The 53068-nt window shown below is 50.4% G+C and overlaps 1 protein-coding gene across 1 annotated transcript; it reads right to left on the reverse strand.

Moving 5' to 3' along the window:
* Positions 1 to 1846: 1846 nt before the first annotated feature.
* ANO8 (anoctamin 8) lies at positions 1847 to 44009 on the reverse strand. The gene is made up of 17 exons (XM_033136636.1): positions 43824 to 44009; positions 29771 to 29881; positions 26020 to 26152; positions 24002 to 24140; positions 21695 to 21791; positions 21143 to 21259; positions 19258 to 19385; positions 17638 to 17799; positions 16301 to 16453; positions 14641 to 14767; positions 13643 to 13698; positions 12691 to 12765; positions 8304 to 9068; positions 6409 to 6600; positions 4938 to 5069; positions 4331 to 4441; positions 1847 to 2581 (listed from the first exon to the last, which is right to left on the reverse strand). Exons 1-17 carry the CDS (start codon positions 43930 to 43932, stop codon positions 1892 to 1894), a joined length of 3297 nt encoding a protein of 1098 aa, XP_032992527.1. The 5' UTR covers positions 43933 to 44009; the 3' UTR covers positions 1847 to 1891.
* Between the last annotated feature and the right edge of the window lie 9059 nt (positions 44010 to 53068).

The following is a 53068-nucleotide window of genomic DNA, read 5'->3' on the forward strand; positions in this document are numbered from 1 at the left end:
GAAGAAGAAGAAGAAGAAGAAGAAGAAGAAGAAGAAAAAGAAGAAGAAGAAGAAGAAGAACGCCCCGGTCTCTTTCACATATTGCAAAGGCGAGGCGATGTCTCCTCAGCCTTTGTTTTCCCTACCACTAAAAATTATAAATAAAAAATAAAAAAATCATGGATTTTCCAGAACCATCCTTTCTCACTCCCACCCCACAGTCTGCTTCTTTAAGAGCACCGTCAGGAAAATAAAAGAAAAAAAAAAACTTGTTTTCATTTTGTTTAGTGCAAGATATGTTGACCATGCATGGACGTTGGTTCACAACAGTGTGTTGTCTGCTGCTTACTTCAAATTCCACCTCTGTTCTTCAAGCAGAAAAGGGGAGGGGGGGCTTTTCCTGTTTTACTGGGCAGATTTTACCGGTGTGGAGAGGTGAGAGGCAAATAGGAGATTAAAGGCAAAGGGACCCCTGACCGTTAGGTCCAGTCGCGGACGACTCTGGGGTTGCGGCGCTCATCTCGCTCTATAGGCCGAGGGAGCTGGCGTTTGTCCGCAGAAAGCATGACTAAGCCGCTTCTGGCGAACCAGAGCAGCGCACGGAAACGCCGTTTACCTTCCAGCCAGAGCGGTACCTATTTATCTACCTGCACTTTGACGTGCTTTCGAACTGCAAGGTTGGCAGGAGCAGGGACCGAGCGACGGGAGCTCACCCCGTCATTGCGAGGATTTGAACCGCCGACCTTCTGATCGGCAAGCCCGAGGCTCTGTGGTTTAACCCACAGTGCCACCCACGTCCCATAAATAGGAGATTATTCGTCTCTAATTCAAGAGCCCGCAAGCGTTTATGATGAGGTCTAGCGACATGGCTGGTTTTGCACACACCCTGTTTGGAAATCATTGGAATAAAATTTGGCCAATGCAACGCTACGATTTTGCTGCAAAGGACTGCCTCTTTCCAGATTTTCACATGCAACCTTTGAGGGGAGCTACTTAAGAGCAATCTCTCCGTTTTAAGGCAGTATTAATATTTGCCAAATATACTTTTTGCTGTTAGAGGGAGGTGAGGGAAGGAAACGCAGACCCGAGTGTTTACGTTACCCATCATTCCTCATGTTGAGTGGAGGGATTTGAGGAGCAAATCTGAGCTGAGGTTTCCCACCCTGTCCAAATCTGCTTTGGGCTGGAAGTAGAGTAGCTGCAAGACTTAAGAACTGAGGGCTCAACAGCCCCTCGAAACACAAAGGGGTGGGTGGGTTACCTGGAAGGAGGGGATTCCTGTCCTGGCACTCTTGGGAGCCAAGATAGACCCTGTTTACCCCATAGAATTCCCCTCAAACTCACTGTTTGTGGGCTCCCCTCCCTAGCCTAAAAGAGGGGGTTGGTTGAGACCCCACAGCTTTTCGCCCGCAGAGGGGTGTGGTGGAAGGGAGTACTCCAAAATGCACCGGGAAGCCCTTCAGAGAGACTGCAGGAACAGCTCTGATAAGGGCAGAAGGGAACAAGGGAAGCCATGCGCCGCCGGTCAAAGGCCGCACCCCAAAAAACTGCAGACACCCCCTCCATTTTGAGGTTCTTCTGCTTGAGTTGCCTCAAAAGTGTCAGCGGCCAGCTGCAGCCCAAACCGGGCGCAAAACTTGACTCATCTGGAACACCCGAGATATTTGGGGAAGGGGCAACCTTTCACCTCTCCTTTTCAGGCCGCGAACACAGCAAGCTGCCAAATCCAATCTCTCCACCTCCCCGAATTGCTACCACCCACGGCCAAAGGGTGGACACTCTCGAAGGCCTCGCCTTCCCCAAATCTGCTTGAAGAACTGACCAGCGACCCAATTCCTCCTTTCTTTCCTGCCCTGCTCTCTCTCTCTCTCTCTCCCCCCCCCCCAGCCCTCGCCCGGAGGTGGGGGGACGGTTAGAGTTTGTGGCCCGGACCCTCGTCCTCCACCACCGTTCGGATCTCCGGATCCTCGTCGGCCTCATCGTCCACCATCCCGTTGAGGTGCGATCTCTGAGCTGCGGGTTTCTCGTCCCCCGAGGTCCCGGGCCGTGGCTGCTGCAGCTGATGCTGCGGAAGAGGGGGGGCTGCCCCGTTGCCCCCTTCCGACTTGCTGAAGTTGAACAGTTTGCTCGGGTTGAAAGGCTTGGTGGGCGACTGGACCTTTTCGGTGCCGGCCTCCCGCTTGGTCTCCGGGGATTTGAGGAACTTGAAGCTGAGGAAGCCGGGCAGTTTGTTGTCTGTGCCGGTGGGGGACTGCGGAGAGCGTGCCCCCGACGTGCCGCCCCCGCCCCCCGTGCCCCCGGACAGGAACTTCCCCTGCAAAGGGATGATTTGCTTCAGTTTCATGACGTTGTTGGTGGCCAGTAGAGAGCTGGGCCTCTTGGGCTTCTCCGAGCCGTGGCCCGAGCCCCCTGGGCCCTTCCCTTTGGGCTGGCTCTTCTCGTGGCCGGCATCGGGGCCCCCTCCTCCGTCCGACTTGCCCTCCTCCCGCCCGCTCTCCCGTTCCTTGCGGGCGTGGTATTCGGCGTGGCGTTGGCGTTCCTCCTCCTCTCGCTTGCGCCGCTGCTGCTGCTGGAAGTGGTGCTGGGCCTGCCGCTCGTGCTTCTGCGGAAGGAACACCACAGAGTCATGTTTCTGGTTTCCTTCTCTCTCTCTCTCTCTTTTAAAACTTTAAAATTTTTATTTTTTTTAAAACATTCACACAATTCACACATTTAACAAACACAACAATAAAGTTGACAGACTATAAAGAAAAAAGAAAGCCGAAAGAACAAAATAAATTAGAATTGAACGCAGAAGAGAGAACGGGGGAAGTCCCTTGAATAGGATTTGAAATAAGATTAAGATAGTGAAATTGGTGTTTTATGTTTTTTTTTTGTGTGTGTGTGTTTATATTTCTGTAGCATGTATGTATTGTTTTTATATGTTTGTTATTTTGTTTGAAAAACCAATAAATTTCTATTAAAAAAAAGAAAGAACAATTATTATTATTTTTACAAAAATTACAAAAAGCAAAACCAAACAGGACAAAAGAAAAAATTAACATATTTTCCAAAGTTTAAAACATTCTTGTTGTTAAATAAAAAGACTCCCAATTAGTATTGCTGTATCTGTTATTTTTACCTAAGTTTTTTGCACAGTTATAAGCTTTTTTATTTCCTTCTTTTTATCTCTTAACTCACTCTGATTTAATATCTTATTTCGTTCTCTCTCTCTCTCTCCTCTCCCGCTCAAACTTCCTCAGCAGTGTTTGAAATTAGCCAGGCGCCAGGCGCATTTTGCACCCGGCTTTCGACCACTAGCGACCAAGTGAAGATGCCCGGGGGCCAAGATGGAGCCTGACATCTCCACCATCTAGAGATGTTGATGCCTGGAGATATTTGGACCTTTCCCCGGGGTGCAAGCCTGGGCCATGTGTCTGGAGGTCCTGGGCTGCCCAGACGACAAGACCGCCCCTCTCAGCCTCACAGATAGGGTCCAAACGAAAACAGGCACTCTGGGCGTCTCCCAACAGAATATTAAAATCATGATAAAATGTCAAACGTTAAAACCTTCCCTAAACAGGGCTGCCTTCAGATGTCTTCTAAAAGTCAGATAGTTGTTTATTTCCTTGACATCTGATGGGAGGGTGCCACCACCGAGAAGGCCCTCTGCCTGGTTCCCTGTAACCTCACATCTCGCAGTGAGGGAACTGCCACAAGGCCCTTGGAGCTGGACCTCCGTGTCCGGGCTGGACAATGGGGGGTGGAGACGCTCCTTCAGGTATACTGGGCTGAGGCCGTTTAGGGCTTGAAATGTCAGCACCAACACTTGGAATTGTGCTTGGAAACGTCCTGGGAGCCAATGTAGGTCTTTCAGGACCGGTGTTATGTGGTCTCGGCGGCCGCTCCCAATCACCAGTCTAGGTGCCGCATTCTGGATTAGTTGCCATTTTGGGGTCACCTGAAAAGGTAGCCCCACGGAGACTGCATTGCAGTAGTCCATGCAGGAGATAACCAGAGCATGGACCACTCTGGCGAAACAGTCCACAGGCAGGTAGGGTCTCTGATGGAGCTGTTAGACAGCTGCCCTGGACGCAGAATTGACCTGCGCCTCCATGGACAGCTGTGGGTCCAAAATGACTCCCAAGCTGCACACCCGGTCCTTCAGGGGCACAGTTACCCCATTCAGGACCAGAGAGTCCTCCACACCCGCCCACCCCCTGTCCCCCAAAAACAGTACTTCTGTCTTGTCAGGATTCGGAATTTACCCTTATGCCGACCTTGTAAAATAGGCCTGCAACATGTTCAAATCCATCGCCGGGGTCAACAGAGCTCATTCCTGAGTAACTGCGTGTGTCTGGGCCACACTCACCTTAAATGCCTCTCGCCGCTGGTACTCGAGTTTTGCCATTTCCTCCGCGACCCAGCCGGGGATGTCCGGGATAGCCACTTGGATGACGTACTTGAGCAGGAGGGCAAAATGCTATGGGGAGAAAGCAGTGGGGTGAGAAGGGCTGAGGCTTCCAGCTCCCTTGGCACAGGACAAGGCCATTGTTGCTATGGTCTGGCCTTCCCAACACCTCCCCATGCGAAACCGTGGTTTGCCGGAATCTTACGAACCATGGCTTTTTAAAACCATGGTTTGCTGCCGTGTCAGAACCCGGCGGCCTCGCTGAATGGTCATTTGTTCGGCAGCACCACCCATGATGCTCGCTGAGCTGGGGTGCAAAGGCAAGAGCCACACAAGGAGCACACCGTTGGTTTCTTTGCTCGATCCGTGGTTCGCTCAGCAAACCGCGGTTAGCACGAAACCACAACTTCGGCGTTCTGCTCAAGCAGGGCCCAAGCAGAAAGGCAGATCTTAGTGGACGGACCTGCGACTTTCCTGTTGCAGAACTAGGGTATTTCAGCTTGGGATCGCAGTCCGAAGGAGGAGAACAGAGTTGGGTATTTGTGTGTACGGCAGAAAAGGGTGTTACCTCCAGCACCACCACGGATATGATGGCCCCCTCCGGGCTGAGCCAGGGGAAGAGGCGTTGCAGTTGCCCACACTGACCAATCAAGTAGCAGTTCACCACGATGGCTAGGACACCCATGGCTTCCATCACCTTCTGCAGGGGGGGGAAAGAAGGACATTTTCCTGAAAGAGACTAGCAATTTTTGGCAGCGCCCCAGCTGATTACCAGAACAGCTTTGTAGCTAAGAACTTGCTGCTGAGATTGCTTCTTTCCTCCTCCCACCCAACCCGTTTTCCTTTCGTGTCGTGGCTTTGTGTAAGAGTTATAAACCTGAAGTCAGGGACTGTTTTGTTTGTTTCGGATTTCTATTTTTATTGTTTTAACTTATACCCCGCTCATCTGGCCGGGCCTCCCCAGCCACTCTGGCCGGATCCCAACAGAATATTATTATTATTTTTTGTAAATAATTTTTATTGATTTTTTTCTCTGGATATTAACAAAGGGGGAAGAAACGTTCAGAAAAGAATGGGGAAAGTTTATGGAATATCTAGATAAGGTGTGCAAGATGTAAATGATGACATATAACGCATGGCGTGTAAGATATTTCAGAAAGAGGATAGTAAAGAAATAAGGAAAGTGGGATTGTAAAATCAATTGAAATCCGAAAAGAAAAGAAAAATAAATTGGTGGAAAAGCAGTTGATGTGCGAAATATAGATGTATGATATAGAGAAGACATAATAAGAAAGAAGGGAAGTGAACGGAACTGTAAATTTGAATGATTGAGTGGTATAAACTTTTTGTATTATAATTTTTGTTTTGTAAAACTTTTTTTGTTATAACCTTTGTTAATACCCAACAGAATATTAAAAACACGATAAAACGTCAAACACTAAAAACTTCCCTAAACAGGGCAGCCTTCAGATGTCTTCTAAAAGTCAGAGAGTTGTTTATTTCCTTGACATCTGATGGGAGGGCGTTCCATAGGGAGGGCGCCACCACCGAGAAGGCCCTCTGCCTGGTTCCCTGTAACCTCCCTTCTTGCAGGGAGGGAACTGCTAGAAGGCTCTTGGAGTTGGACCTCCGTGTCTGGGCTGGACGATGGGGGTGGAGACGCTCCTTCAGGTCTACGTGGCCGAGGCCCATGAGCAGTATCAGGGTGAAGTTAAAGCATGAATTCCAAGCAATTCACCTCTTTCAGAGAAAAAAAAGTTTTATAAAACAACGGCCAGTGTGGAGGAAGTGGACAGAGGAAGAGAGAGAGAGATCACCAATAATAGTGGAATTCAGGGTCATCCGTCGTAACAGATTTGGGACAGACGGAAAGAACAACTTGCCCCATGGAAGAATAATAAATTTACAGAAACTGCTGCCTCAGGACGCAGCCTTGGGTTCGACAGGTGAATGCGAAGTCACGGGGAGTCAGGTGAGGCCCTAAAGGATGGCTACGGCAGCTAAATGGAGCCTCCAGGTCTAGAGGCCATCTACCTCACCTGCCACTCCCCGATGCTCTCCACCCGCTGGCCAAAGGGGCGTTGGAGGCCCGTGCAGAGTTTGAAGGCGTCGCTCCGGATCTCGATGATGTTGTTGATCAGGGCGCACGTGGCGGCCAGGGGGAAGGCGGACGAGAAGAGGACCACATATCCAAACTGGATGAACATCTCCTGGTAGTCTTGGAAAGTGTCCTTGGGGCAGGGGAGTGGGGGGAGCACGGGGCAGGGGGAGGGAGAAAGAGAAAAGGGTGTGTGTGTGTGTGTGAGAGAGAGAGAGAGAGAGAGAGAGAGAGAGAGAGAGAGAGAGAGAGAGAGAGAAAGGGAAGGAGGGGATTTGTGTGCAAGAGAGAAGAACAACAATGTTATTACATTGATGATTACTCCTTCATTTCAGCTGGCCTCATCCGAGGAGGACGCAGCTAGATATGTAATACAGCCATTCCTTGTGTACATTCGAGTTACGCACCTCCGCGACCCGGAAGTCCTCCATGGAGCTCCTGTGATGCGCGGGTGCGCACAAGCGTTCTGCGCACTTTGCGCATGCGCAGAAGCGCAAAAACCCGTGAACCTCCGGGTTTTTACTTTTACTTTTTTGTTCGTTCACGTTACGTACGCCCGGGTTACGTGGCGCCACCCGGAACGGACCGTGCACGTAACGCGGGGTACCACTGTAATAATATTAATTATTATTGTTGTTGTTGTTTATTTATACCCCCCAATCTGGCTGGGTTTCCCCAGCCACTCTGGGCGGCTCCCAACAGAATTAATGATAATAATTTAAAAAACGATAAAACATAAGATATTAAAAACGTCCCTAAACACGGTTGCCTTCAGATGTCTTCTAAAAGTCAGATAGTTGTTTATCTCCTTGACATCTGATGGGAGGGCGTTTCGCAGGGCGGGCGCCACCACCGAGAAGGCCCTCTGCCTGGTTCCCTGCAACGTTGCTTCTCGCAGGGAGGGAACCACCAGAAGGCCCTCGGAGCTGGACCTCAGTGTCCGGGCAGAACGATGGGGGTGGAGACACTCCTTCAGGTATACAAATGTCAGGGACTGGACTGAACAGGAGGAATGGGAAAGGAGCCCTCAATCTGACCGGCTCCTCTCAGAAGAGGAGGAGGAGGAGGAGGGAAGTTTTGTCCTCTCTCTCTCCAGCCGTTTCAAGAGGAGAGGGAGACAGGGATGTGTACAGCTGAATGAGGAATTGCCTAGTTATGAGATAGTGGAGGAGGAGGAGGAGGAGGAGGGAGTTAGGGACCAGACAGCAGTGACCTCCCTGGAGAATCGGGGACACGCTCCTAGTCCGAGGGCTCGCCGGTCCCTTCGCATTCAATAACAGAGAATGCGAAGGGATGTGACTCCTGCAACTTCCCGTAGGTTCCCAGGATGTTGTGGGAGACGGAAGAGGAGGCACTCAACGTCACCTATGCGTGGAGACATGGCATCTTTTGTCTTGCAACTGAATAAAAAGCCATAAGATACGAACTCTTTGTTCTTCTTGCCCACGGGTAGGCAAACTAAAGGCCCGGGGGCCGGATCCAGCCCAATCGCCTTCTCAATCCGGCCCGCAGACAGTCCGGGAATCAGCGTGTTTTTACATGAGCAGAATGTGTCCTTTTATTTAAAATGCGTATCTGGGTTATTTGTGGGGCATAGGAATTTGTTCACCCCCCCCAAAAAAGAATATAGTCCGGCCCCCCACAAGGTCTGAGGGACAATGGACCGGCCCCCTTCTGAGGCTACTGGGGGAGGAGAGGATACTCCATGCCTAACTACCTTTGCTTATTATCTCTCGTTCATCCCTGAGGTCCCCAGCCACTTCCTTGTCCCCCCTTCACCCCGATGTGCCTTCCTTTCCACCTCTTTTGCGCTGCCCCGAATGCCAGCTCCCTCACCTCATATTTCTTCATGCAACTCTCCACCTCGGCCTGGGCCAGCTGGGCGGCGAAGACCTCCTCCGGCGGATCGATCCAGGAGCTCCTGCTGGGCTTCCGCCCTTCCTCTCCCTCCTCGTCTTCCTCGCCCTCTTCCGGGGGGTTCCTGGCGCCCCGTGGCCTGCGGGCCCTCATGGTCACCGCCGGCTCCTTGGCTTCCGGGGGTCCCCGTAGGGGGCTCCCGGAGGCCCCGTCACTCTCGTCGTCATCCTCGCACAGCTCGAAGACGGAGGACGGGTCCATGCCTTTCTCCACCATGGTGGGGCTGCCTTCCTCCAGGAAGCTGGCCCCTTCCTCCAGACTCAGGTCACCAGCCTTGCGGTCGGCCTTCTCGATGAAGCTCACCTTCTTCAGCTTCAGGCCGCAGTCAATGATGCTCTCGTCCTCCGAGTCGGAGTCTTTCCTCTCCTCGTCCTCTTCCTCAGGGACGCCGCACCCACCGTTGAGGCATTTCTTCTCCCCGTGGGGAGCCCCCTCCGGACCCTCGGCCGCCTCCGGGCCGTGGCCGGCCGGGGGGTCCCCGCCGTACCGGGGGCCCCGGCGGTGGGTTCCGCGGGGCCTGGCCGGGACGCACTTTTGGGCCAGCAGGCGGAGGAGAGTCTGGGCCGCCTCTCGGAGGTTCTGGGCGCTCAGATCCCCGCGCTTGAACTTGCTGTACAGGTGTGGCTGCGAGACCTCCTTGACGTTCTGCAGGAACTGGCGGGTGATGAGCAGAGTGGCCAGCATCTGGTGGGAGGGACGTGAGAAGAAGGAGGCTGGTCAGGGAAAGGACAACCTCGAGAACGTCCTTCCTTGGGTGGCCACCTGGCCCGGATGCTTGAGCTGAGATTCCTACACTGCAGGGGGTTGGATTCAATGACCATCGGGGGGGGGGTCATTTCCAACTCTACGATTCTTTCTCAAGAGGAGCCCTGCAGCGGGAGCTGGGCCAGGTCCAAGGAGGCCCACTGAGCCCAGACTCCTGTCCTCAGAAGCGGCCAAGCAGATGCCCCCCCCAAAAAGGGAAGTCGCTAGAGAGCTACAGCCCTTCTCGCACTGTTGTTCTAAGGTAGACTGGCGCTGTCCAGGGAGGCTCTATTTAGGAATCGTAAGGAGAGCCCCGAGGCAGCTGAGTTGGGCCAAAGGGGACCAATAAGTCCAGCCTCCTGTACAGCCAGGATGTGAGCGCTACATCCGTCTCCCACTATGGTTCTAAGGTAGACTGGCTCTGTCCATGGAGGCTCTGTTTAGGAATCGCAAGAAGAGCCCCGAGGCAGCTGAGTTGGGCCAAGGGGGGCCCTATAAGTCCAGCCTCCTGGCCAGCCAGGATGTGAGCGCTACATCCGTCTCCCACTGTGGTTCTAAGGTAGACTGGCTCTGTCCATGGAGGCTCTGTTTAGGAATCGTAAGAAGAGCCCCGAGGCAGATGAGTCGGGCCCACGTAAGTCCAACCAGATGAACCAACCCCACCCTCCCAATGGGAACCCTAAAAGCAAGAAGGGAACACAACAACGCCCTCTCTCTCCTCGCTTGTGATACCATGCAACTATTTGGAGATATTTACTCCCTCCAAGAGAGGGACGCGGGTGGCGCTGTGGGTTAAAACACAGAGCCTAGGTCTTGCCGATCGGAAGGTTGGCGGTTCGAATCCCCGCAATGATGGGGTGAGCTCCTGTTGCTCGGTCCCAGCTCCTGCCAACCTAGCCGTTCGAAAGCACGTCAAAGTGCAAGTAGATAAATAGGTACCGCTCCGGCGGGAAGGTAAACGGCGTTTCCGTGTGCTGCTCTGGTTTGCCAGAAGCGGCTTAGTCATGCTGGCCACATGACCCGGAAGCTGTACGCCGGCTCCCTCGGCCAATAAAGCGAGATGAGCGCCGCAACCCCAGAGTCGTCCGCGACTGGACCTAATGGTCAGGGGTCCCTTTACCTTTACTCCCTCCAAACCCAGTTCCAGGTAGGTAGCCGTGTTGGTCTGCCCTTGTCAAAACAAAATAAAAAATAAAAAAATTCCTTCCAGTAGCACCTTAGAGACCAACTAAGTTTGTTAGAGCCAGTGTGGTGTAGTGGTTAAGAGCGGTAGACTCGTAATCTGGGGAACCGGGTTCGCGTCTCCACTCCTCCACATGCAGCTGCTGGGTGACCTTGGGCTAGTCACACTTCTCTGAAGTCTCTCAGCCCCACTCATCTCACAGAGTGTTTGTTGTGGGGGAGGAAGGGAAAGGAGAATGTTAGCCGCTTTGAGACTCCTTCGGGTAGTGAAAAGCGGGATATCAAATCCAAACTCTTCTTCTTCTTCTTCTTCTTGGTATGAGCTTTTGTGTGCATGCACACTTCTTCAGATGCACACGAATGCTCATACCAAGAACAAACTTAGTTGGTCTCTAAGGTGCTACTGGAAGGAATTTTTTTATTTTTTATTTTGTTTTTTTCCCTCCAAACCATCCAGGTTTGGGAGCATTGCTGCCTCCTGTGGGAGCGAGTTTTAAGCTGCCTCCTAGATAGGGGATCGGGTGCCCATGTCTCCCCCATGGCAGACGTTGTCGGGGTCTTGAATGGAACCGGTCAACCCTTTGGCCCTAGGTACGTCCCGTAAATCAGGTCTTCCTCCCAGGCTCCCCACTCCATCCCTCTGCCTTTTCCGCTCCCCCCCGCCCTGGACCCCCGCCCAGCGCTCCTACTTTGGAGACAGCCAGCTGCCAACAGAAGCTCAGCAGGCCCTTAAAGGAGATGAGGCAGAGGTGGAATTGGAGAATGACGGTGGGGAGGAGGGCGTCTTTGAGCTGACGCACGAGGCTTTGGAAGAGGGAAAAGATGAGCAGGAGCTGAGGAAGGCGGAGGGCGGACAGACGGACAGAGGGAAAGACAGAGAGAGAGAGAGAGAGAGAAAATGCAAAATCATAACCGAACCAAAAAAATGATGAAATGAAATGGGAAGACAAAGGGTTCAAAGTGGCAGGCAACCCTCTTGCCACGTTGGATGTGCCGGCTGGGTTCTTTAAGACGCTGATGGGCGCCCGTCGGGTTCACGTTCCAGGGGGCAATTCCCACAGGCAAAGGTAGACTGTCCCTGCCCGTGGAGGCTCCGTTCAGGAACCGAAATAAACCAAGAAGGGTTCTGCAGCCAGATCAGGCCAAAGGGGAGCCATCTAAGGCCAGATTCTTGTCCTCACGGTCAACTAGATGCTCCCCCCCAAAGGGAAACCCCCCCGAGTGGGACCTGAGGACAATGGCAGCAATTTCCCCCTCAAGCAATTGATGTCAGGGAAACGGAGGCATTTACTGTCTCCAGCAGTGGTTGGAGGACATCTCTATAGTGGCTAGTAGCCCTTCGATAATGTCCCCCTCTGTGCATTTTCTTCAACCTCCCCAAAGTGGGTTTCTGGTGTCATCATTGGCTCTGCGAAGCTGGCATCCACCGGGGAGTGAGCACAAAGCTGGAACGCTCATGGCGGAGGAGCAGCGATAAAACCAGGAGTTGACGGATGCTAAGGGAATGGACGCAGGTGGCGCTGTGGTCTAAACCACAGAGCCTAGGGCTTGCCGATCGGAAGGTCGGCGGTTCGAATCCCCGCAATGACGGGGTGAGCTCCCGCTGCTCGGTCCCTGCTCCTGCCAACCTAGCAGTTTGAAAGCACGTCAAAGTGCAAGTAGATAAATGGGTACCACTCTGGCGGGAGGGTAAACGGCGTTTCCGTGCGCGGCTCTGGTTCGCCAGAAGCGGCTTAGTCCTGCTGGCCACATGAGCCGGAAGCTGTACGCCAGCTCCCTCGGCCAATAAAGCGAGATGAGAGCCGCAACCCCAGAGTTGTCTGCGACTGGATCTAACAGACAGGGGTACCTTTACCTTTAAGGGGATCGGAAGAAATTTGGTTCCATTTGCACAACCCACCTGGGTTTCCCTCTTCTCGAAACAAGGACCGAAATGCCGCGATAGTTTGAAATTGGCACTTCTCCGAATTTTGCAATTCAGTTCTCCAACAAGGGGGGGGGGAGTCAGGGAGGGAGTGTTCATTAAAAACGTATATATCAGTGCAAATCACACACACAAATCTGCTCTGTTAGGCAAACGGGCTTGCGAGTGCTTGGGCCAGATTGCAGGACATGTGGACGTGAGTATTAGGGTTAGCTTTCGTGACGACTTTTTCAAAAACTTAAAATTCACAGACGGAAATGGGAAGGTGGCAAATGGAACCCAGGAGGAACGAAGTGAGGAAAGCCAGAGAAACTGAAATGGGGGTGGGGTGGGGGTTCCCACCCCCTTCCCCGGCCCTCACAGCTTCTGGCAGTGTGACATCATAATACTAATACTAATAATAATAATAATAATAATAATAATAATTTTATTATTTATATCCCGCGAATCCCGTACCTCCTTGAGGCGGTCCATGTCTTTGAGGTAGAATCCGATGTAGAAAAGACTTAGGTATGAATTTACAAACTGAAACTGGAGACAAAGAGAGAAAAGGAGAGAGGGGAAATGTTATATATATATATATATATATACATACACACACACACACACACACCGCTGCACTTCCCAAGCTCCTGGGGCCTGTGCCCGGTTAACCTGCCTCCAAACTTGGAGGGCTACGGTAAGTGTGGGGTGTTTAACAGGCAGCCGAAAACAACCATTCACGTTTTTCCTAGATAGACACATTTCCTGTAAACTTGCTAGAGAGGAGTCTCTGAGAGACGCTCCTGTTGTGCCCTGACAGGCGTAATTATAGATTCTGCAAACTTCCCTCAGCGGGGCTACCTTCAGATGTCTTCTAAAAGTCAGACAGCTGTTTATTTCCTTGACATTTTCGCTCCACAGGGTGGGCGCCACCACCGAGAAGGCCCTGTGCCTGGTTCACTGTAACCTCGCTTCTCGCAGGGAGGGAACCAACAGAAGACCCTCGGAGCTGGAGCTCTGTGTCCGGGCTGGACGATGGGGGTGGAGACGCTCCTTCAGATATACTGGACCGAGGCTCTTTCTCCCCCGCTCTCTCCCCCACCTGTTGTCCAACAGGTGAAGTAGGACAACGCAGCCCACTTCTAGCTGCCCCCCCCACCCGCAGGGAAGCCAGCCGGTTCCAAGGCTCCTGTTCCTGTCTCGACAAACCGTCAAACCCACTAGTTTGACGCACCGGAGCTGGACCGTCAGGTCCACCGAGGCCAGTATTGCCAACACTGTGCTGGCAGCAGCAGCTCTCCAGGTTCCCAGGGGGGGTCTCTGGGGACTGAAGCTGATACTTTCTGCATGCAGATCAGGGGCTCCCTCCACCGTTCCCACAAACATGTGGCAGCCCAACAGTTGCACCTGGGGAACCCAAACTCACCAAGACCATTTTGATGATGAGGTGTTTCTCGTAGGCACTCTGCAAGCGGTAATTTTCTGCAAGGAGAGGAGTTTGGATTTGATATCCCGCTTTATCACTACCCGAAGGAGTCTCAAAGCGGCTCACATTCTCCTTTTCCCTTCCTCCCCGCACAACAAACATTATGTGAGGTGAGTGGGGCTGAGAGACTTCAGAGAAGTGTGACTAGCCCAAGGTCACCCAGCAACTGCATGTGGAAGAGCGGGGAATCGAACCCGGTTCACCAGATTACAAGTCTACCGCTCTTAACCACTACACCACACTGGCTCTCTGCAAGGAGAGGAGAGAGGGTGTCAGGGAACCATGGGAAGAAAGCACGGCAGTCTTCAGGGGAACTGGCGTGGGGTGCAGCTGGGGAGCTAGGCTACAGATCTGTGATCTTGCTCCCCTGCAAGATTCCCCTCTGCAAAGGCTTCCTGGGACCCCAGCACCATTTAAAAATAAAATAAAATAAAAGTTGGTCAAAAATTTCTGCACTCTAAATCTGAGCATTGAGCCTGAAATGTCATGTTTAGGATGTCTATCTCAAAGAAGGAGGGAAGGATGGAAGGAAGGAGGGAGGGAGGGAGGGAGGGAGGGAGGGGAGGAAGGAAGGAAGGAAGGAAGGAAGGAAGGAAGGAAGGAAGGAAAAGTAAGATGAGGGAGGGAGGGAGGGAGGGAGGGAAGGAAGGAAGGAAGGAAGGAAGGAAGGAAGGAAGGAAGGAAGGAAGGGTGAGAGAGAGAAGGAAGGAAGGAAGGAAGGAAGGGTGAGAGGGAGAGAAGGAAGGAAGGAAGGAATAAGGGAGGGAGAGAAGGAAGGAAGGAAGGAAGGGAAAAAAGTAAGATGAGGGAGGGAGGGAAAGAAAGAAAGAAGGAAGGAAGGAATAAGGATGGAAGGAATAAGGAAGGAAGGAAGGAAGGAAGGAAGGAAGGAAGGAAGGAAGGAAGAAGAACTCAGGCAGATCCCACAAAGAATTCACCCATGTCGTTCAGCCAGTAGGCAATCTTCTTGTAGACTTCGTCGCAGGCGGTGACGATGACGGCCAGCACGATTTTTGGCAGGAAACGCACGATGCGCGGCAGCTCCTTAATGCTCAGCACAAATTCCTGGCGAGGGAAGAGAGAAAGCGCTGGTTTGCGCAGGGAGGGCAATGAGGAGGGTCCCCCCCTCCCAAAAAATCGCTGCTCGGAGATGCCAATCAAAACCAGGAAGACAAGCTCTTTTTGTGCAGGAACTCAGGCTGATGGTGGGGAAGAGATTCGCAGAGCGTGTGCCGTCTAGCTCAATGCTGCTCACACTGACCGGCAGCAACGGCTGTCCATCATTTCAGAGGCAGGGGTCCCTCCTAGCCCTACCTGGAAAAGTCAGGAACTCAACCTGAGGCATTCTGCATGCCAAGCAGCTGCTCCACCGCTGAGCTATGGTTCTTTCTTTTATTGCGATGCGTGCTTCCAGCCCTCCTGGTTTTGAATAAGGGGCTGGTTTCAATTAAAACTAAAAAAAATAGCTGGAGGTTCCACAGGCACACAAACCCACATATTCGTGAAAACGATGTCGGAAAATTGCATTGATATTAGGGTAAGGTTACCAGATTATTTTTTTTCAATGAATCCGGGGACACTTTTCAACTTCCTACTAAATAGATGGATTTTGTCAGGGAATTGGCTTGTAAATCCAGTGATTGTTCCCGGGAAACGGGGATGTCTGGTAACCTTGTTGTTTAGTGGTTCAGTCGTGTCCGACTCTTCCTGACCCCATGGACCAGAGCACGCCAGGCACTCCTATCTTCCACTGCCTCCCGCAGTTTGGTCAGACTCATGTTGGTAGCTTCGAGAACACTGTCCAACCATCTCATCCTCTGTTGTCCCCTTCTCCTTGCGCCCTCCATCTTTCCCAACTTCAGGGTCTTTTCCAGGGAGTCTTCTCTTCTCATGAGGTGGCCAAAGTCCTGGAGCCTCAACTTCAGGATCTGTCCTTCCAGTGAGAACTCAGGGCTGATTTCCTTTAGAATGGAAAGGTTTGATCTTCTTGCAGTCCATTGGGACTCTCAAGAGTCTCCTCCAGCACCATAATTCAAAAGCATCTATTCTTCGGCGATCAGCCTTCTTGATGGTCCAGCTCTCACTTCCATACATCACTACTGGGAAAACCATAGCTTTAACTATACGGACCTTTGTCGGCAAGGTGGTGTCTCTGCTTTTTAAGATGCTGTCTAGGTTTGTCATTGCTTTTCTCCCAAGAAGCAGGAGTCTTCTAATGTATCTGGCCCTTGAGGGCCTGGTAACCTTAAATTGGGGGAAATTGCTTGCAAAAAAATTTAACCTCCAGGTAACGCAACTTTCGGGTTTTGAACGCAGCAAACCCGGAAGTGTATACTTCCAGGTTTCACCGTGCGTGCATGGGTAGAAGCGGACTTTTTGGGGTACATGTGAACCCCCGGAACAAGTTAAGTTTGTATCCAGAGGGCAAATAAATAAGCTGAGAGATTTGTCCAGAGAAACCGAAACGGATTCAGGTACTTCTTGTTTAGTTAATAATGACGATGACCCCTTGACCTGTCTCTTGGGCCACTCCCTACATAGCAACTTCCTCCTGCGGAAACTTCCTCCACCCCGAAAACGCCCGGCCTTCCCCCTCACCTGTAGCTCGAAACAGCCCAGCATGGCGAGGAAGACGAAAGAGAGGCAGAAGAGGCAGACCGGCAGGCTCACCAGGCACTGGAAGAGCAGCCGCTTCCAAGGCGGGTAGTAGAACTCCTCCGAGTTGGTGACGGGGCTCACGCGCTTCACCCCCTGCAGGCGGGGAGAGGGGTCAGCAAGGCGGCGGCCGCAGAGAGCTGCCTGCCCGGAGCTAGGGAAGGTTGTGGGCCCATTTGCAGCAGGGCGAGCTCAGGCCCCTGGGGGATGGATGGGGCCCCCAGAGCATTTCTATCTGGCCCTGGAGGGTCTCCTTGGGAACCTCAGGAGCAGAGGGGTGAATGCGGCCCCCAAAGCCTTTCTATCTGGCCCTGGAGGGTCTCCTTGGGAACCTCAGGAGCAGAGGGGTGAATGCGGCCCCCGAAGCCTTTCTATCTGGCCCTGGAGGGTCTCCTTGGGAACCTCAGGAGCAGAGGGGTGAATGCGGCCCCCGAAGCCTTTCTATCTGGCCCTGGAGGGTCTCCTTGGGAACCTCAGGAGCAGAGGGGTGAATGCGGCCCCCAGAGCCTTTCGATCTGGCCCTGGAGGGTTTCCTTAGCAGACTCAGGAGCAGAGGGGTGAATGCGGCCCCCAGAGCCTTTCCATCTGGCCCTGGAGGGTCTCCTTGGGAACTTCAGGAGCAGAGGGGTGAATGCGGCCCCCAGAGCCTTTCGATCTGGCCCTGGAGGGTTTCCTTAGCAGACTCAGGAGCAGAGGGGTGATTGCGGCCCCCAAAGCCTTTCTATCTGGCCCTGGGAGGTCTCCTTAGGAACCTCAGGAACAGAGGTGTGAATACGGCCCCCAGAGCCTTTCTATCTGGCCCTTGAGGGTCTCCTTAGGAACCCCAGGAGCAGAGGGGTGATTGCGGCCCCTGAAGCCTTTCTATCTGGCCCTGGGGGGGTCTCCTTAGGAACCTCAGGAACAGAGGTGTGAATACGGCCCCCAGAGCCTTTCTATCTGGCCCTGGGAAGTCTCCTTAGGAACCTCAGGAACAGAGGTGTGAATGCGGCCCCCAGAGCCTTTCTATCTGGCCCTGGAGGGCTCCCTTAGAAGACTCAGGAGCAGAGGGGTGATTGTGGCCCCCGAATCCTTTCTATCTGGCACGGGAGGGTCTCCTTAGGAACCTCAGGAGCAGAGGGGTGAATGCGGCCCCCCAGAGCCTTTCCATCTGGCCCTCGGCGGACTCCTTAGGCCACACCCTCTCTCTTAAGGGAGGGAGAGGGTGGTCTGGGCCTCCCCACAACGTTTTCTCCCCTGCCCCAGTTCCCAGGGCTGGATCCAGCGGCACCGCCGCCACTGACCCGGAACTGCGGCCGCGGCTCCTCGATGGACTCCGCCGGCGTGTCCAGGGTGCCCCACTTGTAGGCAAACTCGGCCCCCCGCCGCTTCCACTCCTCCAGGAACAGGGTGGACCAGATCACGTTGAAGATGGCGAAGATAACACAGCAGACGTCCCGGCTGGTCTGGTGGGGGAATAACATGGAATAAAGTCGGCGTGGCATGGATCTGGTGTTTCGCCGTCCCTTGCCGAGCTCCCAGAGGGCGAGCCAGAATGTCCTGTCCCGTCCCCCCCCCAATCTCAACAGGCCGAAGAACTTGGGGAGCAGGTAGGCTCATTGCAACCTGCCTGGGGCGGAGACCTGAACTCCCAGTTCCGCCGAGCGTTTCAGCGGCTCCCAGTGGCCTGAGTCCTGCCCCCACCCCGGGTATAAGCTAAACAAACTACATCTTAGGGCCCCACTCTCTTGGGGGGGGCCCCAAAAAAAATTAAAGGAAAAAAAAACACCTGGATGTACATTTCCAAAATATAAGATTAAAAACAAATAAAGTGAAACCTACATACAGCAACAGTGTTTTTGTGTTGTGTCGGCTCCTGTGATGTAAGTCATGGGCCCCGCCTGCTAGCCTGCTCCCTCAAATATCACCGGTTTGCTCCTTTCTATATATAGGGTGCCTACATTCTGCGTGTGCAAATGGCTTGAGATACCTTTTAGGTCCATAAATGACCACGTAGCATATATTCAACACAAAAAACCAGTAACAATTTGTTGTCGACAAAGGACAGCTGGAAATAGAAAGGGCCCCATTACCTTCAGTAGCTTAGGGCCTCATCAAACTGAAATCCGGCCCTGGGCCTGAATCCTGCCCACCCTGTTACCGTATTTTTTGCGCCATAGGGCGCACCGGACCATAGGGCGCACCTCGTTTTTAGAGGAGGATACCCAGATTTTTTTTTATGGTTTTCCTCCTCTAAAAGCCCTGGGGTTTTTTTTTAGTTTTTTTTTAGGATCAGCTAAAAGTTTAGCAACTTTTTTGCAAAGGGAAAAACCCTGTTTTTTTGAGGATCAGCTCAAAGTTTTGCAGCTTTTTTTTTGGAAAGGGAAAAGCCCTGGTTTTTTTGAGAACCAGCTAAAAGTTTTGCCGCTTTTTTTGCAAAGGGGAAAAGCAAAGTTCCTTTTGCAAAGGGGGAAAAGCAAAGAGGGAAAGCCCCATTTTATGGGGTTCAACTCACATTTCTGCAGCTTCTAAAGGAAAGGGAGCCTTTTCTACAGTTTCCAGACAGATAATCTAATCAGCCAGTCCCATGTCGCTGGGGAAACAAACAACCTCCCTCTGCAGCACATTCAACAACGGAGGGCGGGGCTGAAAGGGAGCCGGGACTCTTATCTCTCTCCCGATCTCTTGCTGATCAGCTGCTCAGCGGGGTCCTTTCAACACCCCCTTTTCTCTTTGTAAAAGAAAAAGCATGGTCCTCTTTTGGCCCCTGGGCAATTCAGCTCAAGGGACCACCATTCACTCCATAAGACGCACAGATATTTCCCCTTACTTTTTAGGAGGAAAAAAGTGCGTCTTATGGAGCGAAAAATACGGTATTTTACTCTCTCTCCCCCTCCCCTGTTCTACAGGTAACACGTCCTCACCTGATCGTTCTCCGTGAAGGTGTAGAGGAGGGAGCCGAAGACGGCAGGGTAGACCATGGCCGACGTGTAGAAGCCCAGCCAGGCAAAATACATGGCGATCTTCACGCCAAAGTAGTCACAGATATCATCTGGGGGTGGCAAGGGGGAAGGAAAGAAGAACGAGGCTGGACCGAAGTCAATTCAGCACCCCAATCTTTCCTTTAGAACAGGGACGTCCAACTCCCTGAAGAAGTATCTGGAGGTATCTGAAGAAGTGTGCATGCACACGGAAGCTCATACCAAAAACAAACTTAGTTGGTCTTGTTACGGAAATTATGGGGGGGGGGGTCACCTAAGCAAAGTTTCCTCCCGAGCAAACTCATTTGGGGTGTGGAGTGATGCCCTTAAGGGGACCCATCTCTCAGCCATGATCCAGTAGGGGAGAGACCACGTGCACAGGGAAATGCCTCAGCAGGTAATCTCTGGGTGCTTCAGGAAGCCACCGGGCTAATATCCCTCAACCGGAATCCCATTGTTCTCTCCCAGATAAGTGCTCAAGGTATCCTTGCCAATACTTAACACCCATTCACATTGGCCCAGGGCTATCTCCCTGATATTGCTCTGTTTCCCCCATATGCTAATCTTGTTTTTCCTATATGTTAATCATGTGTAACCCTTCCCTTTCATGATGTAGTGATGATGTAGTGATGATGTTTCCAAACCGTATTCAGGGATATGATAGGAGTTTTTAAAAGTTCTTGTAACGCTGCTCTCGGTGTGCAGTTTTACTGTAACCTATGGCGCAATAATAAACCCTGTCTTGTCCTTGCTCCAGTGGCTGGACTTCTTTTATTTAACTCCGCAGAAACCAGTGGGCTTATCCCTAAGGGCCAGGTGCCTGGGCCGTTCCACACCTGGGATTTTCCATTTACAGTCTCTAAGGCAGTGTTTTTCAACCTTTTTTGGGCAAAGGCACACTTGTTTCATGAAAAAAATCACGAGGCACACCACCATTAGAAAATGTTAAAAAATTTAACTCTGTGCCTATATTGACTATATATAAAGTAATTCTCTTGAATTTTTCAATTTTTCCCACGGCACACCAGGCAACATCTCGCGGCACACTAGTGTGCCGCGGAACAGTGGTTGAAAAACACTGCTCTAAGGTGCTACTGGAAGGAATTTTTTTTATTTTTTTATTTTGTTTTGACTATGGCAGACCAACACGCCTACCTACCTGATTAAGTTTGAGAACCAAGGTACAAGTGCACAGTGGTTACCCCGCGTTACGCAAGCGATCCGTTCCGGATCGCGCTACGTAACATGGGCGTGCTTACGGCGCCTAAAGGACTCGGAGCAACAGAAAAATCTGGCCATTATAAAGAAACTCTGCCCCTGGTATGCCTTCTTCCCCCCTTCCCAGGGCGTGCTTAACACCAACACGCCCCCCCCCCCAAGAAAAAACCCGGAAGTAGCGTGATTCAAGCGCTTCTGCACATGTGCGAAGTGCGCAAAAGCGTTCTGCGCATCTGGGGGTCGCGCATGCTCCGGAAACGCTTCCAGGTTACGGGCGTTTTTAACTCGAACGTCCGCAACCCGGGGTATGACTGTATTTGGAAGAGGCACGCTGCCACTTCCAGGAGGGAATGCCATTTCTCCTTAGATCAGGGGTGGGGGGAAATCTTTGGACTCCAACTCCCATCAGCCCCCACGACTAGTTGCCAGGGCTGATGGGAGTTGTAGTGCGAGATGAAGGAATCCTTCTATTTGGGGAAAGGCATTGCCTCCTGAGAGAGGGGTGGGGGGGAAGCGTCTCTCTTTAGATCGGGGCGGGGAGGGGAACCTGCGGGGCCCCCCAAGTGTTCTCGGAACAGGAGGGGGGACAGGGGAGGACGGAATTTCGTACCCAAAGGTTGCGGTTCGCAAATGGCTTGTACCCACGATTTCATCAGCCGGTTGAGGATCCGTTGCTCGTGGATGGGGAAGACCTGCTGGAGAATGCCCCGGGCAGCCAACTCGGGAACTGCGGAGAAAAGAAAAGGGGAGGCGCAGGAGGTGAGGGGGGCAGGGGTGACGCAGAAACCTCCTTCGACCCTGGATACGGCAACAGCAGCTACCTGAGCCCTAATCCTTTGCAATGCCATAGCAGGCCATGTCATTTGACTTTGAGAACAGACCTACTTTGCCCTGTCGGACCCCAAGAGTGGAATGAGCTTTTGGGGTGGGTGGGCAGGCCAAACCCCATCCCCAGAAGTGGTTCCCCCCCCCTCCCCAGCAAGTTTCTGCCAAATGGGTGAATTAGTCTCTTAGAAGGATGTGGCAGAAGAACGACAATGGCCAAGTTTTACAGGTGAAACTATCCAAAATTCAGAAGACCCAGCACAAATTTCAGTTCAGCTCTTCAGGAAGACACTCACCACTCGACATGCCCCGCCTTCTGGCCCAAATCCCCACTCACCGATCGGCTGGCCTTCCAGGAAGTGGATGTTGTGCAGAGCCTCGCCCTGTTTGGCTCGCAGGTTCTCCAGCCAATACCTGATGACACTCTGACGTTCCTGAAAGAGGGGAGAGGGGGAAGCAGTGACTGGACCACCCGGGGTCACCAGCCCCACACCCTTCGAGCCAGAACTGGGTCTTGGCACCTACCGCTGTTTTAAGAAACATTACTAAGCGGGCGGCAGCCGTTCCATCAGGCTGCAGAGCACAGAAAAAAATCAGGGCTCCTCCATTGCCTCTGCTAAGACAACACCTACCGTTGGCTCTTCCTAGCAGCAGATGTTCCATGAGGCTGCAGAACAGAAAAGGGAAGCAGGGCTGCTCCACTGCCTCTGCTAAAACAACACCTGCCTTTGGTTCTTCCTAGCAGCAGATGTTCCATCAGGCTGCAGAGCAGAGAAGGGAAGCAGGGCTGCTCCACTGCCTCTGCTAAGACAACATCTGCTTTTGGCTCTTCCTAGCAGCAGATGTTCCATCAGGCTGCAGAGCAGAGAAGGTGAGCAGGGCTGCTCCATTGCCTCTGCTAAGACAACATCTGCCTTTGGCTCTTCCTAGCAGCAGATGTTCCATCAGGCTACAGAGCAGAGAAGGTGAGCAGGGCTGCTCCATTGCCTCTGCTAAGACAACATCTGCCTTTGGCTCTTCCTAGCAGCAGATGTTCTATCAGGCTGCAGAGCAGGAGGAGAGGAGGCCACCCCATTGTCCCTGCTTTTTCATCAGACCCTGCGAGTGTCCCTATTTTCCAGGCACAGTCCTGGATTTACAGAAGCCATCCTGGTTTCTGATTTGATCCCGGAATGTCCCATTTTTCCTTAAAGGTAAAGGGACCCCTGACCGTTAGATCCAGTCATGTCCGACTCTGAGGTTGCTGCGCTCATCTCGCTCTATAGGCCGAGGGAGTCGGCGTTTGTCCACAGTCAGCTTCCGGGTCATGTGGCCAGCATGAATAAGCCGCTTCTGGCAAACCAGAGCTGCGCACGGAAACGCTGTTTACCTTCCCGCCAGAGCGATACCTATTTATCTACTTGCACTGGCATGCTTTTGAACTGCTAGGTTGGCAGGAGCTGGGACCGAACAAAGGGAGCTCACCCCGTCACGGGGATTTGAACCACCGACCTTCTGATCGGCAAGCCCTAGGCTCTGTGGTTTAACCCACAGCTCCACCCTATTTGGAGGGTATGGAGTTATTCGAACCTCAAGCCAAGGAGACAAGTAACTATATAATCTTTAGAAGACATCAGAAGGCAGCCCTATATAGGGAAGTTTTTAAATAATAATAATAATAATAATAATAATAATAATAATAATAATAATAGTAATAATAATAATAGTAATAATAATAATGTTTTATTATGTTTTTATATATGTTGGAAGCTGCCCAGAGTGGCTGGGGCAACCCAGTCAGATGGGTGGGGTATAAATGAAATCATCATCATCAGTGCTTTTTTCCCTAAGAATATGTTTAGGGGTACTCTCATTTAGACTCAAGAAAATCAACATTTTATAGTTCAGATTGGGAAAAATAAATACAGCAAATGGATGAAAGTACAAAGATTCACAAAATGCTTAGGGGTATGCGTACCCCTGCACCCACCCCCCAGAAAAAGTGCTGATAATAATAATAATAATAATAATAATAATAATAATAATAATAATAATAATAAAATAGGTAAAGGACCCCTGACAGTTAAGTCTAGTTGCGAATGACTCTCACTTTACAGATTTTTTTTTTACCAAAAAATTGGGTTTAAAATTGGGGCTCGTCTGAGGGGTGTTTTCTTAATTTGGAGTCCCCCCAAATAGGGGGCATCTTATACATGGGGGGCGTCTTATACACAGAAAGGTATATAAAAGACGTTTACTCACACATTCAGTTCACAGATTGATCCCTGAAGGCAGACTTAGTTACATAGTATATACATGTGAATCTACCCAAAATCGAGGGGTTAATCCCAGTGACTGCAGATTGGCAGTTACTGAAGCTCACATGAAGGAAGATGGAAAGAAGAAGGAAGGAAGAAGGAAGATGGAAAAAGAGGGGAGGAGGGCTGTGTGTCTTGTGGTTCTGTTACCTGCACAGGTAAGGTTATGCCCACTTCTAGTCACACGAAAGAGGAAGTATGTCCCAGCCCAGGAGGAAACAGGAAGTTCCGACTGGCTGGACCAAACATCCCCTTGCATATCCACTCTAGGAAAACCAGGAATGTTGAATTTGACTGCCATCCATATATCACACCCCACACAGCCTATTCCCGGGGGCAGCACCCACCTGAGAAGTGAAAAAATAAAGTTCGTTTTCGATGTTCTCGTAGATGTAATCCTCCTCGCAGGAGAAGCTCCGCATCCCGCCTCCGAACTCCGCTTTCACCGGCTTCCGCAAGCCAATCTCATCAGCCCCCCGGAGCAAGCTGCCGAGAAGAACGGGGGGTGGAGAAAGGAGACTTAAGAGGGCAGGAAGTCTGCACATGCTCTGAAGCCCAAGCCCAGTGGCCACTAGACCAGTGTTTTTCAACCTTTTTTGGGCAAAGGCACACTTGTTTCATGAAAAAAATCACGAGGCACACCACCATTAGAAAATGTTAAAAAAATTAACTCTGTGCCTATATTGACTATATATAAAGTAATTTTTCAATTTTTCCCGCGGCACACCAGGCAACATCTCGCGGCACACTAGTGTGCCGCGGAACAGTGGTTGAAAAACACTGCACTAGACAAACCTATCAGCTATTGCAGATTTTGGTCTGCAAAGCAATAGTTCCTTCCTTTTTTTTTAATTCCCCAGCTGTGCCAAATGCACCCTTAACTTCACGATAGCAACGTTTATTTCCTGTCGAAGTTCCTTCCCCCTTCAAAGGGGATTTTCTGTGCATCATCCCCACCAGAAGTTGCCAAGAGAAGATGATGCAGCCCGTTGGCGACTTCATACTCTCTAACCCAATTTCAGGGTTTCGCCCCTGCTAGCTATGACAACAATCTTGAGTCAAAATTTATTTGTTGTTCCTTGCGACCATCCTTGGTCCTTTCGGCCGATAAAAGGAGATAAAAGATATATTCTATTCACACCATGAGGAATATGCAAAGATACCCCATCATTAAACTACAGCGATGACCAATTTATACATAATATACTTCGAGACACAGACCTGCGCAAATAAGTTTCTATATTGCATTGCCGATCAGACTTGAGTGAAATGAACTTGCTTTGAATTTTGATCTTCACTTAAAGCAACAGACAACGGATTTGCTCAGGACATTTTTTAAAATACCATTTTTTCATTGTTTTTTAGAGGAGGGAAGGCTGCCTTCACTTCTCCCTTCCATTCAAAAAGCCCCATGCTTCTCCGATAGCATCTCTAGGTAGGTGTGGGAAAAGTTCTAGCCCAGAGGTCTCCAAACTACGGACCGCGGGACGGATACGGCCAGAGGGACTCAATAATCCAGCCTGCAGCGACCCCTGCTGCCCGCTGCTGCCACCCACTCTTACCAGCACGGCTTGTGCGCATGTGCAAGTGTCATTTCCGGTGCACTTTTGGGTTGGAGGAGGCCTGTGTGCATACACACAAGCTATTTCCGGTGCTCCTCCGACCTGAGAGCCAGTGTGGTGTAGTGGTTAAGAGCGGTAGACTCCTAATCTGGTGAACCGGGTTCGCATCTCCTCTCCTCCGCATGCAGCTGCTGGGTGACCTTGGGCTAGTCACACTTCTCTGAAGTCTCTCAGCCCCACTCACCTCACAGAGTGTTTGTTGTGGGGGAGGAAGGGAAAGGAGAATGTGAGCCGCTTTGAGACTCCTTCAGGTAGTGATAAAGCGGGGTATCAAATCCAAACTCTTCTTCTTCTTCTTCTGGAAGTGTGCCGGAAATAGTGTGTGCGCACACGTATGGGCGCATGCTCCCACGCGCTCCCCTGCCCTCCTCCCCAAGCCCTATACAGCGGTACCTCGGAAGTCAAACAGAATCCGTTCCAGAAGTCCACCCGACTTCCCAAACGTTCGGAAACCAAGGTGCGGCTTCCGATTGGATCGGAGGCCGCGCCGGACATTTGGGTTCCAAAGAACGTTCGCAAACCGGAACAGTCACTTCTGGGTTTGCAGCGTTCGGGAGCAGAACCGTTCGACTCGCGAGGCGTTCGGGATCTCAAGGTACGACTGTAATTCTTTATAATTCTGACATGGTTTTAAAAGGCAGGAAAAGGAGGGTTGTTTGGAGAGGAAGGAAGCCCTTCCTCGCTCCCCGCCGGCCCACCGCACGCCCACCCAAAACCTGCCACCCTCTGGAGAAGGGACCTGCCTTTCGTAAGTCGCTGTGACGAAAAAGGCGTAGACCCGGGTGTGCTTGTGGTGCCGTATCTGAATGATGAGCTCCGGGATACCCAGCCGGATGTGGTTCAGCAGCCACAGAAGCGTGTGGTCGTCGGTCGTGTCTGGAGAGGCATTTGGAAAAAGAGAGTGAGTAGAATCCTAGAATCCTAGAGTTGGAAGAGACCCCAAGGGCCATCCAGTCCAACCCCCTGCCAAGCAGGAAACACCATCAAAGCATTCCTGACAGATGGCTGCCAAACGTCCGCTTCAAGACCTCCAAAGAAGGACACTCCACCACACTCCTTGGCAGCAAATTCCACTGTCCAACAGCTCTTACTGTCAGGAAGTTCTTCCTAATGTTTAGGTGGAATCTCCTTTCTTGTAGTTTGAATCCATTGCCCCGTGTCCGCTTCTCTGGAGCAGCAGAAAATAACCTTTCACCCTCCTCTATATGACATCCTTTTATATATTTGAACATGGCTATCAGATCACCCCTTAACCTTCTCTTCTCCAGGCTAAACATACCCAGCTCCCTAAGCCGTTCCTCATAAGGCATCGTTTCCGGGCCTTGGACCATTTCGGTTGCCCTCTTCTGGACACCTTCCAGCTTGTCCGTATCCTTCTTGAACTGTGGTGCCCAGAACTGGACACAGTATTCCAGGTGAGGTCTGACCAGAGCGGAATACAGTGGTACTATTACCTCCCTTGATCTAGATGCTATACTCCTATTGATGCAGCCCAGAATTGCATTGGCTTTTTTAGCTGCTGTAGTCAGATACGGACTTCAGGCACTCCAGGGCTGCGGTGGTTAGTTAATTTTAAACGCTCGGATCAACCAGTTAGGGATCTTTCAACTGATTCCCCTTCCGCTACACAACTACGAGTTTAAAAAAATTACTGGCATGAAGGTACCTTCTTTCATATGTGGTGGACGTGCCCAAAGGTAAAGGACTTCTGGGAGAAGATTTATAATGAGCTTAAAAAGGTGTTGAAAAACACATTCACTAAGAAACCAGAGGCCTTTCTGCTGGGCATGACCAACTATGAAATCCCCAATAAAGACAGAACATTTTTTATGTCTGCCACTACAGCTGCTAGGATTTTGATAGCTAAAAACTGGAAAACTGAAGAACTACCAACAGTGGAAGATTGGCAAATGAAGTTGATTGAATATATGGAACTCGCAAAACTGAGCGCGAAACTCCGAGAACAGGGGAGGAAATGGTGCAGGAGGATTGGAAGAAATTTAAAGATTATTTGAAACGACGTGAAAAGATAGACATTTGAAATTGAAATCAGAAGGACATTTTAGGCTACAGTATTGTTAGAAGTTAGTTGAAAGTAGGATATAAGAAGTAGTTAGAATAATGTTATATGGATCTTATTAGGATTATAATAGTTAAATGTTGATTAAGGTTTATAATGATAAGATTAGGTGAGAAAGAGGATTTTATAATGTTACAAAGTTACTAAAGAAGATTAGTAATGAACGCAGAAGAGAGGACGTGAGGAGGTCCCACTATTATGTTATGATTATGATAAAGTTAGTTATAATTTTTGTATTTTTTGTAGTTCTTTGTTTGTGGTTGTTGTTGTTTGTTTCATTGTATTTTGTATTGTTCGTTTTATTGGAAAATTTAATAAATTTCTTATAAAAAAATAAAAATAAAAATTTAATGGCACAAGGGGAAAAACCGTTCCTGTGTATAAAGTCCTGTAGCGACGTCCAGATGGAAGTAAGTCCAACAGATGATGACCGGGATGCAAAGGATCTGCGACAATGCCGGTCATCATCTGTTTGACTTACTTCCATCTGGACGTCACGAAGAGTCGGACGTGACTAAACAACTCAACAACAACAACAACAAGAAGCTCCAGGTACCGGTACTTTTAATATGACTTGGCATTGCTTTATCAAATGTTTGATGTTTTATTGTGTTTTTAACATTCTGTTGGAAGCCACCCAGAGTAGCTGGGGAGGCCCGGCCAGATGGGCGGGGATATAAGTAATTATTATTATTATTATTAACAGCGGAAACGCCGTTTTAAGAACCCAAGCCTGGAAAATCTGCAACCAGACTTGATCATCCGATAACACGGACGTTTTTTTCCTTGCACGTGGGCTGAAGTAACAAGCTAATGGGGATGGGAATTAAGAGGTATATTACGAATGCTGACCACGGTACTCCGACATCAGAGGGGGAAACAGATTATGAGAATGGAAGAAATACTTAGGTTTTTGTTAAAATGTGTTGATTTTTATATTTTTGAAGCTGGAATCAGAAGGAGCAATGGCAACAACTTTACTAAGTTAAGTGAAGAAAGGATATAAGAAGTTAAGATTTGGAATTTGACGTTTGATTTGATAAGAACAAGTTGTATGATTTAAGATATGTTGATTACAACTGTAAGATTAAGATTAGATGTAAGAAATACAATGTTACAAAGTTACTAAAGAAGATTAGAAATGAACGCATAAGAGAGGACGTGAGGAAGTCCCAAGTCTAGGATTTTAAAGAAGAGAAGGATTGTTAATTAATTGTTTTGTTTTGTCGGTGTGTTCTTGTGTAGTGTGTGTATTGTGTGTATTTGTATTTTGTTTAATTTGATTTTGAAAATCCAATAAATTCTTATTAAAAAAAAAAAAGAAGTAACAAGCTCCCACGGTACGCATTATATGGTACGTGCCAGCTTCGTAGTTTAGTATTCCTCTTTTTGCACTTTCACGTGTCGTTACGCCCTCTCTGCTTTACGTACGTTATGAAACGAAACGAATTTTTTAAAAATAAATCGGACGAGTGACGCAATTGCCAGGTTCCTGCAGGGGACCTTCCTGATCAAAGGCACATCGGAAGGCTTACGAAGAGAAGTTCGTTTCTCTCTCTCCCCCCCCCCTTTCCTCCATCCTACATTACGGTCTGGCCTCTCGCCCAGCCTGGTGTCTGATTATAAGCGATCGAGCCTGAAACCAACATTCAGCAATCTTCCTTTCCCTGCCCGGAATGGGGGGGGGGGGGAGAGGCAGGGGAGCCACCACCCGCCAGGGCCTTGGCAAAGCCGCCTTTTTCAGCACGCAGAACGGATCTGGAAGCTTCTGCACCTGCCCGTTTTCCTTTGCGGCTTTGCGGGTAGACGGTGCCTGGATATGGAGGCTCCGTCCCTAGCTGTCCGTCCCTGCTATTCTCTGGGTTCGCTGGGGGAGGGGGGGAAGGAAGGACTGTAGGGTAAAAGGTAAAAGGTAAAGGACCCCTGGACGGTTAAGTCCAGTCAAAGGCGACTCTGGGGTTGCGGCGCTCATCTCTGCTTTCGGGCCGAGGGAGCCGGCGTTTGTCCGCAGACAGCTTTCCGGGTCGTGTGGCCAGCAGGACCGAACCGCTTCTGGCGCAACGGGACACCGTGACGGAAACCAGAGCGCACGGAAACGCCGCTTACCTTCCCGCCGCAGCGGTACCTATTTATCTACTTGCGCCGGTGTGCTTTCGAACTGCTAGGTTGGCAGGAGCTGGGACTGAGCAACGGGAGCTCACCCCGTCACTGCGGGGATTCGAACCGCCGACCTTCCGATCGGCAAGCCCAAGAGGCTCAGTGGTTTAGACCACAGTGCCTCCCGATCCCCTGCCTGCAACCCTGGGCGGCTGCTGCTGCCAGCCTGTGTAGGCAAAACTGAGCTAGGTGGAGCAGGGTTCTGACTTGGCGGCAGGCAGCCTCCTATGTTTGGAACCGAAGAACCGAAAACACACCTGGCAGTGTCATCAGCACGTCGCAGTTTTCCGTAGGCACCGTTTTCATCCACGATTTGTGGGACATGATGTAACGCCCGGCCTGCAGCAGCCTCTTTCCGAAGAGCTTATCTGTGGGGCGGAGAAGAGCAAGGATGAGCCAGTTAAAACATCCCGCCTCGCAAGAGGGGTGTGCACGACGGCGGCAGGTGGGAACAAGGCCGGCGTGGCATCTCCATCTCCACCTGGTTGCAAAGTTTCCGAAAGCAAAACTACCGTATATACCCGAGTATAAGCCGTCTCGAATATAAACCGAGGCACCTAATTTTCCTACAAAAACCTGGGAAATCTTATTGACTCGAGTATAAGCCGGTTCACCTTTGCCGCTGTGGAGGAGGAGGAGGAACGAGCAGCCTGAAAGCAGCCTTTTGGGCTGCTCCTTCCTCTTCCTCCTTTGCCAAGTTTGCATTTATGCAAGCAGTTCAGGAATGGAACAAGCTGCCTGGGGAGAGTAAAGATCCGCCTTTCTTGTACGCTTCTTAAGGAATGGTTGACTGGGGTGAGCGGGTGGCGGCACGAGCGGAGAGAAAGGGCTTCTTTCTTGCCACCCCCCACCGCCCGCCTCACTCAAGTATAAGCCGAGGGCAGCTTTTTCAGCACAAAAAATGTGCTGAAAAACTAGGCTTATACTCAAGTATATACGGTAGGTGCGCTCCCCCTGCGCCTTTAAAAGCTAGTCTGGCTCACAGCGATGTAGCTGAAAAAGTTCCCCCAAACCCATACAAATCCATGTATGTATGAATTTCATGTATAAAAAGCTAAGAGTGAGACAGGAAAAGAAAGAGATAAAGTGAGTGAGGGCTAACCTGATCCAAAACACCCACCCACCCCACTCACACAGGAAACCAAAGACCACCACAGCCACCCACAAATGAACAATCAAACCCTACGCCAATCGCAACCTCTCACCGCCAAAGAAACACAAGCAACCGACAGAGAACCAACACAAGCGACGCCGATACCAAATCCTACATATATTAAGGAAAATAGAAACATCATCTTCCCCACCCCACCCACTTCCTTCCCCCCCCCCTCTCTCCCTAATGTCTCAACAACTAAAATTGATCTGTAAAAATGTTTTATGGAAAAATACGAGAGACATTACACACACTTTGTAAACCAAGAACATTTTAATTAAAAAAAAAGAAAAAAGAGAGAGAAAAGTGAGTGAGAATCAAAAAGAAAAGAAAAGAAAAGAAAACAACAACAACCCATACATTAATATAAAAAGGTAAAGGGACCCCTGACCATTAGGTCCAGTCGCGGACGACTCTGGGGTTGCAGTGCTCATCTCGCTCTATAGGCCGAGGGAGCCGGCGTTTGTCCGCAGACAGCTTCCGGGTCATGTGGCCAGCATGACTAAGCCGCTTCTGGCGAACCAGAAATGCCGTTTACCTTCCCACCAGATAGGTACCTATTTATCTACTTGCACTTTGATGTGCTTTCGAACTGCTAGGTGGGCAGGAGCTGGGACCGAGCAACGGGAGCTCACCCCGTCATTGCGGGGATTCGAACCGCCGACCTTCCGATCAGCAAGTCCTAGGCTCAGTGGTTTAGACCACAGCGCCACCCGCATCCCATACATTAATATACAGGCTTTCAAGGTCAGCACCAACACTGTGCATTGTGCTCGGAAACGTCCTGGGAGCCAATGGAGGTCTTTCAGGACCGGTGTTATATGGTCTCGGCGGCCACTCCCAGTCTACCAGTCTAGCTGCCGCATTCTGGATTAGTTGTAGTTTCCGGATCACCTTCAAAGGTAGCCCCACGTAGAGCGCATTGCTGTAGTCCAAGTGGGAGATAACCAGAGCATGCACCACTCTGGCCAGACAGTCTGCGGGCAGGGAGGGTCTCATCCTGTGTACCAGATGGAGCTGGTAGACAGCCGCCCTGGACCCAGAATTGACCTGCGCCTCCATGGACAGCGGTGAGTCCAAAATGACTCCCAGGCTGCACACCTGGGCTTTTCTGGTGTCCAGTTATGAAATAAACAGATCTGTGTCTGCACGGCATCAAGTTCTGAATGAATGGTGCTCAATCTATTAATAGTCCATGAGGCTAGCCTTGAGAGATAAGCTTCTGTTTACATTGCTGAGGTCCTTTTTATAAAGATTAATAAAAAAAAATAGTGCATTTGGATGACGGTGAGGTTTGAGCCCCGTTCCTCGTTCTGCCAGGCCCCCTCGTGTTTTGACCCAGCTTGACACCTGACCGCCGACCGTATTTTGAGAGAGGTCAGTTGCTGAAGTCAGGAGTCAGCTTAAAATACCCACTGGGAGATCTGGGTTTCTCGTTCCTCTGGCAAGGGATCCGCAGACATTTTTTACTGCAGGTGGAAGAGGGCGGCCTTGACGCAGGAGGAAGGCCTGGCGAGAGAGGCTCAGGGGCATCCAAAAAACGTGGCACCGAATAATCTTGGAAGACGGAGCAAGCTTGTTTTCTGCCGAATTCGGGAGATTCCAACTGAACTTTCTGACAGCAAGAGCTTTTTCAACAGTGGGACGTTCCTACCCTCGGGAGGTGGTGGACTCTCCTTCCTCGGAGGTTTTTAAGCAGAGGTTGGATGGCTACCTGTCATGGATGCTTTAGCTGAGATTCCTGGGTTGCAGGGGGGGTTGGACTAGATGACCGCTGGGGGTCCCTTCGAACTCTACAGCTCTGCTGTCCTCAGCCCCATGGAGTTGGCACCTATGCTAGGGGGTCCACTGCAACACGTCACGGATGTAACAATTGTGCATTCGCTGGTGGGTTTACCCTTCACTTTCGATACATCATTCCACTTCATCCGCCTTTTCTGCACCCCAGTTCAAGAAGGATACTGACAAGCTGGAACGTGTGCAGAGGAGGGCAACCAAAATGTTCAAAGGCCTGGAAACGATGCCTTATGAGGAACGGCTTAGGGAGCTGGGTATGTTTAGCCTGGAGAAGAGAAGGTTAAGGGGTGATAGGATAGCCATGTTCAAATATATCAAAGGATGTCATATAGAGGAGGGAGAAAGGTTGTTTTCTGCTGCTCCGGAGAAGCGGACACGGGGCAATGGATTCAAACTACAAGAAAGAAGATTCCACCTAAACATTAGGAAGAACTTCCTGACAGTAAGAGCTGTTGGACAGTGGAGTTTGCTGCCCAGGAGTGTGGTGGAGTCTCCTTCTTTGGAGGTCTTTAAGCAGAGGCTTGACAGCCATCTGTCAGGAATGCTTTGATGGTGTTTCCTGCTTGGCAGGGGGTTGGATTGGATGGCCCTTGGGGTCTCTTCCAACTCTAGGATTCTAGGATTCTAGGATTCCCAAGCGTTAATGCGCTAACACCGCCGGGGGGGGCGCTTCTGCAGAACGAAAGCGGGAGAAAATAAATAAACAACCAGAACTTTGACGATAGGAAAAGTTCCAGCCTTTCAGCAGGAAGTTTGGGCGCAGGTAGGGAACGAAGTGCCGTTGTCCGTCTGTCCAGAAACTTTTGCAGGCTTGAAAACAGGATAATGCATAGCTGTCAACTTTTCCCTTTAAAAAAAAGAGAAATTCCCTTATTCTGAATAGGATTCCTCGCAAGAAAAGGGAAAAGTTGACAGCTATGGATAATGCCTAACTACCCTGGTGCCGCTCTGACCGCAAATAATCACAAATGTGCAACAAATCGCATCTGGAGTCCCCCCAGCAACAGTTAACTCTGGCTCCTTCTCTGCAGGGTTGCCAAACCTCCCCTCGAGGGCAGTGTTTCTGCGCTTTCAGTGGCCACCTTGGCAGCAAAAATCCAACAGGCATGGCTTTCTGTCCTGCAGTCCACCTCGCGTCCAGCTCATTTGCAATCCTGACACTCCACAGTGCTGTCAAGTATCCCGTTTCCCCCGGGATTCCCCCTTATTTCAAGCAGTTTCCCGCTGCTCTCCCTTATTTTTTATTTCCCTTAAATTTCCCGTTTTTAATGGAAGCAGCTCCTCCCCTGCTGGCCAGGGACTGGGTGGGAAGACCTCGCCTACTTGGAGAGAAAAGCCTCAGCCCTCGAAGCAAGTGGGAGCCGTTTCCCGTGCTTACAGGGGGGTGTATTCCTCCCCCTGCATCAGCCCCTATCCATTGCTGCCGAGCCCCTCAGCCGGCCAATAGGGTTAGCTTGTGGCCGGAGCATGGCTGCCTTTGAGCTGCTGCTGCTTCCTGTCCTGTATTGATGGGATCAGACAAGAAGACGATGGGGCTCCACTGCGCGGAGCACATGGCTGCCCTCCTCTTTGCTGGCTGCCCTCCTCTTTGCTCCACTCCAAACCCGAGCCCACTTGGAGTTTACATTGCTGCTCCGCCCACTTTTGCTTCTGGCTCCGCCCACCACTGACATGTGACTGTCCCCGGGATAGGTGAGACTGCTGATCCCTTATTTTCAAATCCAAAACTTGACAGCTATGACCCTCCAGCCAGGTGCACAACAGGGACAAAGGCGGCAACGTTCAGAAAGAAGTTCCCCACAAAAAGCCGCCGGGGTGAAAACCCGCGAAACAATGATAAGGACAGAAATAGGCTCCCTCCCGACCCCTGTTGCTCTGCAGCCGGAAAGAAAGCTTTGCAGCGTAAGCCGACGGATGCTAATTTTTTTTACGACAGGCCTAAGACTCAGTGCCTCAAATGCAAGCTCCCCGGTTTGTCTCATCTCTGCTGGGTGTTGGAGTGCAAACAACTTGCCCCTCGGCAACTGCATCAAAGAGGTCCCTTACCTGGTTGATGAAGCCCCCCCCGGAAGGATGCCAGCAGCAGTAAGTTCCCCACTTCGGTACCTTCCGCTGGGAAAACAGTGGAAAGGGGAGAGGAAGGAGGGGGAAGGAGCAGGGCTGCTAAACGCTACCCGTCTCTATGGCAACCGCCTCCGGTGATGGAGTTGCCACCAGAACGGATGCACGGGGGCCAGGCGGTCTCCTTTGTTCCATTTCCCACCCGTTCCTCTTCTCCCGAGCAACAGAGAGCCCAAAATTTAGGGGCAAGAAAGCAAAGCCAACAGGCCATGCAAAGACAGGTCACCTCGGCTATTTTGTACGTCTGCCTGTGAAGAAATGCTCACAGGTGCAAAGGGCATTCAGTTTTGCCACACCTTCGTGTGATTCATAAGATGGATCCGACCCAAAGGAGGCCTATCTAAGCCCAGCCTCCTGTCCTCACAGTGCTCCAAAGGCAAACCCTCGAGTAGGAGGTGACAGCAGTAGCAGTGTTAGAAATTAGCCAGGCGCCAGGCGCGTTTTCTCACTGGCGTGGGTCCAATTGCTTGTTTGTTACATTTATAACCCACCTTTTCCTCCAAGGAGTCCATGGTTGACCCCACTCCTCAGTTAATCCCTACGATGACCCTACCAGGAAGGCTAAGAGCCTGCGAATGACTCCAAAAGTCACCTCGTGAGCTTCACGGCGGAGTGGGGATTTGAACCCTGGTCTCCCAGGCCCTAGCCGGACACTCTAACCACTACACCACCCTGCCTTCCTAGAGTCCTTCTGCTATGGGGCAGCTGTATAAATTGAGTAGGTAAATAAATAAGGGGGGGGAGCAAAATGTCACTTAGGGGAGGATCTGAAATATTTTCCCAGAAGCTTGAATTTGTTTCGTTCTGGATTGTTCCATTTGTTGTTTTAATGTGTTGTAAATGGTTTTCTTTAAATATAAAGCGATATAGAAATAATAATAATAATAATAATAATAATTATTATTATTATTATTATTATTATTATTATTATTATTATTATTATTTCTTCATTGGAAAAAAGAACAGTGGCTAGACATACCATTGGAAAAAAGAACAGTGGATAGACATACCATTGCGGCAACCGCAACCTAGGTTTAAGGTTATATAGCTTATACAGCTGAGTTTCTAACACTGCTTTCTCCCACTCTCCGCCATTCTAAGGTAGACTGGCTCTGTCTTCAGAGGCTCCATTTAGGAATCCTAAAAAGCTAAGAAGAGCCCTGAAGCGGCTGCATCAGGCCAAAGGAGGCCCTTTGGAGTCCAGCATCCTGTTCACACTGCAGTTAACCAGATGCCTCCAAAGGGGAGCTCCCAGGCACTACCTGTGAAACAGGTGAGCCCCTATCCTTCTGCCCAGACACTGAGGTCCAGCTCCGAGGGCCTTCTGGCGGTTCCCTCCCTGCGAGAAGCGAGGTTGCAGGGAAGCAGGCAGAGGGCCTTCTCGGTGGTGGCACCTGCCTGTGGAACGCCCTCCCATCAAGGAGATGAGTAACTACACTTTAGAAGACATCTGAAGGCAGCCCTGTAGAGAGCCCAGACACTGAGGTCCAGGTCCAAGGGTCTTCTGGTGGTTCCCTCACTGTGAGAAGCGAGGTTACAGGGAACCAGGCAGAGGGCCTTCTCGGTGGTGGCTCCCACCAGATGTCAAGGAAATAAACAACCATCTGGCTTTTAGAAGACACCTGAAGGCAGCCCTGTTTAGGGACGTTTTTAATGTTTGATGTTTTATTCTGTTTTTAATCTGTTGGGAGCTGCCCAGAGTGGCTGGGGGAAACCCAACCAGATGGGCAGGGTATAAATAATATACGATTATTATTATTATTATTATTATTACTCTCCCCACTTGTGATTTCCAGAAATGGGTATTCAGAGACATTTATTTACCTGTTGGTTAGCAAATGAAGCTAACATATTCAAGTTCACAGTTCAAGAAGGATACTGACAAGCTGGAACGTTTCCAGAAGAGGGCAACCAAAATGGTCAAAGGCCTGGAAATGATGCGTTATGAGGAACGGCTTAGGGAGCTGGGTATGTTTAGCCTGGAGAAGAGAAGGTTAAGGGGGGATATGATAGCCATGTTCAAATATATCAAAGGATGTCATATAGAGGAGGGAGAAAGGTTGTTTTCTGCTGCTCCAGAGAAGCGGACACGGAGCAATGGATTCAAACTACAAGAAAGAAGATTCCACCTAAACATTAGGAAGAACTTCCTGACAGTGAGAGCTGTTGGACAGTGGGATTTGCTGCCAAGGAGTGTGGTGGAGTCTCCTTCTTTGGAGGTCTTTAAGCGGAGGCATGACAGCCATCTGTCAGGAATGCTTTGATGGTGTTTCCTGCTTGGCAGGGGGCTGGACTGGATGGCCCTTGGGGTCTCTTCCAACTCTAGGATTCTATGATTCTATATTTTGTATAACTGTGGCAGGTTTCTGCCTGAATGTTTTTTATGTGCTATGGCCAATTGGCTAACGCAATAAACTATGATTTTGACTATTTGCTGCCTCCAACACAGTGCTAGAAGCCTTCTAGGCATCACGGATACCTTGCGCCACAAAAGAAAATCCAGCCGGACTGGAACGGGTGGCAGGCGGGCAGGAAATGGGTGTGAACGGCAAGAGGCCTTGGTTCGAAGCCAAGGGGGTGCAAAGAGCACGGCTGCTCCCGGATCAGGCCTCGCAGAGCGATAGCAGACAAAGGTTTGCTGCCCTAAGTAGGGAAATAATGGGGTCAGGGAGTTCCCTGGGGCTTGAACCGCCTCCCTCTCAAAAGCTCTGCGCCGACCAAAAGTAATTCTAGCTTTCCATCCGCTTCGCTAAGGACTTAGGAAGATTTGGGGCATGCCCGTCCCCACCCCTTGCTTGCAGACACAAATTTGCATAAATCTTACATATACTCATTTATATGCAGAGATGCACGTTCAGGCTCCCCAGCGTCGTGGCGGAAGGCAGGCCTGACGGCTCCCCCTGCCCAATGGTGCCCACGGAAAAATCCCTCTCTTGATCCTTCACCCCAAATCCGTTCCCCGTCAGTTCTTTGCCCCCCCCCAAAGGCCCCGTTCAATTCCACCTGACCCTTAGTCATCTGTAGAAAAAGAGTGGTTGGGGTAACCCAACCAGAAGGGGTATACTATTATTATTATTATTATTATTATTATTATTATTATTATTATTATTATTAAAGTCACTGTCGCGGACGACTCTGGGGTTGCGGCGCTCATCTTGCTTTATTGGCTGAGGGAGCCGGCGTACAGCTTCCGGGTCATGTGGCCAGCATGACTAAGCCGCTTCTGGCGAACCAGAGCAGCGCACGGAAACGCCGTTTACCTTCCCGCCGGAGCGGTACCTATTTATCTACTTGCACTTTGTGCTTTCGAACTGCTAGGTGGGCAGGAGCTGGGACCGAGCAACGGGAGCTCACCCCGTCATTGCGGGGATTCGAACCGCCGACCTTCCGATCGGCAAGCCCTAGGCTCTGTGGTTTAGACCACAGCGCCACCCGCGTCCCATGTACTGTCTTATTTATTTTATAGTGCAGCACATTGATTACTGCTTTCATTTTATGGATCAGTGGTCTCGTTACGATAGTAAAATCCGTGTTCAATTGCTGTTTTAGGAGTTGTTTTAAAAAGTCTGGAACGGATTAATCCGTTTCGCATTGCTTTCTATGGGAAAGCGTGGCTTGTTTTTGGAACGCTTTGGTTTTGGAACGGACTTCCGGAACGGATTAAGTTGGAGAACCAAGGTACCGCTGTATATTAAAAATTCTATAAACTTCTGCCGTGTCGACTTCTAATGCTGAGCAACATCTGGGGGGCCACAGGTTTACTCTTCCTTGATCTAAGGAGAAGCATTCCTGACTCTTGGGAGGAAATGGCCCTTCTTTAAACAGAGACATTCTTCCGTCTCTCGCACACGCTAAGGAATATTTCTTCTCAGTTGAGGGCTGAAAGACCCTCTGCGCAGTGGCAAAGTTTCCCCCCTCTGGCACCTGGGGCCTAGGGATGGGGCACACCGTGGAGATATGGGGCACCCTTGCTCACAGGCTGGCTGGCTTTGAGGGGCGCACTCACAGTGCCAAGCGAGCCCAGGGTTCGCTTTCGCAAGACACACAAAAACAGTGCCAGGCTCACAGAAGAAGAAGAGTTTGGATCTGACATCCTGCTTTATCACTACCCGAAGGAGTCTCAAAGCGGCTCACATTCTCCTTTTCCCTTCCTCCCCCACAAGAAACCCTCTGTGAGGTGAGTGGGGCTGAGAGACTTCAGAGAGAAGTGTGACTAGCCCAAGGTCACCCAGCAGCTGCTTGTGGAGGAGCGGGGAAGCGAACCCGGTTCACCGGATTACAAGTCTACCGCTCTTAACCACTACACCACACTGGCTCTCTCACAGGGCGCTGCAAGGTGTTGCATCCTTCTCGGGAGCTATGGGGTGCCTGAGAAGGACGCAGCAGCTCACGAAGCCCTACGCGCGCCCCCAAAAAACCTGTGCCCTGAGTTACGCCCCCACCCAGCCCTCTGACTCCATCCAGATGTTCCCATACTCCAGTTTCCATCGTCTCTAACCACTGGCCATGCTGGCTACTGGGACTGAGAGTTGACATCTTGCATGGTTCCCAACTCCAACCTTTCCAGGTTGGTTAAGAAGTGAGCTGTGAATCGGGTCCATTTTTGCCGGCTTCAGCAAACCCGGTTTTCTTCTGGGGTATGCGGATGGGCTCGTAACTCGTCCTACGCACCAGGCTGAATCGGTTTTCAGGATTCGGCTTCCCCTGCTAAGCTGGGGAGGTTCTGGAGAAGGATGTTGAAAACTGCCCCCCCGCCTCCCCCCCCAAAAAAACCCCACACATTCAGCATGGACAAAGAAGGCCTCTCTTCACCCATCATAGTCATCTGGGTCCTGCTTGGGCGGGAATAAAGACTGCTTCTCTCGGAGCAAGGAAAGAAACAGTCCAGGCATTGTGGGTGCCCAGGGATAGCCTTGGCACAGGAAGAGTGGGGGAAGAGGTTGGCATTGCTGGGAGAATATATGTACATGATAGATGCGCACTGGCAGGCAGCAGCCTAGCCTTAGAGGAGGGCGTGGATCCCAGCGCAGGGGAGAGAGAAAAACACAGGACATAGCTGGAGCTTGGGCAGGAACAGCTTGGCTTTCCGGGGAAATGTTTGATGCGGTGCAGATCTCTGAAAACGCAGGGCTCCTTTCAGCATTCGGCATCAGAACAGTTCCAGCGAAGTTGGCCCTGCTGCATCAGGAAGACTTATTTATGCCCTGCGTTCTTTATTTCTTATTCTTGTGGCCCGTACATCCGGAAACATCTGCAAAGTGTATCCTGTTCCCCGACTTAGTTCCGATTATATCAGCCTGTGGGACAAGGAGCTCTGCTTTTCCTTTTTAACACCTCAGCTCCTGATAAGCTTCTCTTTGTTAACTACCGGTAAGCATTCGAAGTCAAAACAAAATAAAACAAAATAAAATAAAAAACAATAAAATAAAATAAAATAAATAAAAACTAAAACAAAATAAAAAATAAAATAAATTCCTTCCAGTAGCACCTTAGAGACCAACTAAGTTTGTTCTTGGTATGAGCTTTCGTGTGCGTGCACACTTCTTCAGATAACAGGAAAAAGGATTTTTTTTTTAAAAAAAAAAAAAATTGTTTTGACTATGGCAGACCAACACGGCTACCTACCTGTAACTTAAACATTCAAAGGTAAAGGTAAAGGGAACCCTGACCGTTAGGTCCACTCACGGACGACTCTGGGGTTGTGGCGCTCATCTTGCTTTACTGGCCGAGGGAGCCGGCGTACAGCTTCCGGGTCATGTGTCCAGCATGACTAAGCCGCTTCTGGCGAACCAGAGCAGCGCACGGAAACGCCGTTTACCTTCCCGCCAGAGCGGTACCTATTTATCTACTTGCACTTTGACGTGCTTTCGAACTGTTAGGTGGGCAGGAGCAGGGACCGAGCAACGGGAGCTCACCCCGTCATTGCGGGGATTCGAACCGCCGACCTTCCGATCGGCAAGCCCTAGGCTCAGTGGTTTAACCCACAGCGCCACCCGCCACACACTCAGCTCCTGATAAGCTTCTCTTTGTTAACCAAACACCCAACAAGAACCCAAATGCTTTTTGCAAAGCTTAAAAACCTGTTTCTTCCCACGTGCATATTACTCAGCAGAAAAGTCCTGCTGAATCCCGTGCGACTTACTCCCAAGTAAGTGCGCACAGGACTGCGGCATCAATTAACCGGCAGAGGGGATTTAAAACCCAAACCCAAACCTGTTGCCTGGAGGTTTGTGATGGGCTAGCAGCTGTGGTCTTGCAAATCGTTTTGGTTTGGCACACCGGTTCCTGCAAAGCAAATCTTTCCCCTCCAAATTGCTGCAATAAAAACATTTTAATTTTAATTTTTTTTTTGCAACTGTTTTGGCAAGTGATCAGACTGAATGCCAGGTACACAGGGCACCTGATCTCATTTCTCTCACACACTTAATAATGTTTGGCACTGCTGGGTTTTCACCAGAGTTAGCAGGAAGCAAAAAACTGGGCACGCTCTCTTCAAAACAGAATAGGCCCGACTGAATCAGCCTCGTTAAATTACTGCATTCCTTGGACTGGAGCTCCTAACACACCTGACTTAATGCAAGGACATAAGGAGATCCCTGCTGGATCAGGCCAGGCCAGTGGCCCATCTGGTCCAGTATCCTGTTCTTACTGTGCCCAGCCAGATGCCCCAATGGGAAGCCCACCAGCTCTCCTTCTGTGGTTCCTAGAAACTGGTATCCAGGAGGGAGTTCCTGCAAGACGGAGTTCCATACAGTAGTTTAACTGCCCTGTGTGAAGATGTCCTTCCTTTAAGCCAGGGGTCAGCAAACTACAGCCCGGGGCCAGATGCAGCCCACCAGGCTTGTAAATCCAGCCCACAGACCCTGCCACCCGCTCGGTCAGTCCCCGCGCTGAGCTAAACCGGCACGGCGCGCGTTTCCTTGAAAAGAAGCCGCGGACACCTCGCCACACCGGGACTGACTTCTGCAACGCTGGCACGGCTTCAGATTGGCTGCAGGAAGTCTCGCCACCCGGTGCGGCCATGGACGGACAGGTTGGCAGACGGGCAGCGGGTATGGGCCGCGCCATGGGCATCGTGACGGGTGCATTGTAGGCTTCAGCTGGAGCTTGGCCCACCTGCTGGCCCTGCGCCTGGCACCCAGCTCGGCACTGCTGCTGGCGACGCACTCGGTGGCCGCGCTAGAGCAGCTGGAGGGTGAGCCGCGCGCCACCTGCCCGCTGACCTGGCCTCGGACGATGGGCCACCTGGGAGCTCTGCAGGGGTGGACCAATGGAGCGGCTACTGCTCGCCAACGCTGGTGAGCGGGTGGCGCCGAGACGCACTCCTGAGCACGTGCAGAGTGCGTTCCTCCTCCAGGTCCGGAGGCAGCTGCGGGACCAGCTTGCAGGGTATTTCTATTTTTCAAAATATAGTCTGCCCCCCCCCACACACACAAGGTCTGAGGGACAGCGGACCGGCCTCCTGATAAAAAAAAGTTTGCTGACCGCTGCTTTAAGCTGTCCTGAATCTTCTGACAAGCTGCACATCTGCACTGGGAATAATTCCCAAGACAAAACAGCAAGGGGTGGCGGGCTGCCAAACAATACACATCCAAAGTGGACCTCTGCGGCATGCCGTGGCACAGAGATGCCCGGCTTCAAACTATAGCTCGGGAACTTCTCTCCCCACCCCCACCCCGCCCGGTGTCCCGGGGCAGTTGTGTTCATTAGCAGAAGGTGGGTGTTCCAGGTTCCTCCCTAGGGGTCTCGAGCCTCTGCTCCCTAGCAGGCCTGCCCCCGTCATCCTGAGCTCTTTCTGCCGGATCTGCAGGCATCCCTCCCCAGGTTCCCCACTCCTAACCTTGGGGAGGCTGAATTAAGGTCACCTTTGCTGCAGAATCAAAGAGCTGTCGCTCACTCAGACAAACTGGGGTGGTTTGGCAGCTTGGTGGTGGAAGAGGGAGCTCTGTTAAGACTCCGGAGTGCCAGCTTGGCCCCACAACCGCGGGCGCCCAGGGCTGTGGGTGCCATGCAGCATGCATGATGGCCATGGCCCAGATATTCGTGGGTGCCCAGCTCCTTCACAGGGTATTTTTTGGGGTGCCTGGGCACCCAGGGAGCTGGATATGCCCCATGGAGATATTTGCACCCATTGTTAGGGCTAGAAGCTGGACCAAACTGGTCAAGGAATCTCCAGCTGTTAAGCACATCCGAATTGCCTGGGGTGAAGGTGTGGGACTCTCTTCTGGAGAAGCCCGAGTTTATTTATTTTATTTTATTTTTTAAAAAATGTAAATAAATCCCAGGCCATTGGAGGCAAAAACATTCCACCCGGAACTACGAGCCGTGCCCAAAAGACTCAAGGCGCAAAGCTTCGATCTACCCAAAAGGGGTCCAGTATGGAGAACCTGGTTGGTGTGGTCGAAAGGCCTCCGGCTTTTGGATTTGCGCTTCCTCTCTCCTTCGGCACCGCGGCACACCACGGCCCTCGGCCGCCTCCTCGCCAGCAGCTCAAGCGACACGTGCTCCCTCCGAGCCCCTCGGACGCCTCCCCGGCGGTGCCATCCCGAGAAGCGGCTCGCCAGGCATCCGCAGTGGACCGCAGCGCCGGGGCTGCTTCTCCCGCTGTCTCTCTCTCTCTCTGTGCCCGCGGCGGCAATTCCGCACTCCTCCTCCTCCGCAGGAGCGTACGGCGGAGGAGAATTTCTGAATGGGGCTGAGAGCATCCCCCCCCGCTCCCCCTGCACGTTGTGGAAGGATGACATCAGGCGGAGAGAGAGAGAGAGAGCGGACGAAAAACGGTGTCGGGTCCAAGCGTGCGTAAAAATACGCACCGGGGGAAAGGAGGACCCCCCGAAACGCTTCCGAAAACCCGTGGCTGTTCCATTGCAAAACAAAGGCTGGGCGAGGGTCTCCCTTCCTTCCTCGAAAGCGGAAGGGGCTTAACGATTTCGAGACAATGGCTCGACGCCCAAGTGATGCGCTTTCCCGGGTACCACGAATGCCCGGCATCGCTTGGCACATCTCCTTTCGCGCCGGCCGACCCTCCTTTCCCTATCCCGGGTTTAGTCGGGTCCAAAGGTTCGGTTCCCCTGGAACTTCGGCAAAGTCTGCTGGGCACCCCCGAAAAGCAGGGAAACCCGGCCCCATCTCTCTTCCACCCCGCCCCCACCACCCTTGCACCACTGTTGTGTGCGGCCCCAACCCTCCCAAGAGATAGCGCACGGAGGTGGTTCAACAAACCCCGGCCAAATACTCACCCAGGACCCCGGTGGCAGCTGGCCCGGACGCCTCTCCATCTGTGGCGCCCCTCTTGTGGCGCTCGCTCTCCTGGGAGCCCGCCGCCGCTCCGGCCCCGCTCTCTGGCATCGTGGCTGAGGCTCAAGGTTGAGGGCTGGACCGCAAAGACAGCATTGCAGAGGCCGGGATGCAGGCACATCCGCTCGCCAAGAAACCTCGGGCTGCTGCTCTCTCACAATAGCTAGCGCGGCGGTAGCGGGAGTGCAGGGCTGCCGACGACCTGCAGCAACCGAAGCGCCATCCAGGCTGGCAGGAAGGGAGGGTGCAAGGACCCGAGGCAGGTGCGCAAAGGGGGGGGGGGGTCCTCTCTCTCTATCTCTCTCCCCCTTCCCGGGCCAGGTGAGCCCCTGCCGGAGATCCACGAACCCAACCGGCGTCGAAAGGTGCCTCCGAGCGAGCGAGCGAGCAGACAGCCAGAAGGAGGGACAAAGGAGAGGGGTGGGGTGGGAGGGGGGGGGAGCAGTTAAGTTAAAAGGCAAGGAGCTTTTAATAGTCTGGTTGGCCTGCGTCTCCTCAGCGCCATCTGCCAGCAGCCTGCGAGGGATTAATTTCCTCCCTCCTTGCAAGATCCAGAGACTTGAGAGCTAGCGGATAAGGACTGTAGCGTTGGAAGGGAACTCGAACCCAAGACTCTTGAGGTGCAGAGTCTCCTATGCTCCACTGACGTGGAGCCACCCCAGTTTTTTAAAAAAATATTATACCCAGTTAGAATGAAGCAAGGGGGGGGGCGAACCTGAATAAAATATTATGGGGGGAGCAGGTAATCCCCGACACCCCCATATAATCGATCACAAGCACACCATTTGAATGGCAATGCCCATTAAATTTAGGGGGCTCAAATATTTCTTTTTTTTTTCGTTTAAAATTTTTTTAAAACAAGTTTTTATTGAAATTTCTTTAAGATAATACAAACACAGTCTACACAATTACAAAAGACAATTACACAACCACATCATTACATACAATTACACAAACAAGTAAAAATAGAACTCAAAAAAGAAAAAAAAGAAAAAAAGAGGAAAAAAAAGTTAAAATGACTTCCTAAAGTTTGTCTTCGTGTCTCCTACTAAAGTTCTTGTCTATGCTTTATTTAATAAATCAAGTTTGTTACAAAATATCTTTATATACTTATCCCTCGTTATCCATAATTACCTTTTCCTGTATGTCAGTCATTCCAAGCAGATCACCAATTTTGTTTCTACTCCTTCTTTCTTCAAATATTCCTCCACATATTTCCATTCTCCTATAATTTTTTGTTTCGAAATATTCCTAATTGCTGCTGTCATTTTTGCCAAGTTCATGAACTCTACTAATTTTAGGTGCCACTCCTGTATCGTTGGATCCTCTTCCCCTTTCCAATATTGGGCTAATAACATTCTAGCAGCTGCACATTTATACCCAGTCAGAATGAAGCAAGGGGGGGGGGCGAACCTGAATAAAATATTATGGGGGGAGCAGGTAATCCCCGACACCCCCACATAATCGATCACAAGCACGCCATTTGAATGGCAATGCCCATTAACTTTAGGGGGCTCAAATATTTCATTGTGGGCGGGGGCTGAAGGGAGCATGGCCCCTAGGAGTTGGCTCCTATGGAATGAAGCTTATGGAAGGAGGCGGGTGGAATTCTCGAATAACTTATCGTATATGTGGGGTGTGAAACACAAGAGCAGTCAAGTACAACATCCCTAGAGTGGACATAGAAGGGGAAGTCTGGTCCAGCCAGTTGCAACTTCCAGTTTCTCCTGGGCTGGGACAGACTTCCTCTATATGTGACTGGAGGTGGGTGTAGCCTCACCTGTGTTCAGGTAACAAAAGCAAAAGGGCCAGACGCCGTCTCCCTCTTTTGACTTAGGAGTATAGCATCTAGATCAAGGGAAGTAATAATACCACTATATTCCGCTCTGGTCAGACCTCACCTGGAATACTGTGTCCAGTTCTGGGCACCACAGTTCAAGAAGGATACTGACAAGCTGGAACGTGTCCAGAGGAGGGCAACCAAAATGGTCCAAGGCCTGGAAACGATGCCTTAGGAGGAACGGCTTAGGGAGCTGGGTATGTTTAGCCTGGAGAAGAGAAGGTTAAGGGGGGATGTGATAGCCATGTTCAAATATATCAAAGGATGTCATATAGAGGAGGGTGAAAGGTTGTTTTCTGCTGCTCCACAGAAGCGGACACGGAGCAATGGATTCAAACTACAAGAAAGAAGATTCCACCTAAACATTAGGAAGAACTTCCTGACAGTGAGAGCTGTTCGGCAGTGGGATTTGCTACCAAGGAGTGTGGTGGAGTCTCCTTCTTTGGAGGTCTTGAAGCAGAGGCTTGACAGCCATCTGTCAGGAATGCTTTGATGGTGTTTCCTGCTTGGCAGGGGGTTGGACTGGATGGCCCTTGGGGTCTCTTCCAACTCTAGGATTCTATGACTTCGCTCTTCAAGCAAGCAACATCTGCTTAGCTAATGATGCTCTCTTGGCTCCAAGAGAGGACAAAAGGAGCTATCTTCCCTATGGAATAGTCTCCAATAAGTATGTTATTTTTTTCTGTGCTAAAGTCTGCCTTCTGGGATCCTATTGTGAGCAGGATGTCTGTAAGTAAACTTTTCATAACTTTATAGAAGACTGTGTCGAGTCTTATATTTTAAGGGGGAATAAGGGGAAAATACAAGGACGGTATTATTATAGAGGTTTTAGCAAACCTGAGCAATGCATCCGCTGTGTGTGTTTAAAAGGGGAATGCAAACTCTGCTGATATTGTTCCTCTCCTGCATCCCTGAACATTCCCACACTATATACCTAAAATACAATGTTTGAGTTAATAGACCCCCATCCGCCGGACATGCCTTGTGAAGGACGTGGCAGGATTTTTAGCCGAAACAAAGCAAAAGAGAAACACCAAATTTATACCCTGCTTTCCTGCAAAGGCCAGGGACGCAGGTGGCGCAGTGGTCTAAAACACAGAGCCTAGGGCTTGCTGATCAGAAGGTCGGCGGTTCGAATCCCCGCAATGACGGGGTGAGCTCCCGTTGCTCGGTCCCTGCTCCTGCCAACCTAGCAGTTCGAAAGCACGTCAAAGTGCAAGTAGATAAAGGCAAACGGCGTTTCCGTGCGCTGCTCTGGTTCGCCAGAAGCGGATTAGTCATGCTGGACACATGACCTGGAAGCTGTACACCGGCTCCCTCGGCCAGTAAAGCGAGACGAGTGCCGCAACCCCAGAGTCGTCTGTCACTGGACCTAACGGTCAGGGGTCCCTTTACCTTCCTGCAAAGGCAACCCAAAAGTGCTTACAATAAAACAAGCAGTGGGTTTTTAATGCATGTGCACAGAATAAATAAATAAAAACTCAGTTGAGCCCAGCAAATCAATGAAACAGTGTGAGTTCACCAGCGGGGCAGGAAGGGACACTTCATTTTGGCCATCTGCTGCTGAGAGATAAACTGCGCCTGAATATGGAGGCTCTCCTTGCCTATCATGGCTCAGAAGAGGCCTATATCCTCTGCGGAGTTTATTTGACAAATTGTCATCACCGCAATAATAATCTTACTTTTTTATTTTTTAAAAAGTCCTCTGTATAAGTGGCCACTGCACCTCCTTGTACTACCTTAAATTACCGTATTTTTCCATGCATAAGACTAGGTTTCCCCCCTAAAAAATAATGTCAAAAATTAGGGGGCGTCTTATACACAGGGCCATCTCCCCCCACGTTCTTAAATCTGAGTCCCCCAAAATAGGGGGCGTCTTATAGACTGTATGTATCCCAGAACACCCTCTCTCTTGAATTTACTGCCCAACTGTTTTGGCTATGGGATTCCCAGCCTTGGTATTTATGGGACAAGGAAATAAAAGGTTTGTCTTACAATCACAGAACCGTAGGCTTGAAAGGGACCCAAGAACCATCTATGCAATGCAGGAATCACAGCTAAACATTCCCTCTTGTTAGATATTGTTGTGATATTATTTGGCCTTCCGGGAGTTAGAACTCCAAAAATAGCTTCCTAATCTGTTTGGAGGCTGTTCTGCTCTATCAAGGGGGTCTTCCCCCACTTCAGCTCACCGCTTCTTTTTGCTGAAGTCGCCTTAAAAACCTTTCCAGATTTCTCTTTCCTCCAGGGTTGTTTTCCTGTCTTGACCTCAGGAGTCTCCTCGGGTCCCCCAAAGGTCAGGCTGTTATTTCTAGAGACGGGGACCCGAGACGGGTGTAAAAATACCAGCAAGGTAACTTGACCTGGGATGTACAAGGTCCCTTTGCTGAGGTTGAATTTAAGGCCTGTAATGTGTTTGGGTTCAGTGTATGCATCTGTGAAGGGTCAATTTTTGGGCAGTGTCAACACTTTGCAAGTGACCCTGCTTCCTGGTGGGTAGGGGAGCACTTTTTGGGAATATTGTTTAAAGCTCCAGATCATTCCGGAAACTTGAATTTGCCAGCACCATGCAGCATTTATATAAGAGACCAACTAAGTTTGTTCTTGGTATGAGCTTTCGTGTGCATGCAAACTTCTTCTACGGTATCTGAAGAAGTGTGCATGCACACGAAAGCTCATACCAAGAACAAACTTAGTTGGTCTCTAAGGTGCTACTGGAAGGAATTTTTTTTTTTGTTTCGACTATGGCAGACCAACATAGCTACCCACCTGTAACTGCATTTATATAAGGTAAAGGTAAAGGGACCCCTGACCATTAGGTCCAGTCGCGGACGACTCTGGGGTTGCGGCGCTCATCTCGCTTTACTGGCCGAGGGAGCCGGCGTCCAGCTTCCGGGTCATGTGGCCAGCAGGACTAAGCCGCTTCTGGTGAACCAGAGCAGCGCACGGAAACGCCGTTTACCTTCCCGCCGGAGCGGTACCTATTTATCTACTTGCACTTTTGACGTGCTTTCGAACTGCTAGGTGGGCAGGAGCAGGGACCGAACAACGGGAGCTCACCCCGTCACAGGGATTCGAACCGCCGACCTTCTGATCGGCAAGCCCCAGGCTCTGTTGTTTAACCCACAGCGCCACCTGGGTCCTACCTTTACTTAGTCTAAAGCAAATCACTTCCCACTTCCCGCCGGGAACTGTAGTTTGCTCCCCACCGAGCTACAATTCCCAGCGCCTTTAACCAACGGCTAGGTTTCTTTGAGGGAGCTGTGTGCTTTAAAGTCCAGGGGTCAGCAACCTTTTTCAGCCGTGGGATTCGAACCGCCGACCTTCTGATCGGCAAGCCCTAGGCTCTGTGGTTTAGACCACAGCGCCACCCTCGCTGAGATAAACAAAAACTGTCCCACCTCGCAAGGCAGTTGCTGGGATGAGTGAGATACGTTTCCACACCAGCAGAGCAAACGGAAAAACAACAGATTAATAAAACAACAACCCAGAACCGTTGGCCCATCGGTGGCAAAGGAGTGTCGTTACTGAATGCGCTAAGTAATGCAACCATCACTGCACAATTGTTTCTACTCAGAAACAAACCCCATTGAATTCATTCAGGCTCGCTTCCCAGGGAAGTGCAGGTTTGGGTTGCAACCTAAGTTTTCTGTGTGTGTAGGTCTTATAAGAAAAAACTGCCCCTTTATCCCTTATGGGGTATCCAAGAGCCCGTATAGAGTCCTTATGTAGGTTCTCTATCGGTAGGAGAAAATAACAGAGGCCAACCACATAATATTGAGAAGCAAAGCAGCTAGTAAGCCTGATCTTTATTAAACTGTTGCAACAGGGTCCCTCGTTCACCCCACGCATGGAGGGAGGAGAGGAACCCAGAACATTGGTGTGCAAGCTTTTATATAGACTTTTCATAGAATCCTAGAGTTGGAAGAGACCCCAAGGGCCATCCAGTCCAACCCCCTGCCAAGCAGGAAACACCATCGAAGCATTCCTGACAGATGGCTCTCAAGCCTCCGCTTAAAGACCGGAGTCTCTCCAAAGAAGGAGACTCCACCACACTCCTTGGGAGCAAATTCCACTGCCGAACAGCTCTTACTGTCAGGAAGTTCTTCCTAATGTTTAGGTGGAATCTTCTTTCTTGTAGTTTGAATCCGTTGCCCCGTTTCCGCTTCTCTGGAGCAGCAGAAAACAACCTTTCTCCCTCCTCTATATGACATCCTTTGATATATTTGAACATGGCTATCATATCACCCCTTAACCTTCTCTTCTCCAGGCTAAACATACCCAGCTCCCTAAGCCGTTCCTCATAAGGCATCGTTTCCAGGCCTTGGACCATTTTGGTTGCCCTCCTCTGGACACCTTCCAGCTTGTCAGTATCCTTCTTGAACTGTGGTGCCCAGAACTGGACACAGTATTCCAGGCGAGGTCTGACCAGAGCAGAATACAGTGGTGCTATTACCTCCCTTGATCTAGATGCTATACTCCTTTTGATGCAGCCCAGAATTGCATTGGCTTTTTAAGCTGCTGCATCACACTGTTGACTCATGTCAAGTTTATGGTCTACCAAGACTCCTAGATCCTTTTGAAACTGCCTACCCTGTAGCTCAAGACCACCCCCCAAAATATCATATATGCATCACAGAAAGAGGTGGTCCTCAGCAGAAATTTGAGTGTGTTGCTTCTCTCCTGTCTGCCACGATACCTTATCTGATCGCCTTTTCTGGGTAGCCTGGCTATTCCTTGCAGATGGTAAATACTTAGTTCCTGGATCTGTTACACATATTGGGAGTGTGCTCAGCTTAACAGACACGTGCCAGACTGTATTTACATGGAGCTGTAAGCCCCTACAGTCCAAAGTCAACTGGAAGAAGCTTTTCCCATTTCCTTCCTCCTTGCAGAGGAATTTGTTGGTGTTCAGTCGTTCAGTCGTGTCCGACTCTTCGTGACCCCATGGACCAGAGCACGCCAGGCACGCCTATCCTTCACTGCCTCCCGCAGTTTGGCCAAACTCATGCCAGTCACTTCGAGAACTGTCCAACCATCTCGTCCTCTGTCGTCCCCTTCTCCTTGTGCCCTCCATGATCTTTCCCAACATCAGGGTCTTTTCCAGGGAGTCTTCTCTTCTCATGAGGTGGCCAAAGTACTGGAGCCTCAACTTCAGGATCTGTCCTTCTAGTGAGCACTCAGGGCCGATTTCCTTGAGAAAGGATAGGTTTGATCTTCTTGCAGTCCATGGGACTCTCAAGAGTCATATCTGAGGTCAATTTGGGAGAGTCAAAACGGCTTCAGGATTGTTCTCCTGTACTATTTCAGAGACACGTGTTTTGTATACTTATGTGTTTGGCTTGTACATTTATGAACATATATATATATGACCTTAGAATTCCTGTTACAGGTAGGCGCCATGTTGGTCTGCCATAGTCGGAAAAAAAAAATTCATTCCAGTAGCACCATAGAGACCAACTAAGTTTGTTATTGGTGTGAGCTTTCGTGTGCATGCACACTTCTTCAGATACACAAAAGCTCATACCAAGAACAAACTTAGTTGGTCTCTAAGGTGCTACTGGAAGGAATTTTTTAAATTTTTAATTTTGTCCTGACTATTGCAGACCAACACGGCTACCTACCTGTAACAGGAATTGTGTTGTGTAGGTTCGTAGGATGTAAGTCATGGGCCCCTCCTGCTAGCCTGCTCCCTCAAATATCCCCAGTTTGCTCATTTCTATATACAGGGTGCCTACATTCTGCTGTTTATAATTATTAGTAGTTTGCACCATATATTTACACCTATTATCATTTCATGTTATAGCAAGTTTCTAGAGACTAGATTGAGTCTTTGCAAATTGTGTTTCTAACGGGACTTTTGTTATTGCCAAATGCCAGTGTGTTTGCATTATTAAGTTTTTTATGAATTTAAAAAAAAAAACATTTTAAGTTAGAGCTCAATAATTATTTCACTATTAATATAATTCTTCTTAATTGTATTTCAGTTCAACAATTACTTTGATAAAATACGTATTTTGTTACGTGCAAGTGGCCTTAGATACCTACGAGGTCCATCAATTACGATATAGCATATATTCAATATGGTGGCAGATGGTGACAGCAGTCACGAAATTAGAAGACGCCTGCTTCTTGGGAGAAAAGCAATGACAAACCTAGACAGCATCTTAAAAAGCAAAGACATCACCTTGCCGACAAAGGTCCGTATAGTTAAAGCTATGGTTTTCCCAGTAGTAATGTATGGAAGTGAGAGCTGGACCATAAAGAAGGCTGATCGCCGAAGAATTGATGCTTTTGGATTATGGTGCTGGAGGAGACTCTTGAGAGTCCCATGGACTGCAAGGAGATCAAACCTATCCATTCTCAAGGAAATCAGCCCTGAGGGCTCACTAGAAGGACAGATCCTGAAGTTGAGGCTCCAGTACTTTGGCCACCTCATGAGAAGAGAAGACTCCCTGGAAAAGACCCTGATGTTGGGAAAGATGGAGGGCACAAGGAGAAGGGGATGACAGAGGACGAGATGGTTGGACATTCCTTCCAGTAGCACCTTAGAGACCAACTAAGTTTGTTCTTGGTATGAGCTTTTGTGTGCATGCACACTTCTTCAGATACATGCATGCACACGAAAGCTCATACCAAGAACAAACTTAGTTGGTCTCTAAGGTGCTACTGGAAGGAATTTTTTATTTTATTTTGTTTCGACTTAGAATTCCTGTAACTCTAGGGTAAAACTTTTTTTTTCTTTTTGCAATCTTCACCATGCGCACCCACAGACCAGGATGAAGGACAAAACAGATGGGAACCACCACCAAACCTTCCCGACCCTCCTCGACCCTCCTCCGGTGCAGCGCCCTGTGGATAAGGAGGAGACGCAGCAGGAGTCCTGTGCAAAGGTGTTTGCAACAGAGAGAGGGAGAACCGTGCAGCCCTGCAAAAACCCAGCGCCAGGGCGAGATCCCAGATAAAATGTGTGTTTCACAGGCAAGCGCCGTGATGCGGGAGGGCGGGTTTGCGGCGGGGAGAAGCCCGTTTGGTTTTCTTTAATTTTAATTTTAATTTTTTGCATAAAGAAGGCAGGAGGCGCCGAGAGGGAGGAGGAGGAGGAGGAGAGATCGCAGCTGCAGGTTGCTTGCTTGCTTGCAAGGAGACACCCGCTCCTCCGGCGACAGGCCAGGTCGTAATGGATCACTAAGGGATTGTTTTTTCCAAAAAGGCTCTCCCCCACCACGGAGCAGCAAGGACGTGACGTCACCCCAGGGTTCAGCCGGGTGCACCGGCGCACCTTCCCTTTCGGGGGATGCAATGCAGGCTAGGGCTCGTTTCGCAAGGGAGGCAAGCGCGCACCTG

Source organism: Lacerta agilis, chromosome 18 (assembly GCF_009819535.1).
Source record: "Lacerta agilis isolate rLacAgi1 chromosome 18, rLacAgi1.pri, whole genome shotgun sequence".
Taxonomy (NCBI): domain Eukaryota; kingdom Metazoa; phylum Chordata; class Lepidosauria; order Squamata; family Lacertidae; genus Lacerta; species Lacerta agilis.

Coding starts and splice junctions, on each gene's coding strand:
- ANO8 (XM_033136636.1), bottom strand. CDS start 43,932: ATGCCAGAGAGCGGGGCCGGAGCGGCGGCGGGCTCCCAGGAGAGCGAG. Junction 19,386..21,142: donor TTGCGAACCGCAACCTTTGG/GTACGAAATTCC, acceptor TGCCACCCCCAG/ATGATATCTGTGACTACTTT. Junction 6,601..8,303: donor GTTGCATGAAGAAATATGAG/GTGAGGGAGCTG, acceptor CCCTGCCCCAAG/GACACTTTCCAAGACTACCA.